This window comes from Sceloporus occidentalis, unplaced genomic scaffold (genome assembly GCF_023333645.1).
Source record: "Sceloporus occidentalis isolate IW3139 unplaced genomic scaffold, rSceOcc1.0.p SCAF_457, whole genome shotgun sequence".
Taxonomy (NCBI): Eukaryota; Metazoa; Chordata; class Lepidosauria; order Squamata; family Phrynosomatidae; genus Sceloporus; species Sceloporus occidentalis.
Genome location: NW_028317437.1, coordinates 3952 through 76040, shown reverse-complemented (window position 1 = coordinate 76040; position 72089 = coordinate 3952). Strand labels below are relative to the sequence as shown.

The 72089-nt window shown below is 46.0% G+C and overlaps 2 protein-coding genes across 2 annotated transcripts; one reads left to right on the top strand and one right to left on the bottom strand.

The window, feature by feature from the left end:
- Nucleotides 1–22003: 22003 nt before the first annotated feature.
- On the top strand, nt 22004–22918 carry LOC149271831 (neuropeptides B/W receptor type 2-like). Its single transcript, XM_089507104.1, has one exon. The coding sequence runs from the start codon at nt 22004–22006 to the stop codon at nt 22916–22918; it is 915 nt and encodes a 304-aa protein (XP_089363230.1).
- A 20759-nt stretch (nt 22919–43677) lies between these two features.
- LOC149271830 (nociceptin receptor-like) lies at nt 43678–50713 on the bottom strand. The gene is made up of 3 exons (XM_089507100.1): nt 50496–50713; nt 46491–46846; nt 43678–44201 (listed from the first exon to the last, which is right to left on the bottom strand). The coding sequence occupies exons 1-3, from the start codon at nt 50711–50713 to the stop codon at nt 43678–43680; spliced, it is 1098 nt and encodes a 365-aa protein (XP_089363226.1).
- Nucleotides 50714–72089: the final 21376 nt, after the last annotated feature.

The following is a 72089-nucleotide window of genomic DNA, read 5'->3' as shown; positions in this document are numbered from 1 at the left end:
TTGAATGCTTAAACAAAGAAACTAACCACCTCTGCTGGGTTACCCTTCCATGCATCCACTACGTTATATGAGTTAATCATGACACCCCCAGTCACCATCTTCTTCACAGCTTTGATCTGCCGGCGGTCGCAACCATCCCACCCTCTGCTTCCTCAAAGTTAAATAATGTCTAATTGCCCAAGTTCCAGGGGAGGAGGGGAAATCTACTCATTAAACTGCCCCCTCTGCTTGGATTAGAGTATCCAGGTCTATAGAAGAACAGCTTGAAGATGAATCCTTCGCCATAACATGAAGCCGTACCCTGCGGGTAACCAGGAGGGTCTGTTCTCTTCTTCCAAGGGTCTTAACATTCCCCCGACTCATATCACATAGGTTTGGGTATCGAAACCCAGAAGATCGGCCCCATCCAGCCCCCGTTTCTCCTGCTTCAAAGACTCAAACCTTAATCAGTCGTTGGTCTCGTCTTAGATTCAGGAGCCGTATGTCTATCCCATGCATGTTTAGTACCCTCACTGTAATACCCTCTACCACTTCTGCTGAGAGGCTGTTCCACTTACCTACCGCCCTCTCAGTAAAGTAAAATTTCCCTACATGTTGTTAGGTTTACCGTAGGTTCGCCACAATTTTAAAAGCTTTCATAAGGTGCCCCGTTTTCCTATAATCCTCACCCCAGCAGCTTACATTCGCCCCTCAACACAACAAAACTACGTACGCGAAGTGCGTCAGGCCCCACGCCGCTCCGTTAATTGACGTGATTGCGGAGCCCCGGTGATGGCGGCCGCGCATGGAGCTCGGAGAGCCAAACATCTCTTTCTTGATAACACTTAATAATAAAAAGCCAAGCCTGTTTCTATTAGAATGTTAATTCCATGGAGAATACGTCTTACGACAACCTGTTATCATGGCAACCAATTCCCGTCACGGTGAAAAACACGCAGGTTCCTCCTAAATCCTAAACCTGATGCAAAAAAAACCAAAACAACAAAAACAAGCAAAAAAGCTAAAAAAAGAAAGAATGAATGTATTTTCCGTGTGCTAGAATTCTATAGAATTACATATCCAATACGTGCTCAAACTCCCTCGCCGTATTACCCTCTACCACTTTGGTTAGAAGGCTGTTCCACTTATCTACCACCCTCTCAGTAAAGTAAAAGTTCAGAAACATGTTACTATGTAGGTCGACGGAAAATGGAACTAAGGAATTCTAATGGTACCTGGCGTCCCCCCCCCCCTCGTGATGAGGATCATGCCTCTGATGGGACAATTTGCCCCAGGGCATTAAGAAATCCCCAGCAGGGGGCAGCACATAACCAATCAGCATTCGTTTCTCCAGGTTATTTCCCAAAATATATAAACCCTTTAGGAGCCAGAAAGGCGGCGATGCATTCGGAGGGTTAATAGTAAACGTATCACAGCCTTTACATTAACCCTTTATGGGATATAATAACGAGCAAGCTTCTGGCCCCCAAATGGTTAAATAGTTTCCAGTTCCTTTTTCTCTCCCCCCTCTCCTGATGTGAATCCCCTCTCCCCGCTCCCCACCATCTCCAGGTTCAGTTAATCACTGGATTAGTGGCGGAAGATTTTTTCGTGTCATGCTTTCAGAGCACTCATGAATTATTCCCCCCCCCCCATTCTCTGCTGCCTTCTCTTACTTACTGCTAAACAAACACCCACGTCTGCGTTATAAGACAGGCTCCTGGTGCTCGTGTCTGGCGCTTTAAAATGCATGGCGTTGGGGCTGTGTCTACTAAGCGAAGTTAAAACACCTTTTTCCTTTTTCCTGCCTGTTGCCGTCGCTTCCGGAAGTAGCTGAGATCCGTTTGGCTAGAGGTTTTACTAACGGCTCCTTCATCGTGTTTAAAAGGAACCTTGCGGCTATTAACATAACCAAATTCATGTACCCAACCCCCTCGACCCATCGTCGTCCTTTCCCTCCGTCCTCGTACGCCTCAGTGAGTGAAGTAGGGCATCAGGAGGTGACTGTGCCCCGGTGTCCCCACTGATCCTTTACAGGCAAAAAGATTTCAGGAGTTTCCCATCTCCAGAGTGAATTCTAGGAATGGCATGATGATAAAATGCGTTACATTACATTTATCCACGGGGAGCCACCCAACGGACCGTAATCAATACGAGGGCCGCATCTCATTCCTCCCCGACTCATTACCGCGCCCTGCTGTCTGTCACGTTTTGGGCTGTTATATCTAAAAAGTGTCTATCTTTTACTGCAGCCAATAGAAAGTTTGTGATTTATTTACTTTGTCGATTTAAATTCTGTTAATCATCTGCTGGTCGAGCGGAAAACCCGCAAACTACGCTCTGTGATTTATTATTCATTTTGCGTCCACGGATTTCCCATTAAAGCCGATAATTGACTCAAAACAATTAACCTTAAAAAAGTAGCTACGAGTCTCCATATGATCCAAAATTCTTTAATTATACATCATACGGGGCTCCCTGCTACGCAGGCGCAAAACATCCAGCCCCCCCTGCTGAGCTTTCATCTGGCGCTGGGGCTATTACCGGCCTGGAGAGTCTCTCAGAGGAGTCTTGGAACAGCTTCTCCGGCTAAAATCCTGTTTTTGGGGTTTTTAGGCTTAAAAAATGTCTCCTGAGTCTCCTGAAAATTCTGACGGGTAAACCCAGTTTCTCCGAGAGTCGCCCACTTATTCTGAGAAATGACTGTAATGACTCGCACCCGCAGGCCTCCCTTAATCGCATCTCGAGCGGCAACGCGAACCTCTAAGTGCAGCCATTATCAGCTAATTCGCTGTCGCTCCGGCAGCACAGTTTGCCGAACGTCGCTGGGGGGCTCCCCGTTCCGCTAATCACCCGACAACCGCCATTATTATGTTTGTTCGTAGAGAAAGCTTAACGGCTGCAGTGAATCACACGTTATTATGCGAAACGTGTCAGGGGAAACAAAAATGGCCTCCCAGCAGAGGTGGTAGAAGGTAATACAGTGAGGGGATTAAACATGCATGGGATAGGGATACGGCTCCTGAATCTAAGACGAGACCAGCGACTGATTAAGGTTTGAGACCCCATGGTTCGTGCACCCCGTGGGGCAGCGTGGGTGTCCCTGGCAGCTGGGACACACACACTCTCTATATATGCTCTATGTGTGTGAAATGCGCGCTCTACCTGTTACTATCACACAGCTGCGGAGCTCTTTAGCATAATCTCCAATTACCCTCTCCACCGGCTGATATAATTACCGGAGAACGTGCCTTTTAATCACTCATTCTCTAGTAAACAAACCCACGCATTCCCGCGGTAAACACCAGAGCCGGGACGTGCCGCCATGTTACCCCCCCCCACCAACCCACGCCGGCCGCGATTCTCTGCACTCATCGCTGTTTAGCCACTGACGTCCGGGTTTCCCCGCGATGCATTGTTGCAGCTCCTATAAAATACACACGTTCACCCGACGCAGTTTGTTTTAATGTAGCGCCGCATCGCGCGATCGGGAGACAACTCCAACAAGAGTGGCCACGCTGATTGCAAGCTTCTCGGGCGACCGACTCCTATTCAATAAAGTCTGGTCCACCTCGTGGCTTTGAGACATGGTTCAGAGGCAGACATAGGGTGAAAGCGTTACGCGTCGCCACGTCCCGTACAGGTTTTACACGTGGATATTAAATGGACCTTTTCTGCTGTTACTCCACGCCTTGGCAGACCCACCATCTCCCCTCGCCGTCCGCAGACCTTTCCGCAATCCCCTCCCCCCCGTCCTTCATATCGACTTGTTAAAAGGCAGCTGGATCTGGTGACCTTTGAAGGTAAAACCCAAAACGCCGAGAGCGGAATTATGAAGACGGGCGACGCAGGAGATGACTCACTGGGCAAATATCTTCAAGACGTCTGCTGGATACAGAGCCCCCAACCCGGCGATCACGTTCCAGGGTTATAAACCAAAGCGTTCCGAATTATATATCCTAAATCCCCATAAAATATTCACAGATTCAATAAAAAATGGGATTTCTCAGGCTTTATGACCGAAGACATTGCTCTAAAAGCCACAGACGCGTTTCGCGCGAAGACTTATTTAGAAGGCGTGTAGAAGTTAGGTTTTATTGCCCAGTCTGGGCTGAAAAGTGCTATTTTCTGTTTTTAAACTTTAGATCAAAAATTTGTGCCCACGGGGGCTGTGAGCGTTAAGGCGTTAAGCCCCCCGACCGTGACAGACTGTGTAGCGTGATAATGACCCGGCCGCGGGGGGCGCGCAGGCGGCACCCGTCACACAATTCATAATTATAATTCTGAACTTACTGATGAATTAATAATCTGTTCTATCTAGAAGACTCGGGGAATGTTCGTAACAAGCAGGACTCATCAATTATGAATCAGATGAAAAGTCATTGGGAAAATTCTCTGTTTTTTGGGGGGGGGGGTTTGTGGCATCTTTAGGAGGTCCTGATGAAGAAGCCACCAAAGAGGTCTCCAAAACGCTCGAGTTATAATGAGAGACAAGATCCGTTAGAGGACAACACGGAATGTAAAGGGTCAAAGAACGCTCTTCATAAAAGTTCCAATTCACAAAAAGACGTAGATGTATATATATATATATATATATATATATATATATATATATATATATATATATATATATATAGGACATCATACATCAGACCCCCAAATTGGGCCAGACCCCAAACCCGGAGGCTTCCCCAAAAGATCCACAGGAAGAATTGAGATGACCTGGGCTAGTACTGAACTTCATGGCATCTGTAGCGTTTTTCCATAGAAGTCCATGATCTGAAGGACTCCATTCATAAGCAAATGGATTTAGTATGATGAATTCCTGATGGCGGATCATCTAGGATGAATAGAGGTTGGAAAAACAATCCCGGACGGTGAACTAAATACAATAGTGGAAATAGTTCTGCTCCTGGAGATGCGCGGCTGCCATGCGTCGAGCCATCACTACAAGTGGCTTTTCAGCTAATCGCCGGATATCGTGCGAGAGCCATCTTGACTTTGTACCCCTCTCTCTTGGGGCCGGAGAGTTTAATTTGGGTGGGAATGGCTCCAGTCCCCGAGCATACGGTGAAGCCTCCTGCCGGCCGACGAACAGCTGGTAGCAGAAATGAGCTCGTTGTGGATTAAAGCTCGTTAATTGGCACATTATCTGTAACCGATTCTCCGACAACAAGTGCCGGCGACCTTGGAAATCCATATAATGGGTAATAAATGCGGAGGTCCCAGAGCAGAGTTCAGGTACATTGTAAGCAGTGTAACCCAGCAGCATACTCTGCACTGTACATAGCTCTGTCATGGTTACAGCACACGGTAACTACCTACCCAGGAGATAACAGAAAGTTATATCTCATTTCCACACCAATAAAAGAATAGTGCCTGAACTGAAGAGATTACAATCTAGTGAGTGCTATATGGATTACCTCCGAACATTGAATCACAATAAACCCTTTTTTTAATTGGAATAGGGTTCTAGAACTGTTCTAGAGCACCTGGGTCTTCGAACTGTCTGATTATATCACATTTTCCATGGTTGACCAGCTTACCATACAGGAGAAACCTTACCCAACAAATTTGCACAATGAGTTTACAATCTAGTGCAGTCGTTTAGGGAGATACTCCTCAAGGGTAAGAAGTTTGCCCGATCCTACCCATCGTGGGGTCTGCGGCTCTGGAATTCATGTTTAGACGATGTGGACATGTGCTGAAGACGTCTCCCAGCCTTTCCTGAGGGCATCTTCAGAGGTAGGAGAGACACTTAAAATCCGGCAGCCCCTAATTAATAATCTGCCAGAATAACGCTGGGGTCCTGGAGCTAGAATATTGTTATTCTCTTAATGATTGAAATCAAACTTGCAGCTAAACACCTGTCAGACATAATGCAAGGTAATCGCTTCATTGTGAAGACTAGCTGCTGGGTATTTCAAGGGGGGTATTACAGGAGGGTATTACAAGGGGATGCGACTCTGGATCAAGGGATCACATTTGGGGTAGGAGAGCAGATCATGAATTCCAGTTCTGCTATCCTGTAGAAAAGCAGAGATTACAGATTTAGAATCTAAAATAATTCTAGAAAGGTGACGATGGATCATAAACCCGATCTATCCAGGTGAATTCAGCCCTGTGTGTCTGACACTACATCGGTTGAAGTATTATTTACCCCACTCTGGTGCACCGGGTACTGGTGGTCTACTATTAAAAGATTACGTTTTAGGTTTTTTTTTATCTGGTACAAAAAAGCAGTATTTTAACCAGTTTTGGTCAATTTATAGATTTTCAGTTTTTAACTTAAATAAAGAAATCCATTTCTGTTACTTAATTATGTAGAAAATAAAAACGATGGGATTTATAGTCTTTGCCTGACTGTTAATTGTACGGATATGCCAAATAATTAAAAAAAAAAACCTCTCCATGGGTGCAGTCCCTAAAACCCCAGGCCTCTTGGCATCTCCCCTGGAAGACCTGTCAAAGTCTCCAGAAGTGAGTGATAATCCCTGAAGCACAAAGGTAATTTTCTGTGTCAGCCGCCTGTGAAAATCTTGGCGCGTTATCACTAATTATCTCTCCGACATCTACAGGATTATCCGGCAGGAGCGAGATCGCGCATCGACTCCTTACAGTGATGTCTCAGTCAGAGACCAGGGCCGTCTCAATCCTAATATACGTTGTGAACAAAATACATTTGCTTCTGAGACTCTGTACTAATACCCCAGCATGTTATTGATTGCGCATGCAATATATATATCAGGAGTTAAAGGTCCATAAGAGCGACTCTATTGGTCGTTGCCCTTCATTGGTTAATGCCAGAGGAGCTGCAATGGAGTCGCTCTTAAGGACCTTTAACTCTGGCCCCCCGAAACTTGGCCTGTGGGAAACAATTGGCTTCCGCGTCAGGGGGCCTCCTCTGGCATCAACCAATGAAGGGCAACGGACCATTTATTCCTGGGGTGACCTTTAACTCCTGAAAACGAAGATTGTTTATAAATATAACACTTCACTCACCGGAGACCCTGTTTTAATCTCCATACAAAACTTTCTTAATGTAAAGAAATGACTATAGATTATGTGCCTTAAATTATTAAATCCTTTTTTTTTATTATTGGGCTCAATTAATAATCCAACTATCACAATCTTGGGAACGCTTCAGTTAAAAGTTCTGCTCATTTTTATGAGAATCCGTGTTCTCGACCCATGCTTGCCCTCTTTACACGCTTACACTTCAATTATTCATCTCCCTGCATCATCCTGAACAATCTCATCTTGGAAAGATTAGAGTATTTTATAATAACAAAAATGTATCAATATTTCAATCACATGTTTCTGGTAATTATAGGGCTGGAGACTCCTGTTATGCGGAGTTATTGTCATTTAACGTCTATCGCCGGCCTAGTTTGATGTCAGAACTCCGAGAACCCGTTATACAAGATCAGCTTCCTACATAAGGTATTGATCAGCGTAACACCCGTCCTCCCAACACCTCAATGTTCTCCGGGGAGTGCTGCATGGTTATATAACACCGACACTTGTTGACCGTTCAGGTTTCTTATTAGCCGGGAAAGTTTACAATAGTAATAGTAACCCAAGGTTCACGAAATCTCAATAAAGAAGAAATCAGAAGATCAGATAAAGAAAAAAATCATCATCAGAAGATCAGATAATGAAAAAATCATCATCAGGAGATCAGATAATGAAAAAATCATCATCAGGAGATCAGATAATGAAAAAATCATCATCAGGAGATCAGATAATGAAAAAATCATCATCAGGAGATCAGATAATGAAAAAATCATAATTAGGGGATCAAATAGTGAAAAACATCATCATTAGGACCACCGATCTTTCTTACCACCGATCCATCTTCCTTTCATACGTTTCATAGGCTCGACTATCCCTCCAACTAGGGAGCAGGACACCCGCCTGTCCCCAAATCCTCACCGCAGCCATCCTCATCCCTCCCTGGTGGTCTAGAGGTCATGCCAACCCTTTTCTAGAGCGACATGATGGCTGGAAATGTGATTCTGAAGTCTGTAGTTTTTTGCTCCCGACTTCTTATGCGTTCTTTGACTCCGACAAGCACCTGTTCTGGGTTCACCGAGAGGCAGGCAAATGAATAATGAAATATCTCTCTAGATAATTATTCTCCGTGGGATAACAGCATTTGGAGTGATTGCCTCACTTTTCGCAGCGCTCTTTCCTCGCACCGAACATTTGGTGCTGGATAATTGCTGGTAGCGTGACGTATCAACCGTATAAAAGACACCCGCTTTATCTTCTTCTGGTTTTTATTCCTATTTTCTGATCATAAATATACTTTATTACGTGAAAACAAACAATTAGTATAAATGTATCCCGCGGAGAACCTGAAGAAGCAGAACTCCATCAGTCATTCTCACGTCTTAAGCCCTAATTCGGCCCAACGCATCTCCCGCCTGGCAATTAGGGGTAAAGGGGCAGATGGAGTGTATTCTGCAGAATTCTAAGGGGGTCAACAAAACTTGAAAGGGGCCACTGAGCTGTCATACGTTATAACGTCTATTAACGGCTGGAGTGTCCCCTTAACCATGGAGTGTGTGTCACTCATCCTGCTCTAGATACAGTTACAAAACATTTTCTTGGTGGCTTGGGTGATGAGAGTGGTAGTCCACAGCCGCTGAAGTGGTGAGAGGCTGCCCGTCTTTGGAGGACTATAACACCGATGGAGGCTTCCCTCTCCTGCAGCTTTTTTTACTCTTCTACATTATTTTTTAACCAAAAACACAATTTTCTTGCCTGGTGTTTGTGATGCTCCGATGCACACATTCTCCTCCGAGAATCAGCAATTTATGATAAAAGTTACCGTTACAAAATATTCATCTATATTTCAGCTATTTGAGGCCCCTTGTATTTTCTCTTGTGACCCTTACTTCACTTTATATTCATGAGAGGGGCCACGGGCTGCGTGTACCAAACATACACAATAACACAAGAAGAACAGATCTGTATCTCCATGGCCTCTTATAATTAGAAACAAACCCAACCTTTATCTTTTAGATTCAAGGGGCCATAAGCCTATCTCATGCATGTTTAAATTCCCTCACTGTATTACCCTCTGCGACTTCTGCTGGGAGGCTGTTCCACTCATCCACTACCCTCTCAGTAAAGCAAAACATCCTCCCATCCAATTTCATGGGATTGGGGTCCGTCTTCTCCGCCATCGATTAGTTTCCCCGTGACTCAGTGATTATCAGAGGCCGTCGGCTCTTTAACCGTTCGCCGTGCGTCTTCCATCCAGGTTCTTCTCACATCCCATGCTGGGCTTTTCAGAAAGGTCATGTGTGTTTTTAGAACCGTTTTATTGCAGAGATTGTATCAGAAATCCATGCTGTTACAGAGCACCTGACATTAAGAGTTAGGAGATACATTGTAGCAACGTGAAGGCAGGTTGGCTCCGATGAAAACTTATATCCATTTCTATAAATCCTAATAGAAAAAAAACAGATTCTTCCAAATTCTATTTAATGAGCGTCTGATTTTTGCAGGAAGCCATAACCCCCGGTTTGTGACCCGACGCGTTCCGCTGTCTCTTTACTCATTACATAAGAATTGAAATCTCTTTCCGGAACATAGGGATGATAGCTGTCCTTCTAGTGCCAGACCCATGCGACTCGGGAAGTCTGCCCCGCTTGTCTCCTTATCTGCCCCGGGCATTTAAAAAGCTTACTGTTAACATTTGTGTTGGAAGATAACAATTCTTTGAAGAAAAAGAAGGATTTGCTCGCAAAAGGGATTACCCAGCGCACTTTGATTGGAATGAGGACCCCACGTCAGTAAATCCAATATGTCAGCTGGAGATAGGAAACAAAGAACATAATGAAAGCATTGCAGTCACCACCAAAAAGAAGGAACTTTACCCACGTGTAAGTAGGAGCACAGGCAAGATGTTTGGGGAGCAAAGATGGCACAGGCAGGCTGTTTGGTGGACTGACAAGCTGCTTGGAGGCAAAGATGGCACATGCAAGCTGTTGGGGGCTAAGATGGCACTGTAGGACATGTTGTTTGATGAAGTCGGGGAGCCCCTGCCAGTGTCTACGGATACATTGTTACAAGACGCTATGATTGTCTTCTCGCTGTGATACAGTGTAAGGTGATACATCAAAACGTTTTTAATTTCAGAATTTTATTCACAATTTCCTGAGTAATTAAATTTTTTTATTGCGACAGCTAATTTCATGTGTAATACCAAACACGTCTCTTATTACCACTGGAAACCTTTAAATTCAAATGTTTTCCCCAAATAATTCAACATAATTAGTCACCTGACATCAAATCAATAATTTCATAATAAATCATCTGAAAAATGTAGGGTTTTCAATTAAAGCAGAACCGTCACAAAAAATAAACTTATATGAGCTTTTTTTTATGGATTTTTATATATGGATTTTTTTTTTGTGCAGAAAGAAACATCCAGTATTTGCATTCTTTATATATATTTCTTTAATAATCCCGAATATAACAGTTAATTCGCACTTTATGATCGCGGGCGCTGTATTTAAACGCTGATTGAAGACTTTAATGTCCCGAACCAATAAACCCCAATGATGGCAATTTATTTAGTGTCAGGGAATGATGGAGGATTTCCTCGCTCTGACGGAGAAGCATCGGCTGTAATAAAATCCATACGACGAGCCCCATTACCCCACGACACATTACAGCCAATATTTAAAATTAGCTCTCGGCTCTAAAAATAAATAAATAAATAAAATGCAAAATTTAGTTCACTTTTCTGTATTCCGCAGGCATAGAGTGATAGGAATGGTCAGGACTGCATAATATTTCCATTGGGCAATGGGGCTGGCTTTGGCCCTAAAACACTTAGTGGTTTTTAGTCAATCTTTTAAAGGAGCTCGATTTGGGGAGCGGGGATTAGAAGGAATGATTGTAAGCTCTTTGGTCAATTCACTTCTCACCAACAGACTTAAGAGTAAAGAATTTGTTTCACAACAAATCCTTAATTGCTTAAACTTTTTAAAATCTTATTGACATTTCAACAATAAAGAAAAAAAAGAAACCTCAGAGGTCTCCTCTTCAGATGGAATTTCCCCTTATGAAGCCCTTATGAAACTTATGTGACTTCCATCTTGTCTGGATACAATACAATTTATCACAAGGTTATTAAAGCTGTCTTCCTCTGGAGAGGCACTGGGGGGGTTAGAGACCCCCCGCCATGTATTGATGGCTGGAATCCATTCACTTGGGTTTAATTACATTTTCCGTCTTTGCTGAGACCGCGTTCCGCCTGCAGATCTCTGACATAAACGTTTACAAAATGCCACCGTTTTTTGATTGAAAAATTGGTCTGGGAGCCTCTTACAGGACAGACTGGAGCCCACCAGCGGAGCGCGATGGAGGCTGACACCACGCAACACACAGAGATGTCAACTTCACAGCATCAAAATGTGACCGCGCTGTATGTACCGAGATTATGATCTCCGGATTGCTTCTTTAGAACATTTCAGTGATTTTAGGAGAATCACAAACACTAAATGAGTGTTTTACTGACTGAGGCTGTCGACACTTATGTTCTGAGGCCTCCCTGCATCTCGACTGATGGGGATTTGAAGCTGGTGACCATGGACCGTGGCCACGTGCTTCCCTCTCTGGTTAATGACTCCTGATGCTCACCATGGGGTCACATCTGGTGCGTAATCCCCTCAAGGGCTTGTTCCTCCCCTGTGTAACCCGTTCCCTGAGCCACTGCCCTTGAGTGTTGGCCTGAATGTGACTGTGATCCAGTTCCACCGACCCAACCTCTATTAAGCATTAAGACCTGTTACTGTCACTTAGTCTTGGCCAGCCCTCATTATAAACCACCCCATATACCCCATTTTCTCCAACCAGGAATGTTTATTATACATCCCAACGTGGTAGCTGAATCAGAGACTCTCAGGCTTCCAGTGGCATTTCAAGAGTTTTACGAAGTGTTTCTTTACACTAAACACCAGGAGGGCTCCTAATGCGTTCTAGCTTTCTGCTCTCTGTCTGACCTTTAGCTTCTCCTATGAATTATCACCAGGTGAGTGGGACGTGGAAGCTGCAGAATTATGACATAATCGTGGCCAGAGCTCTCCATGATAATCCTAATTTAAGTGCTCGATGTTCTTATAGCCAGAGATCTACCCCATTCATAGGTTTGTTTCTTATGAAAAAAGCAACACCCAGGATTCTAGATCTTATAACCTTATGAATACCGGCAAAGCCACGAGTTCACCGGCAGTGGAGAAGCACGTGTACGTGGCATGAAATCCCCAGACGCGCATCGCATGTGACGTGTGCCCAAGACCTTACAGCCGGGTCTCAATAATCAGGACTGAATCCCAGCTTTCCCCGTCCGATCCCGGCCCTTGTCGTTCGGGGAAGCCACGCAAAACAAACAGGAGAGAATTGGCTTTAAATGTTTAATTTCAGGAGAGGAAGCCAAATAAAGCGACTCCATTTAAACAGGAGAGGCTCCGAATACCTTTTGTAGGGAAGCACACGGCCCGACGCCATCATTCAATAAGAATGTCTCCACGTTAAATAAGGCATCTCGATATTATATTGCAGAGGGAGTCTCATAACACAAGAATCATTTCCTCATTAAACCCGTGTTTTCTCTGTACTGTATGTATTTATTCTGCCTCTTGTCATCCAACGAAGACAAAACAGAAGACGGATCACATCCGGCGGATCAGACGTTCTCCGGGGATCTTGTGTGATATGAAAATAAAACACACAGGGTGCATTAATATGAGGCCATCATGTAGGGACCCCATCAGTAGCCAAAGCAAGTGTTATGGGGTCTCGTATGCCTCGTGAGCTCATTAACACCATGAAAGACCCCGATGGTGGTCATCTTGGTTGCTGTCTCAGGGTATCTTGAGTGGCTTGGAAGTCTACAACAGCTTGAATGTCCGAGACCAAACTTTATCTGGCCCCTAAAGCCACGTCCAGTGTGTGTGACTAACTAGGGAGATATTCACTAAACCTGAAAAGCAGGAGGCTTGAAATACCCATGTTTTATGTTGTCCGTTTGGTGATTTGGCTTCACCGGGTAACCGAGGAGCTTTCACTATGGAGAGATGTCTCCAGAGCTCCAGCGCTTTGTACCTCTCCCCTGTATATGGTGTGTGTATAACTGAGAGGAACTGCGTTGTTTGTGTGTTTGATTAAGTAACACATGGAGTCAGGAAACAAGTCAATAAGTGTTCATCAAACGGAAGTTAGTTGGAAATTAATTGCCCTAATCGGTAAAGCGCGGTACCAGCTGGGACCAGACTGCGTCACATCAACAACTCACCAGCAAATAAAAGCCTTTCTCCCACCGGGGGCTTCCGCTCCAAAGGACTTGGGGGTTTATATCGAGTTCTATTTGTTCTTTCCAATGTGACCCTGATACATTGTATAACCAGGTGATGCTTGGCTGTTACCCCAGTGCTGGATCCTATCAGTTATACGGCATACATTGTCCAGGAGCCTTGGGGTGCCATTTCAAGGCTGGATTTCATTATGTTGCTAAATTCTACCCCAAAGACCCCCCAGGCTGCCTCCTTATTCCCTGTATCCTCACCTCAATTCTGTACCCCCAAAAAATATTAACCCTTTAATAGCTTATCACACAAATCCTATCGCAGTGGCTCGGTAATAGTAGGCGTCAAATGTCTTGAATAACGGCCCTGGTTAAGTCACCTGTGTTCAAGCAGGGATTCCAGCTGCGATATACCAGGGAGAAAGGCACCAATCGGGATGCTCAGATATCATTAAATCAGAAGAGAATATGAAGGAGTCGGATCCAGCCTGTGTAACCCTGACAATTTGCCCCATTTACCCCACGACTGGGACAAAAACCCTGGGAATCTGCCCATTCGCCCGAATACCACCACAGTGGCTCCTTTCCAGCACGGCATGGGTTAAAGTTGATTGAGGGGTGACTTATTCCTCTCCGTGACCCCCCCAGGCTCTCCCACGTCCCCGGCAGGTCTCTCCTGCAGATCTCCGTAATGAGGTTTTCTCTGGTAATAGAGTCAGCGGTCGCCCCGGCAGATGCAGGTAACGCAATTACCCACGGCTGATTTTCCTGTTACTCCCCCCGCGTTTGGGGTAATAACGTTAACAGATCGACTCCCGGTGTGAACCACTCGCGCTGCCGGCTCAGCCATTAACCATTTCTCTGTTCTTCTGGTGCTATAAAATGGGGTGAATTGGGGGATGTTTCAGTCTTCAGTCTATCAATTCTGCCCACGCTAGGGTTACATCTTTTGGGGGTAACTGTTACCCATTGTATTTTAAGGGGGGAAAAAGGAGTCGGGTTTGGCTCTGACCTACCCGTGGTGGGACAACTCATATGCCAGCAGTTAGGAGTCTGTCACCTTCATGGTGATTTCTGCTGCACAATTATTCCTTTATTTGGGCAAGAAGAGATTTAGACAAATTTAGGTTAATTTTATCTAATATTTTCGTTATTTCTCCATGTTCACGTCTCTTACCATCTCTCCCCACTTTATTTGCCCCACTTCCACCCACTGGCTTCACGTGGCCCCCAACTCTCCACTGACGCCCCCCAAAAATCATAATTTTTTTTCCTCCTTTTTGTTCCGAACTATATCTGAAAAGTTTTCTTTTGTTCTTTCTTTTTTGTCATGGCAACGCACAAAAATTCCCAAACTTTTTAATCAAAAAGGAAAAGCTTGTATTAGTGGGAGTAATAATGAGGACCCCGAGCTAAAGTAATTAGAAATCCACTGAAATAAAGACAAATGATTCTGCTTGTAAAGACATCACACGGAGACGCACAAAGTATCTCGCTGGGGAGATGGATCTCGCCGCTCGGGATCATTGTTATGCTAAACAGAGCGCTTTGTTTTCTGCAAAAGGAGGAAAAAGTAACGAAAAATGGTAAATTACACCAAAAATAGATGTTTTGCCCCCGGAACGTGAGCAGCGCGGCTCCCTTAGTGTCTTATCAAAGTCTTGTCTTGGCTTTGCCTGGGGTCCTCTCCCACATCAACACACGGACAATAATCCACAACGACTACAAGTCTCATGGTCCTCAGCAAGCCTGCAGGGTTGTGATTCGTGATCAGAAGAATATGCATTCCTGAGGATCATGAACATTACAGTCTTGGTCTGAAGCTTTGGGGATCTCTTTTATAAACCGCATCCTATCCCAAAGAGCTGGCAGTCTAAATGTCACGTTATTCCACAGAGTTTACAATCTGTTTGAGATTCTACAACCTGCACCAAAGATCTTCCACATACTAATTATCATAAGATAAACAGATTGTCTGAGGTTGGGGATGATGGGAATAATAGTCCAATAAATACTTTGGCTGATGATTTCTGCCCCAATCCCCTCGAAATCGAGCCGTGATCACACTTATGGAGGCTGCCAGTAACGTGACCTCATGTAATCGAGCAGCTGTAATTAATTAGCTGGTAATTAGAGGGTCTTAGCACCACCTAGGGGTCTATGTTTAACCAATTAATGGCCTGGAGGGGTAAATGCATGTTGCATTAATGATGCATTAAATGGATCGGCATTTCATGGAATGGATCGGCATTGTTCATGTTTCTATTATTATGCCATTAACTTAATTATTCCCATAAGGAAAGAGCCTTCCAAATATTACACATTATGCAGTTGTATCGACAGGTCGGCGTCACCCTTTCGAGAAGAGACACCTCCACAAGACATCGCTGGGCCAAAACCTAGTCTCTTTCTGCCCAAGATCCGCACATTATGATGTCACGGCTGGCCACCCAAGTTCTTCCAACAATATATTTAACAAGTTCCCCAAATTTCATGGGGCCATAGAAATGAAAAAATCCTGTAAATACCATCTAAGCATCCTCCACACGTCCCCAAAACTCAACCCTCCCATTACTACGGGCGGTAACTACACTACGAGATGCTGTCGGCGGAGATATATATTTAGATATGGATGAAGAACGTCACACCTGGCCACAAACAAAAATAGACTGGAAATGGTGCTGACGCATTTCTCCTTGCAGGCGCGTTTCGCACGATATTAGTCCTGGCTGTAGTTGAAGTCTTTTATTATATGCCTGGAGCTTCTGACACTCACTTTCTCCTTCTTCTAGATTAAAACACAGACTTCGTCCTTAAAAACTCCATTTCCTGGAAAGAATCAAAAGATTCCAGCAAAGAGTTCAATGAAATTGGGTATAACTGAACCCTGGCCCCTGAATATCTCAAAATGTCCTAAGAAATGCAGAAGAGAAGACTCGGGGAACAGAATTTACGCCGATCCTAGCGCTTCTCTGATGTGGATTTTAATTACTCCTTGGACGTTCCAGGAGAACTCAGAGCTTTAGATCTTCCCTGGATCCATAATGCCATCAGACACTTCCTAACCGGGCCGGACGTTTCCAATCAATAAACCTATCTACATAATTAGGTCAGCCTGGTTCCTCTGTCACATGAAAATCTCCCTGGGGATACCATAAGGGATCATCCAGTAATGGTTCCCAGCAGAGGATACATTAACAATTGCTCATCAAGCCAACCAAGGATTTCTACTGTGTGGTTGAGATCTTACTTGATTCTGAAGTCCTCTTTGGTTGTAGCTGCTACAAATTTCACAAAACCGAGACATAAATAGTCTTCTATTCTCTACCATGTCTTTTCTCCGGCTCACAAATCAAAAATTGGTTGCCAGACAACGTCATCTATGGGTTCATGATGACGGGCGCTGGGTCATTAGTATCCTGGGCAAGCTCTAAATGTTATAATCCCCACTAGAACCTTGCAGATGATAGACCCTGACCGGTCCATTATTCACTCAATGAAGCAGCCATCTCCTTGTGAAGTCTTCCACGGAACCCAACTGGAAACCAGTTTGTCTTCCATGTATGGTTTATTCTCTCAGGAGTGGGTAAAAGGCTTAACGCTGAAACATCTCCTTTTTACTGTAGAAACTTGAAGAGCGACTGCTCAGGGTTATTTTTCCCCCCAGACCTGCAGACCACCTGCTAGATTGCTTATCCAGTCTTGGGGAAGTTACTGTCTGGCGCACTTTATGCTCAGGCTTGAGCATTGTGCAAGGAAAACAACTTCCCCCAAGGCTTTTAGCTACAGAATGTGCATTTTTAGGTGCTATTTGCTATTTTTCTTTTTTCTTCTTGGACTCAACAGAACTTCAAGAAATCTTTCTACGTTCAAATAGAATAGTTATTAAAAATAATATAACCAAAGACACGTCCATACAAATCAGCATTGATTGATTTCTTTGTAAATGACCTTAAATCATACAGGAAGGGTATCAGAATCTAAAATAATGATAAAGTTAAAGCCGGCCACGATTTTACCCCCAGAGCTTGCAATCTACATAAAATATAAAATTATCTTAAAATATGAAATTGGCTGAGACTTATGGGAGAAACATGGTGAAAATACACTGAATCAACGAGGGGGGCTACCATTTAGTCAATCTTCCCCTAGTAAATTGACGCTCTACGCCAGCTCCGAGCCTGTCGAAATCTGGCTGAAAATCCAACGTGACAGATGAGTATGAATCACGATGCCCCCGGCCGTATGGAAATACAGGTATTGTGTATTCTGCATAATTATGTTACATTTGACGCTTTCCGCAGTAAAACAAAAACAGGTTTAATTTCTATTCATTTGATTAGATATTAAATCAGTCCCCGGAGCCGGAATTCTGACAATTAGAAGTTTAACAAGCAAGCGATTCCTGCTGCCAGCCCTGGGCTTTGCTCCTCGGAGCCGGGAGACAAGAGAAAAAACACAAAACGTGCTAATTTTTACAAAATGAAGTGGCAAAGTGGTAGAAAAGACAACTGTTTGAAGGTTAATGTATAGTTATCGATCTAGGAGAGGTGTCTCGACTCCTCTGAGCCCAGAAATTTGGTGGCGTGGGAGCTCTGGTCCTCCATGACTCCTTGTTGCACCTTTCGTTGGAGATAGAAGATGTCTTTGGAATAAAAGGTTCCTTTACTTTGGATTATAGGCTCAAATATTTAATAAAATGTCCATGTCATTATCTAGGATCCACGTCTTCTGAACATCTTCAGCATAGACAAAGGACAACATGCAGGTTCCGTCCACCATATCCGGTAACGGATACAAAAATGGCTGTCGGCGAAGTTCTCTCTAATAATGGACGTATTTTGGGGATTTTATCTTTTAACGGCTTTACGCAGAACAAGTTGGTTTGAGGAACAGTCTTGACCAGACCCTTCAGACATCTCCACCGTAGGGAGAAGACGTCCGAGGTGTCTTCATTCTCCTTGAAACGCTCAACGTTACTCCGGAACCTCTCAATGAGGAGAACAGGAGTCATTAGATAATTTCCCATTAACACCTCTCAGGTTTGTGGAAAAACATTGCGAATTTGCATGTGAAAAGGTAATTATGTTAAGTGAGTTAAATATCACAACGCAAGTAGTGCCATAGGTCTCGGATAAAGAAATCACAAACAGCGATGCACACAAAAAAGATTCATTATAATTCCCAGCTTTTCATCTGCGTATGCCGAGTCTTACTGGTGCGCAAACAATGACGGTTTGATTAATGAGTTCTGTGCGTTAATATTTTCTGAAGGAAGTCGGGACTCGGGTTCACGGGGCCATCGTACTCCGAGTTTGGACCTCACCTTGAATTCTAATTGGGCTCAGGGCCAACCCGCTGTAGGACGTCGCTCAAGCATTTTAGATTGTAGGATCTGAGAGAGGTTGCCGTAAATCTGATTTAATTGCCGTAAAGTGATGGTGACATTTAAGGAGTTGGTGCAGGTAGCAGCTTCGAGGTCATGGGGCAAGACGAGCCAATTGCCGCAGTAATATGACAGCTCAGAACATACGTGGAACACGTTCACAGTCTGGCTAGTGAATGCCATACGATGCTTGCCCTCATGGGACGGCAAAGACGGTTGAGTCCTGGTGATTCTACTGATCTTTGAACCATGCCCCCTATTGGTCGGGCATGGAAACTGCACAGAACTCAGCTGGGACCCCGAATCCCGTAAATCTTAGCAGTCCAGTGGCTAGTGCCGAATGATTCCGCTTTCCACTGGTTCCCTTCGGTACACAGAATAGGAATTTGAGTCCCGGGCAGAGGAGCTGACTATTAAGTGACATTGGCACTGTTCACCGGCCTCGAGTTGGCGCCTACAGCCAGTTTTTTGCTTCGTATCTCTCTGTGTAATCGACGTTACGAATCGCCACATGCAGGTTATAAAAATTTGGCATTTAATTCAAATTCGCTCATTGTGGCCGTTGTGTCGTCCATCAATCTGCAAGACTATAAAAATATATATAGTATATATGAAGTATTTTTCTGAGGCCAAGTGTAGCAGGGATTTAACCTTTTCTTTTCTGTACAGCTCAGACCAAATGTTAAATCCAACGGCCCTGGTACAGCGGTGCATGCGCTGTAATTAATGCGAAGTTAAGCATCCTCTCGGAAATAGAGCGCTGCATTTTGGGCTATTAATGTTCCGGCTCCTTGACCCGGTGACCCAGCGTTCAGCAGCTTCATGGAGAAGCTTCGATACCCTGATCTCCTATCCCCATTCCATGTACATGCAGGGAGATTCAGTAACTGAAACCCACCATAAACCCAGATCTTACCCACAGAGACGTCACTTTGATAAACTTCTCCCCTCTGTGAATGAAACGTCCCCGATGCTCATAACGTCAGCAGAAAAATCAGATTCCCTCCTCCCAACATAACTATTCTTCATACGAGAGAGAGAGATACAGGGGGTTAGGGGGTCTATACGGTCTATAGACAGGAGAGGGACTGTTAGGCTGAGAGAGTGGATCTTAACAGCAGGTTGAGGGTCTGCATTGCAAAAAGAAGGTCTGTATAACAGACAGAGGGTCTGCAGAGAACAGAAAGGATAGAACAGAGAGAGGGTCTACACAGTTGAGCGAGGGTCTATACAGCTGAAAGAGGGTCTATACAGCTGAAAGAGGGTCTACACAGTTGAGCGAGGGTCTATACAGCTGAAAGAGGGTCTATACAGCTAAAAGATTATCTATACAGTTGAGAGAGGATCTATACAGCGGAGAGAGGGTCTATACAGCGGAGAGAGGGTCTATACAGTTGAGAGAGGATCTATACAGCGGAGAGAGGGTCTATACAGCGGAGAGAGGGTCTATACAGTTGAGAGAGAGAGGCTAGAGAGCTGAGAGAGGGTCTGCACAGAAGAGAGAGAGAGAGGATCTGCAGGGTGGAGAGAAGGTCTTCACAGAGCAGGGAGGGGGTTTAACAGCAGAGGCTGCAGGGTACGGAGAGGCTTCAGAGGACGGGAGGCTGAGCAGCTGAGCAGGTCGCGCACGCTCTCCGAGACCCCAGGTAAGATAATGCCTTCCAATAACCTTGATGCCGCCTTAAGAGCCTCGAGCGTCAGGGGCCGTCAAGAGATCTTAACTCCAACTTTACCTGCCGAGCAATGATCCCCCCCCGGCCAATAAGTCTAGTGGGGGTCTTACCTGCTGCCAACATCCTCATCTAGGCACATATAGGCTTTAACCCTTCACAGTATGTACGGCCGCCCCCCAAACATATCATTTACTCGGCTCAGCAAAAAATAGAAAAACTTTAGGGAAAAAATGCCGGATCTGCGGATATCGGGGATTGTTTCCACATAGGTTACGTTATTTTTTAATGGTGGGTGAGTAACGAGTGTAAAGGGGTCACATCTGGTACCCCGTCTTTGCACGGGATTCTATACTTACAATTTTGCATTCGATTATTCTGACTATAGAGAGGCGTCAATGTATTTTCCGTTTGCCGGCTGGCGGGCGCTAATCCCTCGGAGGGGAGGAGATCACGGCTCGAACTGGGTTGAAAAGGTTTCATTTTAGTTAAGTGTTGTTTTTTTTCTTATGATCAGGTGTGGGTTGTCTGAGTACATTAAAGAGATTTCAAGTCTCTTGTTTTTCAAGGGAAAAAAAAAAGGAATCCGGAGGTAGGAAATAGAGATTATTCCTCCCCGTGTTCGTTCTAGATTAAAGGGCTTCTATTTTCAAAGGGGTTTTTTTCTCTGTCTTCCCACGAGAGATATAATATGTCTATTATTCTTCGGAGGATATTCGGTTAAGTGCTAAAACATTTCCACTGTTTGATGAACAATTTCCAGCGGATACAAAAAAGGGAAAGTTCTTACTCCTTCGGAAAGATAAATTGTCGGAACCGAGCCAAAAAATTTCCTTGTTAACCCTTCTGTGGCTTCTTAACGCCCGCTGTGACCAAAGTCATTTATCTTAATGAACATTATTTTTTTTGTTATGGGTTCCTTCTTTCCTTCTGTTTGAGATATTATTATATTTTAATATAATAAAATAATAATATAATAAAATAATAATATAATAAAATAAAATAATAATACAATCAAATAATAATATAATAAAATAGGGCAGAAGTCCTCGTCTGTCAGGGCGAGGAAAAGAATTTAGTCCCTTTTTCCAAAACTAGAAGAAATCATTCCCCAAATCATATTACCTAAAAGGTGTGAAATGTCAATTTCTGTTTATTTCACATTTCCAAAACTGCAACTGTGAGGAAGTACCGGTAATTAAGATTACGTGTTTTATAGCCAAGGGTAAGTTTGGGGAGAAAAAAGTTTCAATGGACTTTCAGTCTGTTCTGGAACTTGAAGTGTTAATTTATAATGCCGTCACCCATACGGATTATTTGTCTTTTCTAGAGTTGGAATTTAGAAGCTCTGAGGTTCCAGGTTTTTTTCCCCCCCGAAGCAAATTACGGCATCTGTTATCCAGGAGGCTGCGGTTGTAAATCATCAGTCACGCGGGATGCACCAAGCATTTGCCGGTGAGATGTTGGCATCTTCTGGAGATAATCTAGAACATCCATAGAGCTCAGAAGATTATCGTCCTGAAATTCCACTCGGTCCGTTAACAAGATCTGAACTACGGAGCCATGGAGAACGTTTCATGGCCAAGTACTTCCAACTTGTCATGTGATCCCATTGGGGGTATCTGTTATCATGATAACTCCAAGATGCATCTCACTAACCACGAGTTATCCACTGACTTCTACATCATTCTCCCTGTCATCTACTCAGTGATCTGCGTTGTGGGGCTGACAGGAAACACGGCCGTGATTTACGTCATTCTCAAAGCTCCCAAAATGAAGACGGTGACCAACCTCTTTATCCTAAACTTGGCGATAGCAGACGACCTTTTTACTCTCGTCCTTCCCATTAACATTGCCGAGATCCTGCTCCATTATTGGCCCTTTGGAGTGGTCCTCTGCAAGATTATTTTGTCCATTGACCTTTACAACATCTTTTCCAGCATTTTCTTCTTGACCGTAATGAGCATTGACCGCTATCTTGTGGTTCTAGCTACAGTGAGGTCCAAAAGGATGCCCTATCGTACCTACAGAGCTGCCAAAATTGTCAGCCTCTTGGTCTGGGTCCTGGTCATTGTCATCGTGTTGCCCTTTACCGTTTTCGCCGGGGTTTACATGGATGATTTGGAATTTAAAAGTTGTGGTTTGAATTTCCCCAAGCCTGAGAAAACGTGGTTTAAGGCCAGTCGTATATACACCTTGATGTTGGGCTTTGCTATCCCCGTCTCCACAATATGCATCTTGTACATGGTCATGTTATACAAGCTGCGGCACATGAGGTTGAATTCCAATGCTAAAGCTTTGGACAAAGCCAAGAAGAAAGTAACCATCATGGTCTTTGTGGTCCTCGCAGTTTGTCTCTTCTGCTGGACTCCTTTTCATTTGGCCACCATCGTGTCGCTGACCACAGACTTGCAGGAGACATCACTGGTCATCGGGATCTCATATTTCATCACTAGCCTGAGTTACGCCAACTCTTGCCTCAATCCGTTCCTCTACGCCTTTCTAGATGACAGCTTCAGGAAAAGCTTTCGGAAACTGTTGGAATGTAGAACAGCCTGATATGTGGGGATTCTCAAGATACGGCCCTGGGTTCACTCAAAAATAAAGTTTGGTCTTGGGTATCTGATACCCAGTTCCATCTGGTTTTCTTAAGCTCATCATATTGTCCTCTGCTGTTGGTCAGAATGATACAACCATCAGCGGGGACTCCCGTCCTTCAGGCTGAGCCAAGCCATAAATCCAGCTGCTGTGTGTTAGATTTTAGGAAATAATAATGTTCTAATAATGAAGTTTGGTCTGTTTTGTGCCCAGATGGTGTAGAACACCTTGAAACATATTTTGTCCTCCAGCAATGGCCTGCTAAGCAGATAGTAAAGTCCTTGTCAATTAAAGTGCTCCGTTTTCTAGTAAATATGTCGATCCTTGAGGCTGCCACAAAAAACGGAGGCTTTCCACGTCACGGGGCTTTATTATCTGTACAAATATAATTATGACATCACGACTATACACTTTTCTTTGCGCTTGAATCTGTTTTGTACTCCGAGTAGTTGATGTTCACCGGACGGACGTCACCCGGGGTGTCTCGTTCGCACTCATAGCCAGAGCAGCAGCGCCACCTGCTGTACAGAAAATGAAGTGAAAAAACACAGATATAGTTAAAAGTAAGCAGGACAGAAGCAGGGAGCCTCGGATATGCTATGACCAGTGTTCCCGCTAAGCTGTGCGCTTGTGCGTGCGCACATAGCTTTTTTAGAGAGCGCACATGTCCAAAATTTTTGCTCTGTGAAACTTTTTGCACAAGAGAAATTTTCTGCGCACGCCAACTAAGAAAAATTAGATGGAACAAATTATGATATTCCCCATACAATCTACAAGACAGATTTTGGGGTAATCATCAGAGACTCCCAATCACCCAGAGCCAATAACCCTGGATAATCTTGAGAGCTGCAAGCTACCTTGGTGCCATATTAACACTTTAATAGCCCAACACCCAAATCGCTAATGTTGGCAGCCAAATGTTTCTCATAGCTATCCTTATTAAGATCGTGACTGGTAAGGAGGTAATGGTTTTCTGAATGGAGTCACCTATATTCAAGCAGGGATTCCAGCTGTGATATAGCAGGGAGAAAAGCAGCAATCAGGATGATCAAATATCATTAAATCGAGGAGAATATCAAGGAGTTGGCTCCAGACTGTGTGACCCTGAGAACCTGCCCATTTACCCTGAGACTCTCCCAGTGGGGGTACAAGCCTAGAGAAACTGTCCAGTTACCCAAAGACTGGGCTAAGAACCCTGGAAACATGCCCAATTACACTGAGACCCTGAGATTAGGGTAAAAACCCTGAGAATCTCCCAATTTTCCCCTAAAATTGGGTTAAAAACCTTTAAAAAAATCTTATTTCCCCAAGACTCTGAGACTGGGGTAAAAAAACGAGTTTGTATGAGTTTGTGCCCAGCTCTCGCTGTGTCCCCTCTTACACTGTGTGTGTGTAAATCTGTATCACGTTACCTTCGGATTTGTATCTAATAAAGTCATTTGTTGTGCATTAATATATTTTAAACATTTTATCCCTTTATATTATGTTTATTAACCTCCGCATCCTCTCGTTCTCCGTTCTCCGGCCGCCAGTCGCTCTGATTTCTGAAAATTCGGTCTCCCCCTCGTGGACATTTGCTAAATGATGACACGTTTTATGGGTTAATCTTGTATCATTGTGTATAAAGATCAAAAGCTCCAAACAGTTAATAATATTGGTATACAAATCAAGGTTTTTCATTCTGTGAATATTATATCGCCCTATTTTTTGCCCAAGCAAAACCAAAGCGGCCGTCACATAATACTTGGTGTTAATCAATGGAAACCACGGAGAGGGGGTAATTCCCACAGCAGGGGTAACCGGCAGGCAGCTACATTAGGGACAGATCTACTCTAATTGTTTATTGATTAAAAGCCGGCGCTGGGACATGGGGTTCCTGTTACTGGTTTCTCCAGATGGACTCAATCCCTTACAGCGCGTGTAAAGTGATTAAAATACCCCTGCCTGCTCCTGCATCTTAAAGACCCCCGCTCAGCCACGCACTCTCTCCCGACGCACCACGTGAGTTCCACAAGCTGTTACTGGGAAATTCATTAAAGAGTATTTTATCCACACAAATGAGTTTACACACACTTTTGCCTGCCGTTCATACCCCAGCCTTGGGGGTTGTTACCCGGTGTTACTTTGAGATATGCGGTAACTATCTGCAGAGTTACTTTTTCTGGTATTCACTAAAATGTGAGGCGCTTGCGCAAAACCCATGACTTCAATTTTTGTAAGAATTAGGCGAGGGAGTGCAAGTTCAATCACACACAAACAGCCTCCATGTTGTTTACGGTGGGATGGGAGGGATCAAAAAGAAATTCAGTTTATCTGTGCCCTACCTCTTTCCCACTGAGGTGAAGGGGGTAACATATGAGAAAAAAAGGAGAGGCTTTAACCCCACACCATGTAAAGTGTCAGCTCACAGACAGTGGCATTCGTACACAGATAATAAAATATTTGGGTGAGGTGGCAGCTTTAGGCCCAAGGGGGTAACATATACCCTCCTTTCTATCTGGCAGATTGACCTGTAAAAATAAGAGGGGATTTTAGTTAATGGGATGCCGAAGCGATTTGCTGGATCAGTAAACAAACCAAAAAATGCTTGACAAGACCAGGTGGGCAAGTTCCTTCTCCCTTCTGACAAAAAATATCCCCAAAAGCAACTTGTCGTCGTTACCCCAACCCAGACAAAATGCGACACCACCCAAGTATTTTGGGATAAGAATGGCCACAGGCTTATTAGCGTTGTATGGATTGTGTAGAACTATAAAGACCAACCATAACACAGTCATTTAGAAAAAGAGCGCAATTCAACCTGTCAACCCTCTGCGTCTCCACCACCTATCCCATCTCAGGTGTTACCCGCCCCAGATCCCCAGCATGGGGGCGAATGCCACGTACCGAACACCAGCGTCCACAGCTTCCATCAGATTAACGCACCTTCCCGTAGGGTGTCTTGTTACCCCCCACCTTCGTTACTAAAAGAGGCCACCCACCAATAGAGAAGGGCAGAACGTGCTCCGCGTGAAGGAGGAACCCGACTCCAGGTCTTCCACTTTTAGTTAATGGCCTCCCACCCATGGGTAGGCAGCAACATTCTTCGCAACAATGACTTCCGCAAGCCTTGCCATGGAAATTGGTCCCCGGGTTTAGAGGCATTTTGGCTACCCCTTATCCCACCCCAGATAATGAAACCCTTTCCTCTTCTTTTAACTATACCCACCGCAGGCTCAGTCATTGTTACCCCCACAATAGCCATGGTGTATGGCTCCTCGACTGTCTCTTTTGCCGCTCAAAGTACTGCATAACATTTAAGGGACGGACGACTCCCTTACGAAAAATTACTGCAGTTTTTTCTGAAGTAATACTGCATTTTTGGACATGAAAAAACTGCAATACTGGACTTTTACTGCAGTATTACTGCAATATTACTGCACATTTACTGCACTTTTACTGCATTTGTACTTCAATATACTGCAGTTTTACTGCAGTTATGTTTTGTAAGGACGTACAAATGCAGTAAAACCGCAGTACATTGGAGTACAACTGTAGGTTTGCAATATAATTAAGTAAAAGTGCAGTAAAAGTATACAAATTTTCATGTCCAAAAAACTGCAGTATTACTGCAGAAAAAACTGCAGTAATTTTTTGTAAGGGGTGGTTTTTCGGAATACTGCTTCTTTAAGTTGTAATACCCGCACCTGACACCGGGTGTCACAATTCACTGCATTACAATTTCCTTCCAAATATGTAATTAACCCCCTAGGGTCAGGTAGAAACCCACAGACTGTAATAAAACACTCAGGCAATATATATTTCATTTTTTTATTTGTTTTTGTATTTATTTTATTTTATTTTTTGTATTTACTATTTTTGTTTGTTAAACCTTTTTTATTACTCATTTTTATAAATGTGTTTACACTGACTTAATAATTTAATACTACCCAATACTACATCAAATATTGCCTGTATATTTTAGTAAAATAGTTAAATAGCCAGTTTTCTTAAAATATGTTTTCTAAATTAGTTCAAACTACCTGCTATGGGACACATGTAATTAACTCCTGAGTCCTGCACTTGTTACAAAGTTCTAATGTAAATGTTCCAGAAAAACTTTAAATCTTTAATAAACTTTACTAAAATAATTATTATAATATTAACACTCTGCAAGAGACAGCTTATTGTTATAATATTATTATTTATTACAATTTTTTGATTTGATTTACATAAAACTGCATCCCTGTACAAAGGGAGAGAGTATTATTATTAGTAGTAGTAGTATTATATTGGGATGGAGAGACAGTATTTTTAATTATTATTATTAGTAGTAGAATTATTATTATTGTTGTTATTATTAATAATTGATTTATTTAGCACCCTAGCTCTGTACAAGGTGGGGGGTAGAGAGAGGATGTTTATTGCTGTATTAATGTTTACTTGTTTTCTAAGTGATTAATCATTAACATTATCTGGAATATTCTTAAATGTCTGGAACTCATTTTAATAATATTCACATCCGTGAACCAGAGATTTGAATACAGAGCCATTGGGGTCATAATCGTTCGCTACAAACACCATGGACATAAAAGGACCAGACGGATCCCTCATTTGTCGTTTTATCCAGAACATCGCAAACAGAATTGTAACGGATTTATCTGAGATCCGCTAACTGCAGGGGAATTCCCTGCCCGTAACATGCGCGAGGCTTCCCCACCAGCGGAGATGCTCCATGTTCTTCCGTTGATTATTTAACCAGACATATTATTTATCTGGATATAAAATACTTTGTAATTCTATACAAACAAAGCATATCCAACAAACAACAACCTAGGAAATATCTGAACAGGAAGTAAAGAGTGCAAAAAAAAAAATACTTCCCCCTCCAAAATGTTTGCCAGAGAGGGGCACTTTTTAAGGGTGTGTGGTTAGAGGCATGGGGCGAGTGTATTTGGGGCATTTAGAACAATAGAACAATAATGGGTTTAATTACCCCGTTTAATTTATAAAGCCGTTTCCTGCTATTTCTATACACATTATCGGGGCTTTTAGGGCTGTAGAACCCTGCGATACCCTCATCCCCAGCAAGCATTCTGACCTCCTAGAAAAGAGGGGCATCGGGGGAGGAGAGAGGGGCAAAGGGGGGGCGAGAAGAGCATCAGGCGAGGAAAGATGGGCAGAGAGAGATTTGTGAGAGGTCTGGCCAAACTAGGCAGGAAGACTGTAATATTCCCGCATCTGGTATTTCCCTCCTATGTCCTGAGCCAGTAAATGGACCCATCATATATGTTGTCCCCGTCAGATGTTGACCTGCAGGCTGAGGATGCCGCTGGGTTCCTATCACAAGCTTGGTGGCCGTTGGCTGCGCTCTGTTACCGTCCTGTAGATGTCTCTCCTGTGTCACTTATTAACCAGGAATATATGACTGTGAGAGGCAGGAAGAGCCAGACCGCTGCCACCTGCTCGTCTGTTGGAACCATATCCTGGTCACAGGGCTCTTTATAGAGGTTAAAATATAAAGCACATTCGTGGAGTAAAATGTCTAATGTGGTGGGAAATACCTCCCTGCGCAAACAAACAGCTTTATCTGCAGAGGGGGGAGACTGATTTACACAACACATTAATGCACTGTGGGGGTCTGATATTAAACTCAAACAATGGCGGTCACTCCCTGGTTGCAGATCCTGGCTGTCTACCGGAGATAATCCACTCAGCCAGTGATGAGATGATACTGCTGGAGGTAGCCACAGAAGTCTTTACAAAGTCAAGGCCCATAATCAGTAGGGAGGAGGCTGGCAGTCAGGCCTCTCCAGGGGCCCCGGTGATGGAGGGTTCCGTCACACACGTTAACTCCCAGTCCTATGTGGAATGTCTAATTCTCTCACAGCTCCTCGTGGGTTGTCTGACCTCTCACGCTGTCACTCATACGATGTATGGTTAGGGGTCCATAGACCCTCGGAGGATATTTCTCATGAATACTGATTTAGTCCACAGGTGGCTGCAGTCCGCCACATATAACTTCGTGGCACATGACACTTTTTTTTGTGCAGATTACAGGTGACGCTCGGCGTTCCGTGATGTTTTATTATTCGAAGGCTGTTACCGAAACCTCTTGTTCAGAATGACAGTTTTCACCCCGGGGCTATCTGTCCAAATCTCCGCATCCCTGCGCTTGTTTGATACGCGGATGTAAGACGTCTCACTCGGGAGGCTGTCTGCCTGCTAATTATTCCAGACACTTTCACTGTCCCTTATTAAATGGAGGTTTGATCTGATCAGATTATACGGAGAGTCTGCTTAATATCAAAGACGGGGAGAGGATACCAGGCCGACGCTTTGTCCTCAGGGATGTGCAGCGAGGTGCTTTCCTGGAAAATGCCTCAAAATATTAACCCTTTATTGGCTGAGATCCCGCCTAGTGATTCCGCTATGGGGTTACCGAGCTCCACGAGAAGTGGTCTTCAAACTATGGTTTGCAGACCATCGGTGGTCCCACCACACAAGTCAAAAGTTCTGCAAAAGACTGTAACAGAGATCATTGGAGTCTAAAAAAAAAAAATTATGAGCGAGAAAAGTCTGAAGAATTAAATAGAACCTCATGAATTGAAACAAATGGAAGCTACTGATACATTGATGAACTTTATCTTTGGATTGTTGCAGATGGTGGCTCGAAGATGGTTCTTCGTAGACACGGGTGGGCTTCGGTTTTATGCAACTACTATTCTAAGGCAGAAGAGCAATCCAGCCAAGTAACCCGTTCTCAAGCAGAAAACTCACAAATCTCAGGCAATGATTGGCTTTTGTTTACAGTTTGGATAGAGCCTTAAGGCTGGTGATGACCCGCCTTGGACCTCTGGAGATACATACCGTGATCTTAAATATATTGTTTTTCTTTTAATTTTAATTGTTAAATTAGTGTTTTTATTATAGAGACACGTACGTTCACAACTCTTCGTGCCGACACCACACTGAAGATCGGCAGAATATTGTTTACTTCCTGGTATTTAGGCAAATATTTCCAGCCACGGGATCTCACGTTCGTTAGGCTGTACATTAGCGCGGCGGTTGAGCTGTCGTTATGACACTCTATGCTATGTTTCCAGTAAACAATTACATATGATTGACACGGATTGGATTAACATGTATAGGGTTTGCATTATTGTGGAGCTGACACTCGCAGAACACGTCCCGGGGGCTGATTCTTAACAAGAGGGATGAGAAACCTTTGTGAAATTACCATTCAATTTTATTTGCATAAACCCAGCAATTCTCTCTAATCTCACACTCGCCACCGGCATCCCAGTTTAACTCTTTCTTTGCCAGGGGAAACATGAGCAACGTCTCACATGGAAGGCAAGGCAGTAAATGAGCCTCTTCTAGAACACTCTCTAGAAAAGAGTAACATTTTAAAAGGGCTCTCACCCCAGATTATGAGATTAGGCTCCACTATATAATCTATAATCCCATTAATTGGTTGGTAATTGGAATTTGTTAGTTGCCTTTACGTGTGTATCCTTGGTGGGTGGTATTCAGCGCACCGTGGGTACCGTTACCCGTTTATGTGCATCTGATGCCTCTTTAAATTGAACCCAGGGCATTGGACCTTTAGGGACCATTTATACAACATGGCGAAGGGTCCGCAAATTCTAAATATCCTTCTGTGAATATTGCTTTAGCCACTACCAATGGATTTGGCCCCTGAGACCTATGGCTGCCAGCTATGGGTATGATCCTTAACCTGTGGCCCCAGCTCTGGCTATGGCCCCCAAGCTGGCTCCTTATCAATATAATCATCAATAATGCCAATGTTTTGCTTGGAAACCTGTAAGGAATGCAGAACCCTTATCCAAGGGTAGTCCCTGATTGTTACCTCGGCTGTTACCTACGTTGTGCAGAAGCCCTTGGTTAATGCTTATTTGCAGCTTTTATCAAACAATCAGCCGCCAGGTCATTCCAAAGCCTCAGCCAATGCATTAAAAATAATAATCGGTTACGGGGAGATATCAATGTGTAACAATGTAGCATCTGACTGGGATGCTGCCAATGGATATAGATGTGGCTGGAGGGATTGTTCCTCGCTCTCACCTGGCACTCGCAGGGTTAAGCACCAAGTATGCGTATTTATTCTCATAGTGCGAAGGGGCCGCCTCATTGAGATGCAGCTGCCGCGGTCCTTGTCTGGTCTGATCTGCAACCTGTTTCCTGCATTAGAAGCTCAGCAGAGAGGCAAAGAAGTCTGCGCAAAATGACTAGAGATAAAACCAGAGAGGGGAGAGAGGAGGAGGAGAGAAAAAAACAGATGGAGAGGGAGAGAAAGAAAGAAAGAGGTGCAGAATTACATAAAACAGGGAAGAGATAGAATTAAGGAGGGGGGGCGGAGGAAGAGAAATGTGAAAAAACCAAGAAAATGGAAAATTAAGACAGAGTGAATAACAGATATAGAGATATGTGAGAGAAAGAGAGGAGCCAAAACAACTGAAAGAGGAAAGGTGAGATGTAGAGATGGAGAGCGACGAGGAAAGAAACATGGTGGTTGCAGAGGGAGATTTGGGGAGTTGCGGTTCTAGGTCATCTAACCGATGGTCAAGAGCCCAAGCTCTGTGTGGGGACATCTTTGTATGGGTCTTGTTGTTGCCCTATTTATCTTCTCTAACTTACATCTAAGGATAAGACCTCTAAGGCCTTGGGTGTTTATGTGACTCTACACCTTCTATGGAACCTTGGGCTGTTGTATGTGTAATTTCTACTGACGTAATATGAGAGCCTAACGCAGAGATAGGTACACTGAGCAATGGCAGAGGATCCCTTAGGAGGTTGCGTCAGAACCTTGGGGAACAAACACACCATAAGTCAACACTAATGGAGTAACTGAGCAAAGAACATTGAGTAGATAACACAAGCTGGAGGACCAGTGTGGTGGTGATGTGACTCCACACCAGACGAGGGGACGTTGAAGAACTCAATTGGGTTGGTAGCACGTTGTGAAGGTGGCAGCGAGGGGTTGTGTGAGGTAGGGAGGGCATTTTTGAAGCTATTGATGGAGTAGAGCAGGAAGGCATCCGTGTGTGGACGGGGTATTATGTTGAAGGGGTCTGAGCTTTGGCTCCTCGGTTAAAGGTTAGAAGAAGGAAGTGAAGGTCAACCCCCATCTCCTGATCGTTCTCTTCTCCCATCTCTTTTCACTCATTACGGTTATGACTCATAGCGAACACAATCCAAGAGCTAATTAACAAATCTGGCCACTTTATGACTAAATTCACCCATTGCCAGCTCCTCTTCGAGGGTTAAACTCCCCCTCACCATCTTCCTCGCAGCCCGACTCCTCACCGACATCTTATTACTTCCCTCCCTGAAGATTTGTGATGTTTACAGTTAACGTAGCTGAGTATTGATCACCTCCCCGCTGAAATACTGCCGTGGGTTTGATTCATGGCTTCATTTCGGACGCTCCCTACGAGCTCCTGATTTATCTGTTACAACAACAGGAATCGAGCAACCCGCGAAGACAGGACTTCCCGTGAGCAGGACGGGCACCGGGGGGCCACAAAAATACCCCCCTACGCTATCAGTGAGATCCACCATTAATACTTGGAGATTGATACTAGCCCAACAAAAGGCTATTAGGGAATACTCGTACATTACTCCAATGTTACTCATTAGCCGTGCGCCGATATCGGGGAGGGCAAATATTGGGGATTAAATTTGCGGCTCGCTAACAGGGAGCTGATACTGGTGGTGTAATTATATACTCGTTAACAGGGTATCAGGACAAAGCGCTGCTCAGTAATAATGCATCCAGTCCGGTTAACACTTATGAATAAGGCATTTGCTAGCAGTGTTTATGAATAATGGAACGTGGGGTCTTATTTTGTTCCCATGAATTATGGATGTGTCCTGGTCCCGGCCGCTCGCACCGGTACGAGTCAGCCTCGTGTAACAGATCTGCTGTAAGTATGAGCACCCGGCGTCTATCGCTGGCCTTCAAGCTCCGAGATAAGGCGTCTGTGAAATGGGAATTATTTTCTGAGCTTTGAGGGATTCGCCGTAATAGGATTTTAGATAAAAGCCTGTAAATGGGTATAAAAAAAAAGGGGGACAGTCTGTCTCCGGAGACTTGAAGCCATTCTTAAGTACCCTTAACCAACTACCCCCACCCTGTCATCCTTAAATGCCACAAGGCTTTCAACGTAACGTGATCCATCTGGCAGCCGTGGCGTTAACCCAATAGCTGATTCCAAACAATTATGGAAGTGCCTTATTGTGGGTAAACTGCCATTTGGATCCAAGCCTTGTTATCCTGTTAGGTTCTGCTTGCAACACGCGAGACGCATTGAGTTTGATAGCCTACAAGACGCCGTCTGTTCCGTCAGGATACACACCAGCAAGCGGGGTAGAGCGATAATTTTCACCCTCTGTTAATCTCTGAAAACAAAGAGAGGAAACAATACTTTCCAGCGGCTCCAAAACTTGTAGAAATGGGTCAGTTCTCTGGTGGCTCCAAGTCTCTGTCTCATCGCCGGAGGATAATGAAGACGGCGGTGTCAGCTGCCAGGGCAAGTCTTAATCCGAGACCCAAGAGATCGGTCTGTAGGAGTCAGATGGCCCTGAACGGGCAGAAGAAACCTCAGAGGATGGCGGTGTCTTTGAAGGAGACGTGGTAGGGGGACATGTGCAGCCCGAAGTAGAGCTCCTCGCCATGAGTATTAAAGCTCCCTTCGGGGATCTCATTCAATGTGAGCTTTGATTCATGAATCTGTTCTGTTGATTTATGAAAGAGTGGCCATTGCAGAACGTTTGGGGGGCAGGGGTGAGAGCGCTGCACCACGTGTGATCCGTAGCAGAGTTTTTAGAAGTCCCGGTAATTAAAGAGTCACCTGTGTTCATCTAAGGAGATCCTGAAAGCCTGCACCACTGCTGGTTCTCAGGGTGGACAATTGGGAATCGATTCAGTGGCCCCCCAAACCGTGTCAACAGTGGTGGGCAATGTGTGGTTTGAAATTTAGCTCCCTGGCTATGTGGTCGTGGGTTTATGACCCCAAATACAGTCCGCTAACATCAACAGAGATCGGCCTCTGCTAAGCGATTAGATGGGGTGTGGAGAGTATTAGCGGTAAATTATGAGTGCTCACAATACTGACCGCAGCACATTGTCTGTAATGAGCTTATGCTGTGGCAGCAACCAGTGCTAACACCTGTAAGTAGCTTTCTCCGGTGCCATCAGGCACGTGGTGGTTAGACATGAAATCGGCACATGGTCTGTGATTACGAGACGCCCTCATTAAATGCGCATCTGAGGAGGTAGAGAGAATTTCTTCTATTTCACCAACGAGTCCTGGATCTGTCCGCGGTGCTGAAATCACTTTCAGTTTTCAACAAAAAAACACACTTTCCCCCGAGCCTTCTGTCGGCAACCACATTTACGGTGACTAAAGGACTCTTAATTTTGCCATAAAATGGCAAAAGTGGAACAGCCTCACAGCAGAAGTGGTAGAGGGTAATACAGTGAGGGGATTAAACATGCATGGGGTAGACATACGGCTCCTGAATCTAAGACGAGACCAACGACTGATTAAGGTTTGAGTCTTTAGAGCAGGAGAAACGGGCAACTATACGGGGGCCAGATGGGGCCGATCCGCCGGCAGGCTCTGGGTTTCTATGATGGATTATTTTGAATTCTAGTTTGCAGTTCATTGACTCCTTACTGCCCAGAACACTTTAAATCCGATTCCAGGCACTTATTCCTCCCCCATCATGTGCCACAGGTTTGAGACCTGTCCTCGCTGCTATTGGCGTTGAGCAAATTCAGTTGCTATGTGAATGTTCTGTCCTAATCTCCTTCCAGCCCTCTCTCCCCCCGTCCTCCCCATTACCATCACAGACACATTATCCTATAGTGTTTCAATCTTTTTTCTGCATTGCACCACTCTGCCGCTCGCTCACACAAACACACGCTCCCACCCGAGACCTCCCCTTTCTCTCCCTCTCCTCGATCTCCCCTCTCTCCATGCCCCCCATTTGTACCCCAGTGTTTTCATTTGGAAGTTGGTTGGAATTTTTTTTTTTTGCTAAAATAACTTTTTTTTTTTCTCAAATCCGAAACCCGCAGGTGATCCGTTCAATGTCATTTTTTAGTAAAGTCGTGGATTCAGTGAATCCCGCGCCCGTTTTATTGTATTGGCGATTTCCCTGGCCTCCCTCGGGCGCCCCGGACGCTGAATGCGGCGGAAACCAACAGGACCCGATCGCTCGTGGTTTTTATAACCGGAATATAGCTTTTTATGCTTTTTCTATGATGAAGGAGCGATAATGTGATCATTACACGGGTTTTAAATATAATGGGATCCTCTGGGGGCGGCACTTGGGGCGTCTCCCCCACAGAATTAAATAAAAATTATGTAACCCCAAAATCTTTATTTTCATGAAATCTTTTCCAAAGGGACATCTAATAAGTGTTGTTTTAAATCTACTGTGAAGGCTCCAGTCTGTATGTGGAAATGTGCACATGCTTACACACGCTTTCACACGCTTACACACGCTTTCACACGCTTTCACATACTTACACATGCTTATACATGCCTTCACGCACCTATACACGCTTACACATACATGTGTGTGGACCTGATCGCCTACCCAGGTTTTTTTTTTTCATTTAAACCTCCAGCTTCACTAAACCCACACGGGGGCTGTAAAATCGCCCGTTATTAATGTATGTGCACTTGCTTAGTAAATACGTCCCAAGAGTGAAACTGGAAGACACACGAGAGAGTAATTAAAGGGGATGGGGGGAGGCAAGCGGGGGGGTTGCCAAGGGGGGGCTCTCAGACCCATAGCCGGTTTAGGTAAGCGAGAGGTCCTGCGGGATGAGATCCCTGCAGCGTCTGTGGGATTTTGCACCTGCTCGGGTAATAAAGGAAGCTAACGACGTGTCTTTGTTTCAGATGATTGCAATGAATGCACTTCTCAATGACGGCCAATCAAGGCTGCGTTACATTGCGTTAACCCCATGCGTGCCAGCAGGCCGGGCTCTGGGCCGGAAGAACATGCATAAAATGGATCAAAGTGTCTCTACCGGGGAGTTAGGGGGGTCTGGCACATAGCTATCAAACGCTAGGGAGGTGCACCCCTAAAACCCTGCTTTATATGAATGTGACGACGCGCTCGTGGCACCCTGCATGGGATGCAGAGTTTGTCAGCCCTTGGCGTCATGGAATGGGGGCCCCAGATATTAGACATGTACCGGGGAGCCCCTGTTTGCAGATGTGTCACACGCACAGGCCGCCGTCCCTCCGTGTCGCCCGCGCGCGGCTGAGCGGTGATGTGATTAGGCGCCCCGGTAAAGGTCACCGATCCTTCATGTCCTGCGTAAAGTGTGAATAATTGCATTACTAAAACGCACGCAAACAGACAGTCCGCCAGTCACCCAGGAAACGACGTGAGACCACGAGGCCTGTTACATATTTTATTACATGTTGTACTAAACAGGACAGGCGGGTGCCCACGCCGGACCCCGCCAGCCGGAGCCACAATCATCAGTACAGAGCGATGCACCTGCATAGCAAGGGGGTAGGAGAGCCCTTCATTCAGCATAACTGCAGCTTAGTATACATGTCGTGACCACCCAGCAGAGTCCGCTGCCTGCCGATACACCCTCAGGGTTTACTCTGCGCCAGGAACCCCCCGCCAGCGACTGCGGTCTCTATTACCCCAGCGGGTGGGCTACAGCATTCAGTAACAAGAAACGGCTCAGAAAGGGAAAGAAAAGGGAAGATTTAAAAAAAAAAAATACCAGAACTAGAATCTAAAATTAGAGACTCAGAGACGTACAGGTGATGTTAGGAAGTTTAACTTTACTGAGAGGGTGGTAGAACAGCCTCCCAACAGAAGTGGTAATACAGTGAGGGTATTAAACATGCATGGGATAGACATACGGCTCCTGAATCTAAGACGAGACCAACGACTGATTAAGGTTTGAGTCGTTACAGACTAGTGGGGCTGATTCCCACCGACAGGCAAAATCGAAGCCGCTGGGGTTATAAATCTTTAGCCCTGAGACTTGCATCACATCCACCCATTTTAAGCTCGAGACGTTGGGAGCTCGGAGCTCCCGGGTAAATCCTGAGGGTTTCCACTTTGGGCAGGACTCTGCGGGGTGTTACACGCCGGCTGGAATCCACAGCAGATACTCTGCAATTATTTCATCGAGACACCCCAATGACATCATAGAATAAGATGCTGACTCTCTAGTACCATTTGCAACCTCCTCCCTTCCCTCTGTCATCAGAGACATGACTCACCAGTCAGACTCAGTACAGTCGCTCACTCTAACTAAATCCAGACTCGGTACAGTCGCTCACTCTAACTAAAGCCAGACTCGGTACAGTCGCTCACTCTAACTAAAGCCAGACTCGGTACAGTCGCTCACTCTAACTAAAGCCAGACTCGGTACAGTCGCTCACTCTAACTAAAGCCAGACTTGGTACAGTCGCTCACTCTAACTAAAGACAGACTCGGTACAGTCGCTCACTCTAACTACAGCCAGACTCGGTACAGTCGCTCACTCTAACTACAGCCAGACTCGGTACAGTTGCTCACTCTAACTAAACCCAGACTCAGTACAGTCGCTCACTCTAACTACAGCCAGACTCGGTACAGTCGCTCATTCTAACTACAGTCAGGCTTGGTACAGTCGCTCGCCCTAACTACAGTCAGTCTTGGTACAGTCGCTCGCCCTAACTACAGTCAGACTCGGTACAGTCCCTCATTCTAACTACAGTCAGACTCGGTACAGTCACTCACTCTAACTAAAGCCAGACTCGGTACAGTTGCTCGCTCTAACTAAACCCAGACTCAGTACAGTCGCTCACTCTAACTACAGCCAGACTCGGTACAGTCGTTCATTCTAACTACAGTCAGGCTTGGTACAGTCACTCACCCTAACTACAGTCAGGCTTGGTACAGTCGCTCACCCTAACTACAGTCAGACTCGGTACAGTCCCTCATTCTAACTACAGTCAGACTCGGTACAGTCACTCACTTTAACTAAAGCCAGACTCGGTACAGTCGCTCATTCCAACTACAGTCAGGCTTGGTACAGTCACTCGCCCTAACTACAGTCAGTCTTGGTACAGTCACTCGCCCTAACTACAGTCAGACTCGGTACAGTCCCTCATTCTAACTACAGTCAGACTCGGTACAGTCACTCACTCTAACTAATGCCAGACTCGGTACAGTTGCTCGCTCTAACTAAACCCAGACTCAATACAGTTGCTCACTCTAACTACAGCCAGACTCGGTACAGTCGCTCATTCTAACTACAGTCAGGCTTGGTACAGTTGCTCGCCCTAACTACAGTCAGGCTTGGTACAGTCGCTCACCCTAACTACAGTCAGACTCGGTACAGTCCCTCATTCTAACTACAGTCAGACTCGGTACAGTCACTCACTCTAACTACAGCCAGTCTCGGTATAGTCGCTCACTATTATAACTACAGCCAGACTCGGTGCAGTTGTTCTCATACACACACAAACTCTCAGTGTAGGTTGCAGATAATTTCCTTTGAGGTCTCGCATGAAATTCCCAGCCTCTACTAAAGTGCATTTATTGCAGCAGGGCACACGTGCAGCATACATGTCCACAGCCCACAGAGGCGGCATGCGTGGGAAGTGGGGTCACAGCACCAAAACGTTTAATTGGACCAGAAGCTTACAATCTTCTCACCTGTAACAAGTAAAAAAGAAGTGCTTGGTTAAGATGCATAAATATTCACAATTACAATAAATCCGACCGCGGCCATCGCTGCCCCACCGCACGGCGAGACATAATACGCCACACTGTTGACCCCTCCATCACCACTAACCTGCAGCAGAGCTGAGACGAGTTATTATACCAGGTCCACGTATCAGCAGAATATGGGTCATTCTGGATAAATAGGTTAAATGTTCTGCGCTGCTGAATAATCCGCTCAAAAAAGATTTACTTTTTCTGAAAACATTACGATGTAGGAAACTTTTTGGTAAAAAAAACCCCACAGACCCGCTGGTCCTCCCTCGCAGAGACTGCCTGTTAAAGTTCTCGTGTTCTCCTCAATGAGAAGATGAAGCCGGAGAGGTCGGCATAACAGACTATTCTCAGGGGGCCGATAAGGTGAGACGGTGACCCGAGAGTCAGTCTGCGGTGTTCACTTCTTCAATTAACGAGAAAACCATTCATTTGGCTCATTTCCTTGGTCCTCTCCCTGGAGTTCTGACAGCTACGGAGGAACCCAGATGCGGCCCCCCCCTGGCGCAGATCAATGGATGCCCTCTGCCCATTAACACTGTCCTACCTAATTCGCAAGCAGCAATCATAAGGAAATTAGTTCCGCTAATTAGATCTCCTGTTAACGCTGCCGGATAAACAGCCGTCGTAAGATGTCGAGTGTCAGGGAGCTACCATCCCGAAATAAGCCAAAATACCCCAAACCGGGAAATGCCACACCTCTGTGCCACACGAACTGTATGGGACTGCATTCAAATCCCTGCCGCCTTCCTTGGGAAGGATTGTTAATGTGTGAGACTGTTAGCGCTTTTATTACAATAATTATTCATTCTAGATTGTAAGCTTGTGAGCCGAGTCCCCTCAGCCGCTTTGTGTTTTTCATACGTTACGGATTATATGGTATTTACAGGGCTTCTAGAAACATATAATAATTCCGTCTCTGCAATCGGGAAAGAAACATTGTTGCACCGATTTGATACCAATAAATATAGTCAGGGACCTCCAGGTTCCTATTGGCCGTCACCCCAGCCAATGGGAAGGCAGAGTTGTGTATCCAGCGATCAGCAGATCTCCCCAAAGTTAGACGCAGACTTTCCGCATAAATATGGAACCGAACGGAAGGATATTTGAATCTATGGCGGGGAACGTCTGGTCCTCAGCTGTCTGAACGCTCTGTGCGCCACCATCAGTAATCAACGGGGTAATTAGACTAATCAGGGCCCAGAGCTGATGAAAACTTGGTTATTTAGTAAGTGAGGAACAACGAGCGCTTCAGCCCGAGGAGGCTTCTCCCCAAGGACGGCTGCTCAGTTGCGCCTTGACTTCTCTGATTGAATTTGCCACCATTTAGATCCAACTAATGGGATTACCGAGGCTTCTGATTAGTCGAGGGAGCCTCTCGTCTCGATAGAAGATGAAGAAGATGGACTAAAGTTTTTGCTGAGTTACAACTCCCAGGATCCTCAGCCATTTTTTATTCGCCGCTGCGCAGTCCTCTGGCCAGGGGTTGGCCCACACATAACTCTCCAGATTAAACGTGTGCCACACACGTGGTACATGCACAGAACCTCTCATGGTTGGGGGTTCTGGATCGGGGCAGAAGCTCAGCCCTCACCCCATTTATAATTAACGCAGGGACTGCGCAGTCCAGAATAGAGCTGAAAAGATTCATAATGGGACAGAATTTGGCACATAAACGACTACGATGACAATCAGATCCGGGTAATCAGTAGCCGCAGGGCTGTTGTGGGCATTATGTGAGTTTGTGGCTGAGGGTGATGGGAGTTGTAAATAGCAAACCTTCACCACGACCGACCCCTTTTCTGTTTTTATACCCGTGGGATTTGAATGCAGACCCGTAACAGGACCTCCAGCTGATTGGGATTCGCCCATGTATGGTAATGGGGCGGAACTTTGATCCTCGCAGGCGGGATCAAGAGACCAAATAGTGGGCAATGAAAAGAGGAGGGGCATAAAGAATCACGACCCTGCAAATGTTCTGGGGTATCTACACAGCCCAAACTCTTAAATGTATAAGGCAAAGTGATACACTCCAGCAGTTGCTATGGTAACTGCTCCATGTATTTCCTATACGCAGTCCCTATACCATTGGCGATCTCTGGGCAGACCTGCAATGGGGTTTTAGGGGGGCAGTTAAGCCAGTAAGTATATTTTGGGGGTGAGTTTAACCTTTTCAGCACCAGTGATGATGAAAAACTTTGCAAAACACTGAAAAGGTTCGAAAAACCTCCGCGCCCGTCTCTTATGCTGATAAATGGCAGCTGGCTGATCAGATTGGGGCGGAAAAAAGGGCAAACTCTGTTTTGTGTACTTTTTCCTCCGGAAACCCATCTAACAGGACCCACGACGCGCCCCAATGCGGACGTCCATCAAATCATTTCATTGGCACCAAAAAAGAATAACAATCATGGGATTAAAAGTTCTGATCCCACAAAGCAGCAAATCACGGTCACGGAACAAGCATCAGCAAACCGGTACACAAGCCGTATATAAGGCTACGAAACCAGGGGGACCACTTAGGAGCTGGAAACCCACGGTGACCGACAAATAAATGTGCGAATAACCGGTCACATCGGCAGCTCACAGGGAACATCTTCACGCCAAGCGCCGGGACCACAAAAAAACAACACAAGCAAAACGACTTCAACACAGGCGCAGCTCGCAATAAGGCACTCCTGAAGGTTTTACTCAATTTAAGGACGGTTCCGTCCAGACCGTTACATTGTGACCCTTGGAGTGGCAGAAGGGGGCGCAAAGACACCGCATGCACAGCCCTCTGTCATTTAAAGAGTTAAAAAATTTTCACGGGGAGGGCATATTATAAAAGGGTAACACGTGTGTTTTCCGAGCTCTCCCGCTCACCCGCGCGCACTCAACATGAACATAAAGTTGCCACTGATTCACACGAGTAACTGTACGCTTTTTACAGCGGAATGAAACGCGTTGGTACCTGAAAGGACACTCATTCACCAGCATGTGCCCAAGAGGCTTGGAAACACAAGATACAAACATTTCTGCGCATGCACCCTAATGTCAACCTCCTCTGGTTTCTGCTCCGAGTGCTAATACTTTCTCTTCTTGACCAGAGTGATAACGGCCCCCGGGGGCCCCATTAATTAGACGGTGCACAGACGCCGTCGCCAGACTCGCTGGTGCCAGGCTCTTGTGGAACCAACGTATTGCTGGATGTCACAGCTCCAGGCACATGCCCTCAGGGGTGCCGTTCCACTTGGCACCAGATCCTGGTCCTTACAGCATATGGTAGGGTGCAGACTAAAGTACAAAAGAGAACAGTGAAGGGCATCTTCGACCTCTTGCCGTGTCCCATGTCTGAGGAGCAACCCTTGCAGGTTCTAGCTTCAGTCTCTAGAGCTAATCTTGGATTCAAAGTCGCAGGGCCGTCTCTGGACCCACTCGTGGAGGATCTTCATCCTCAAAAGATGCTCTTTATCCGTTCACCGTAATATGCATTTGGCTTTAAAAGTTTTTTAAGAGTTTTTTATCGTCTTTTTTTTTTTTTAGCCATCTCTTTCTGGAGCTTTGCAGATCCCCACGAAAGAAAGGCTTTGAGGCTTCAAACACAGATAAGAGTCTGAGTGTATTTTATATACATGGTATATGCATTTGTTTGCACTTCTATAATTAAATCTATACATAGGCTTTCCATATGGGGACTCCTGGTGAGGAGGACTGAGGCTGGACTGTGTCTTGGACTCTTGGAGCAGCTCCAGATGGTTACTCCTGATGCAGGAACCTGTCTCATTTGTGGTCAAGAAATTGTCACTTGTTTCCTGATTATTATTTTTGGGGGGCTCTAAGGTATTTAATCTTTGCATTTAAGATGTTTTGTCATGAGGAATGCACCAGCAGCTATCAATATCCTAAATTCCTATTCCTAAAATGTTGGGGACGGGAGAACGGCTATGGTGAATGAGAACCCCGGGAGGAGAATGCATTGGGTTCATATTCTATATATTCAAGTTGTCTCTATGTTATAATTGACCTATAAGCATTGTTACATTGTTTATTCTTCTGGAAATACACTTCCATTTGGTTATGGGTCTCTAATGGGAAAACAAAATTGATCTAGAACTAGGTCTTAATGCGTTCTAGATGTGGCAACAAAGAATGTTCCTCCTTAACTATTGGATGGGACAGAGCTTCCCCTCCAAAAATATTGGGATATAATACGTTTCTTATGGAATGTGTCTAAAAATATCATGTTTCTTTGCTGCTTATGGATCTATATCGAGGTGGGAAGGTGAAGAACACCCAGAACAACCCTTTCCCATCTTGTGGCTCCTACACCCAACAGTGACTGAACTTATGGACCTACCAAGAGATGGTTTGTGTAGAATATTTCTACAACAACCATTACAAGCCAATAAAGTTAATGGTTTTGATGCCAGTGATTTATCCAGGAGAACGTTGGCTGTCACTTTTATAGCCTTTTATATATATATATTTAAGCATGTATATACAAGCTGGATATGGATATAGGTTCAATGTGTTTTTGAGGTGATTTCTCGTGAGTTCACCCACTCTGATGCTTGCTCCTCTGGAGCGATTGGACAAAAAAAAGGTCTCTAGAAAAATCTAGAAATTCTGTACAGACCCTGCACGGCAAGCAAGAGATGTGGAAAAGCCAAGTTGGGTTATTCCCACTTTCATGTGGATCACCGCAGCAGCCGAAGAGCTAAAAATTCAACAAATGCATTGAAGCCACTCTGTTCATGGTGAGTGTCTCTCCTCCATTTTAGGTTGGCGAGATCCATAAATAAATAGCCTCTTGAAATCAATGGAGGTTTCCCATTCTATATTAAATTGAGGTTCCCGAGAGGAGGTGTCTCATCCACCTCCAGTCATCTTGGTCACAAGGCTGTTATCTGTGTCAGTTCTGCCTGTGGGTTGGAACCCACCTGATCTCCATCTGCCCCCAACATGGGCAGGTCCATGCCTAGTCATGCGGGGTTATTCGGACCATCTGAGTTCTTGTAGGCATAAGCCACATCCTTGGCAATGCTGCACATACGGTTGGACATCTGCAGCTCGGTGCGAAAGGCTGAGGGAAAGCAGAACTTCTTGAAGCAGGCTTTGAAGTTCTCGTCAAGAAAGGCATAGAGGACGGGGTTGAGGCTGCTGTTGATGTAGCCCAAGGCGATGCAGAAGTGGAGGATGGAAACCTTTAGATCGCTATCTGGCTTCGCTCCCAGGCTCTGCACCAACACAAAGATCTGAATGGGGGTCCAGCAGATGATAAAGACAGCCACCACCACCAAGACCAGCCTGGTGATCCTGCGCAGATTCCGATCCTTCTCCTTGGACCCTGAGAGGACGCGCACCTTCTTCAGGCGTCGGATCATGAGGCTGTAGCAGATCGTGATGATGAGGACAGGGATGACAAAGGAAAACAGGAAAACGCAGGTGCCAAAAACTGGGTCCCAGTAATGTTCAGGAACGGGCAGCTGGACCATACATTCGATCTCTGTGGAGGAAAGTAAGGTTGGGTTAGCGATGGGTGTCTCAACAGCCAAAATACTTTAATGACATTTCAGGGTTCTTAACCTTTCTACGGTTACAGACCCCCCCCCCCTGTATTGCTGAATATGTCCCTATCCCCCCCCCCCGTATTGACGTGATAATCTAATCTAAGAACATTTAATTATCCAGAGATCCGGTTCCATACCCCCCCCAAGGGGTAGGTATAGACCCCCCCAGGTTAGACCCTCACCAAGGAGATCAAATTAAATTGAAATAATGTTAGTTCTTTAGAAACATTCCTTGGAGTTGTACGGAAAGATTAGCCGTTTCCGGGCGCAGCTCCTGTCCCTTATTACACAGAAGTGATCAAAGACAACATTTCTCCATTCAACCTATTTTGAAAAGATACAAAGAAATAATTAAAAAAAAAATTCATAATAACGTCTGGGAGCTATTGTTTGCCGGGGAGATTTTTTTATAAGATTAAAATGATTTGAATACGCTCCGGGAAAACAGACGCCGGTCATTAAAGCAGAAAAAAATCCCATTAACTCTTTAAGGATCCAGGTATAAGAAGTGGCCACGGAAAGGGTTATGGCAGAAAAAGAAAGGTTTTCTAATTAAAATCTCATGTTAAATAAAAGGTATGGAAGGCGGATGTTTGGTGAGCTGCAGGTAAGATGCTGGCGTGCTGCGGAGGTTAGCGCTTTCGGATGACATCTTTATGGCGGGTTTGAAATATGTGTTTAATAAGAATCCCCTCCGGAGTGGAAATCACATTCCGAGGGGAGATTTGCAATAAAGCGAGAGCTCTGCGATCAGAAAGCGATGGGAAGCGCCGTTTGCACCGGAGAACCTGCCTGGCCAATAAGCAATGGGTTTTAGCCTGGCCCCTTTGTGGCCCTCCGTATATTTTCCGCTGGTCACAGTGACATCTGTCTCATGATGTCTCTTTCTCCCCCAGAGTTCTCTGCCGGCGTCTTTTCGCTATTCTCTCTCTCTTTTTTTTGAGCCATGCAAGCTGCAGCATTGCAGGAACACCGTATCCATAGATCACCGGGAATCTCAGAGCCGCCCGGGGGGAAGAGCCGATGTGTGTAATAAAAACGGCTTTTATGTCCTTGTAGCCCGACGGCCGTGACCCAGGACAGAGTGCAGAGGGAGGTGAAAACACCCAAACCTCACATTATATTCATTTAAATCTCCGGCAGGGAGGAAAAGGGCAACAACAGCTGAGGCCAACCGGCCACCAAGACGAGCCATAAATCCCCAATCTAATTCCAAAAGAATGGGGGGAAATGCGCTTTATTTATATTTTACATTTTATATTTAGGATTATCTAAACAAAAGCAACTGTGGATAGGAAATATATATCTCCCAAGTGTCCCTGTTTAGGATGGCCAGTCCCTCTTCTCCTGATCTCCCTCTTTCCTCCCCTGTTGCCCCTCTCTCTTCCTCTGATTCTCCTCTTCCCTCCCTTGAAGCCCCTCTCTCCTCCCCTGATGCCCCTCTTTTCTAGGAGGTCAGAATGTTTGCTGGGTATGAGGGGATCGCAGGGTTCTACAGCCCTAAAAGCCCCGATAATGTTTATAGAAACAGCAAGAAATGGCTTTATAAATTAAACGGGGTAAATAAACTCCATTATTATTCTTCTAAATGCCCCACTCAGTTAAGTCAACAGCCCACAAAGTCACATAAAAAGTTGGGTAAGCCCCCCCAGTCAAACTCTAACCAAATTCCCCAAAAACAAAAGTGCCCCTCTTTTTTCCAGGTGCTATTAAAGGGTTAACCTACATCATACAGAATTAGCTTTGTCTTTGATCAGAGGAGCGTCACGGAACATGTATGTACCAACACCGTCTCATTAGCTTTGTTAACCGATAAACTGCTCCGTGCCTTTAAGCTGTGACAGCATAGTGAGAATTGTAGTCGGCTGCCGCTGAAGCGTAAGAGGCTGTAACTCTCGGCGGGAGGGGGAGGGGAGGTATGAATCATTGATGAGACGGCTCCTTAGTTATAAATCAAACAGCTTAAAGTGTCAGTGAAACTTTGTATCATTTTTTACCCGTCCGTCCGGAATCATTCCAGCTGTTCCCGTCGCCGCGCGTTTGCAACACACGGAAACCAACGGCTGACAGAGGCTCCGAGTCTTTACAGCAGGAGAAACGGCCGGACTAGACAGTGGCCGGACGGGGGGCCGATCTGCCGGCGGCTTCTGGGGATTCCATGTAAGAAATGTCCTACTTTCTAGAAGCTTCTAGCGGAAACGAGTAACGATCGCCCGAGTACTGACCTCCGTTCTCCATCTCGGCAGAGCCCATGACCATGACCGGTATCCCGATGAAAGAGGCCAGGATCCAGATGCAGACGTTGACCACCTTGGCCTTGTGTGGCGTGCGGATGTCCAGAGCCTTGACGGGGTGGCAGATGGCTATGTATCGGTCCACGCTCATCATGGTCAGGGTGAAGGTGCTAGTGAACATGTTGTAGTAATCGATCGCTATGGCGATCTTGCACAGGGCGTTTCCGAAAGGCCAGATGCCCATTAAGATATCCGTGCCCTGAAACGGTAGGGTGATCAGGACCAAGGCGTCCGCCAGCGCCAGGTTAAAGATGTAGATGTTTGTGGCTGTCTTCATCTTCGTATATCTGGGGGGGAGAAAAAAATTTATGAAAGCACGTGAGACACAACGAGAGCCACGGAAATCTCTACGCACCAGAGAGACATGGCCAACTGACACTCATCGTCCCGAGCATCGGGGACAGTCAAACATGGCGTGTCCTTTGTAGGCTCCTTCAGAAGTATATCCTGCCACTAATACTCTCCCCTTTTTGGCTCCATTGGAGTTTGGCCAAGGAAGCCTTGGGGAATGAGGGACCATGTAGTGTCGGGGGGTTTAGGGGATGTGATGGGGAAGTAAATAGTAAGGGGAGAGGAACTCAGTGGGATAGAGGGATCTATAAAGGTAGCATGGAAGAGGAGAGTGGTCATGGGTTTTAGAAGGTCAGGGAGTAAGTAAAGGGTGGCTGTAGATGGGGTCATTCAGATGCCAATGAGGGTATCATAGCAGCCATTAAGGACCCTTGGGGTCATTCCATGGAACGAGAGGCCGGAAGGTGAAGGAAGGATAGACGGGGGGAAGCGGCAGAAAAGAGATGGGGGGAGAAGGAATGAAGAGAAAAGACACAGCAAGAGAAAAATGGAGCAGTAAAGGTGGATGGAGAAGCGTTAAGGAGACAAGGAGGGGAACGTGACCCCAGACTATAAGCCCTACACTAAGGATACTCGTGACAGCTGGAACCCAACCTGGGGCAAACTAGCCGGGGCCCGGCAGAGCTATTACATGGAAACGATACGTCCGTCCACGCCGGGGAATGAATCGCCACAATTTAACCCCACCGGGGTGAGGCTCAAAGGGCCAAGGACACCGTCATCTTACCGGCGCCATTTACTGACTGCTGACAAGGGCCCCGAGTGAACGCAACCAATCAGCCGCTTAAGACCGTCACATGGAATAAGAGTTACTGGCCGTGATGTCATCACAAAGGGGGGATTCAATAAACTGCCCCACGGCCTCCCCAAAGCTATGTGTGGTGCAGCGGTATTGATAACTTGGACGGGGAGATCCGCTGGGTCCTACTGGTCTTCTCACCCCCCTGTCTGGCCGCACTTTGGACCCAAGGGATTCCCGCGGTGCCATCCGACCCCATATCGCAGCCGCCGGGTCTCAGCATCTTATTAACGATGCCGCGTCCGGGACACAGCCAGAGTCCGCTCTCTAATCACCTAATCGCCGCGCTCTAATCACCACGCTCTAATCGCCTCATTAATATGTTAAATACCCAGATTATCCTCTAAAATAACTGATTTATCCAGATAATTCCCAGTGCAGGCAACACACACTAAAAGAAGAGACTACGGAGACCTAGCCACAGAGCTTACAGTCTGATTCATCGCGGCCGGGAAAAACTCACAGATCGTAAACTCTTTCCAGCGGGGTGAGAATATTTGGAGTCTCCTATACCTGGAACCTGCGATCTAGAATGTGCGTCACTTTTCTGGAGACCCCAAAGGGGCAAATTTCCACGAATAAGACCAAGGCACTTGGGGTATAGATCACAAGCTGAAATATGCCCCCGGCGTCTCCTGGTTTCCGTTCTCGGGTAACTCTCAGCATGCGCGATGCTATTTTTGGGGGGTTTTTGCATACATTTCTTGATTTATAAGCAGGATGAGTAATTTATTGCGGGTTCGTCGGGATTCTTATTTTTAGCACTAATAGCGAGTGACATCATCGTGTGGGTGTGGCTGCTGCAGTGGGTGTGGCCAAACACCTCCATACATGCACAAAGGTCATTGATTAATTAAAGCATAATCTATAGAAATACATAAATATGTATGATTTATATTTCTCATATGGCTCCGCAGAGATGCCAGACGGGGAACCTGAAATGATGGGACGCACACTTTTCATGGAGGCGACAGCCCGTGGCAATTAAGTGTGCCCCCCCTGACCCCGATGGGAGGCAGAATTTAAGGGGCTTCGCTTTCAGCAGAAAAGCACACAAATAAATGCAGGTCCAGAATTTGGGGTCACCATGACGATGATGGGTTCTTTGGGCATTGCTCCATGTTATTTGCCCCCCCATTTGTGGTAGGGGGCAATCAGCGGGGGCCACGCTGGACAGCGACTCTACTAACTAATCTGAAGAAGCCGCCATTGATTTTGCAGGGAGCTCAGTCAATGCCCGGATTTCATTAGTGTGCAGCATGTCGCAGGTCTTGTGGTCAGCAGTCCGCGCGTTCCCGTCCCCGAGAGCAGGAGGACAGTCATTAAAACCCTGCGGGTCTCCATGGAAGCGAAATCCTGCTCGGCTTGCAGAAAGCTGTTCACCTGTGAGAATTGGGAAAGCAGGCGCTCCCCTTGCAACACGCACACCGGGGAGACTGATGCTGAACCAAGGCAGGTTTCTGTGGCAACCAAACGGTATCCTTCGCGCATAATGATGAAGCCCACCGTCAGCCCAATAATAATGTGCCGGAGATTTGGGGAAAACGAGAAGAAAACTCCAGACGTGTGAAGGGTCTGCAGACGGCTCGGCCGAGAAGCTCCAACACGTTAATGAGAATAATCTGATAGATGCATCTCGACAGGAGTAACGGGGGATCCTGATTCTGAGGGGAGTAACAGGGGGGGGTCCTGATTCCGACGGGAGTAACGGGGGGATCATGATTCCGACAGAGTAATGTGTGGGAATCGTGATTCGAATGGATAGAGGGGCTGGAGTGGTGCATGGAGTTCTGGATAGAGGGGTTGGAGTGTTGTATGGGGTTCTGGATAGAGGGGCTGGAGTGGTGCATGGAGTTCTGGATAGAGGGGTTGGAGCAGTGCATGGGGTTCTGGATAGAGGGGCTGGAGTGGTGCATGGAGTTCTGGATAGAGGGGTTGGAGTGTTGTATGGGGTTCTGGATAGAGGGGCTGGAGTGGTGCATGGAGTTCTGGATAGAGGGGTTGGAGTGTTGTATGGGGTTCTGGATAGAGGGGCTGGAGTGGTGCATGGAGTTCTGGATAGAGGGGTTGGAGCAGTGCATGGGGTTCTGGATAGAGGGGCTGGAGTGGTGCATGGAGTTCTGGATAGAGGGGTTGGAGCAGTGCATGGGGTTCTGGATACAGGGGCAGGAGTGATGCACTGGTGGGGAAAAATATTGGAACTGGATGGTTAATTAGATTTTCTGGAACTGGATGAAAGGACGGTGAGATATTCTGAGCACGAGACGTCTGCTCAGGAACCGCGGGGTGTGATAATTAGCGAGGGGTATCCCTTAATCCTCCCAGACCCTCAGCACTGCAGTCTCTCACCCAACTGTCCGAGTAACCGCGTCTCTCACGTCTCCATGTCTTCTACGTTATAAAAAATTAATCATAACTTTCAATCTTAATTATTTACCACCAAGAACCCAATGATTCATTACCCCCCCCCCCCCCCGGGGTGCCGACAAACAACAGCCCCCACAATATCAAGTATTTATACATTTATGGATTTTAAAACAAAATCGCCAAAAACAAATATATATTTTATTTCCAACACTCCCTTTGACTCTTGATTGTAAGACCCCACATCGTCAAGACGACCCCTTAATATCTTTTTCTCCGCTTGCAACACTTTTTAAATCCTTATCAATGCGGGTTTGGGGGGAAATAACCAAATCCCGGTGAAAATTACCCAATTGGTAAAAAAAAATGTTAACCAAAGAGAGATAACCGGAAAGTCTGGAGGTATCGAGAATCGTGCTCACCTGATAATGACGTACATCACCGCACAGTTGCCCACCAGTCCCATCATGCAGACAATCAGGTAGACAACCACAATGGTCACCTGGATGCCAAACGGCAGGAACCGATCCCCCGTGTTATTGGTGAACCAGCTGCTGCTCAGGTTCAGCAAGGAGGCGTTCAAGAGCAGCTCTCGAAGGAAATCTGATTGGAAGACGGACTCTGGGAGTGGGAGATCCATCTTTACGGAGATATCTGGAGGACAGGAGAAGAACTGGTCAGAGAGAGGATCTCTGCATCCCTCAACGGTCTACACCGTGGAGAAGACTTCTTGGAACTTGACATTTCTCATTATGGTTCTAGTATTGTAGCCAGTGGTGGCCCTACCGCTTGCTACAAGGTCCCCACACCTGCAAACCGTTACAACGTTATACCACGTCTGCAGATGCACCTTAAAGCCGTAATCTAGCTCTTGCGCTTGAAGTGGGACCTATTAATCCTTAGAACCTTTAGAATCTCTTAAGATTCTGAGGTGGCATCGCCCCATTTAATAAAATAGCCCAGTTTTAGACCATTTTGGGTGGTGGGGCTCACCTTATCGCCCTAACTATGCAATACCCTTTGGGCAAAAATTTACCTTTCCCCATAATTCCATGTGATATATACATTACAACACACAGACATGTGATATATACATTACAACACAGACATGTGATATATACATTATAACACACATACATGTGATATATACATTATAACACACATACATGTGATGTATACATTACAACACACAGACATGTGATATATACATTACAACACAGACATGTGATATATACATTATAACACACATACATGTGATGTATACATAACACACATACATGTGATGTATACATTACAACACAGACATGTGATATATACATTATAACACACACACGTGTTACATACATTATAACACACATACATGTGATATGTACATTATAACACACATACATGTGATATATATACGTAACACATACATGTGATATATATACATTATAACACACATACATGTGAAATATATACATTATAACTCACATACATGTGATATATACATTATAACCCACATACATGTGATATATATATAGATCATAATACATATATATTCCAAACACTAAAACCAGTAACACACAGGACCGGTAATATGTTCCCTAACATTACTCGACATGTGATTTTTGCTGTGTAATGTATAGTATACATGAAGTTAACAAAACATCAGTAACGTATTCTCTCATTAGTCCATACATGATATGTCCGCTCATATAATATATAGTTATCATAGCAGAGGTGCAATATGTTCCTCTGTTACTAGATGTGGGAAAATGTACACTATGATAGATGCTAAATACACAGAACAGATAACATGTGATATAGCATGTATATAACCCCCTTCATGTTATAACCCATGTTATATATGCAGCATACCATATATTCTATAAATCCCCATGAATTATATACGCTACACGCATATCCTAGCATGTCTAAGGTAGCTGTGTTCCTTCCCTGTATAATGTATGTTTCATGTAATTAGCATAATGTTGAGGAGGTAGAGGATGTTATTTGTAGCTATACGTGACCTGTGACCCCCGTATGTAAATACCACGGGACAGTGGTATGTGAATTCTGGGATACAGGCCTGCGTGGGGGGGGGGGCATCCTACCTGCCGCTGGACCCGCATCCTAACTCCCATCACATGGAAAGGTACATTCTTTCAGTTACTCAAAGATCACCTGCCAGATATGCCCAGGAAGCGTTTTACTGCCTGAGAATGATGGGAGTTGCTGAGTGCACTAGCTGCTATCCCAGAGATTGGTGCACAGCGGAGGGTGGCACACATGATGCGTGTCTCCCATGTATGTTTTACCCCCCAGGGACAGACTACTTCCCTAACACGGATAGGCTTACACATGCCCTGTACATGGGGCACAGCCTGCCCCTCACCCCATTGGATTAAATGGCAGCCTGCTCCTTATTCACCAGCACCTGGCGGGCTCCTCACCATCCACAGACATGTAACGGACCTGTACAGACGTGTAACATGTATGACATGTAAAACCCCTGCGAGCCCACAGAACACCGCATGCAGCCTAAAAGCCCTCTATATTCCCATATGACCGGCTCACTGCCCACTCTCAGCACTCTCAGCACATCCACAGCACTCACAACACTCTCAGCACATCTACAGCACTCTCAGCACACTCACAGCACTTTCAGCACACAGTAGGTAGGGTCGGGGTCCCCGCAGCCGGTTTCTGCCCGCGGGGAGCGTCTGGGTAGGGAGCGGGTCTTTGGATCTGCCGTGTATCTGCACCGGGGCAGCTTCCAGTGACAGCGAGGTGCGGGAGAGGAGGGCAGGTTACAGGTGCGGGGTGGCAGAGAAGGGCAGGTGGTATCGTTCTGCCGCAGGGCATGTCACCCTCGCCGCAGTCAGCTCCGCGGCAGCTCCCGTCCATCCGCACACGGGGGGGGGGGGGGGGTTCATACCGCAGGGCAGGAGAGACGGTCGGGCCCCAGGGGGAGGGGGGCCGGGGGTAACCCCCCGATAACCACCTCCGAGGTGACGCCTGGGGTGCAGCGGGCAGGGGGAGGCTTACCTCGGCTTCCCGGCGCAGGCTCTGCGGTCTGGGGCTCAGGAAGCTGCCTCCTTCCCCAAAACAGATCGGGGGGATCACATGGATGGGAGGGAGGGGGGCGCACAGACACCGGGAGGGAGGGAGGAGAGGACGGAGAGGAGGGCTGGATGCGGAGAGCCGGGCTGAGCGTGGACTGACTGCACAGACACGGGAGGGGAGGGAGAGGAGCCGGGGGGAGAGACATCACACAACACTCATCACACTCACACAACACTCATCATATATACATCACACTCACACAACATATACATCACACTCACACAACATATACATCACACTCACACATCATATACATTACACTCACACACTATTCATCATATATACATCACACTCACACATCATATACATCACACTCACACAACACTCATCATATATACATCACAGTCACACATCATATACATTACACTCACACAACACTCATCATATATACATCACACTCACACATCATATACATCACACTCACACAACACTCATCATATATACATCACAGTCACACATCATATACATTACACTCACACAACACTCATCATATATACATCACACTCACACATCATATACATTACACTCACACAACACTCATCATATATACATCACACTCACACAACACTCATCATATATACATCACACTCACACATCATATACATTACACTCACACAACACTCATCATATATACATCACACTCACACATCATATACATCACACTCACACAACACTCATCATATATACAACACACTCACACAACATATACATCACACTCACACAACACTCATCATATATACATCACACTCACACATCATATACATCACACTCACACAACACTCATCATCTATACATCACACTCACACATCATATACATCACCATCACACACACTCATCATATATACATCACACTCACACATCATATACATCACCATCACACACACATATACATCACACTCACACAACACAACACTCATCATATATACATTACATATCATATACATCACACTCACATCACACACACATTACATACATCACACTCACACACACATTACATAGATTACACTCACACATCACACACGCACATCATATACATCACACTCATACATCACACACACATCATATGCATCATATACTTCACACAACACTCATCACATCACACAACACACTCACACATATCACACAATATACATCACACTCACACAACACTCATCATATACATCACACACACAACATACACATGCACATCATATACATCACACAACACTCATCACACTCACACATCACATGCATCACACTCACACATCATATACATCATAAACTTCACACAACACTCATCGCATCACACAACACACACACACATATCACACAATATACATCACAATCACACACATCACCCTCAAACTCACACAACACCCATCATATACATCGCACAGCACTCATCACACACATACATCACACACACATCATATACATCACACAACACTCATCACGCAACACTCATCACATTCACACATCACACACATCATATACATCACACTCACAACACACTCACATCACACTTACACATCACACACATCACTCACATTACACACACCTACAGTCTATTCTGCTCCAGAACACAGCCCAGACACCTGCCCTCATCTAACCTTTTACAATCTACAACAGGGGCCTCTTCCTCTGCATCTCCAGAAAACACTAGAACATCACTATCCCTGCTCTAGAACATCACTATCCTTGCTCTAGAACAGTCCAGTCTCTGTGTTCTCCTCTGGAAAAAATGCCACTCGTTCTGCGAGCTCCCCTTCTGTCTGTGCGAGCTCCCCTTCTGTCTGTGCGAGCTCCCCTTCCCTCTTTGACCAGAACCAACCACTACTTTAGCCCACATTCTAGAACAGTGTCCTCCGGTAGCCCAGCAGGCGCCAGCCAATGACCACCTGTACGCTCTAGAATAACATTCAAGTTTATTTAACCCTAAAAACTCCTTAGGGGTGCACTGTCGTGACCTTTACAGGGGCAACTGGTCACCAGCCTGACATCAGACACAAGCTGCAGATTTCTTAACCTGTAGTTTAGGGTTTGGCCACCAGGGGGTTCTAGATGCAGGATTTGCCATGTGACTGTCCTTTCTGTGCTCCTTCTACGGGGTTCTGCACTGAAGGCTTTGGAGAGACAGAGTCTCAATGACCTTAAGATCCTTAACAATAAAAATGACTCCTAAAATGTATAGATTATATCATATATCATAGATAGATATGAAATTGGAGTTCGTTTTACTGAAAGGCACCCCTGATTTCACAATTTTGGCATTTTTAAGGCAAACACCAAAAATCTACCTACTTTTACATAAAAAATAATGTGGAATTTAAAAAATGTATTTGCAAATTCAATTGGATTTTTCACTGGGTCAATGTATTTTTTAATAATGAAATTATGTGAAAATCTCATGATATGACCCGGGAATTATTAGTAGTATTTTATTTATTTATTTTAATTAAGAGAGCTATTATTATTATAATTATTATTATCATCATCATTATTTTCACACAAAATAGTTTTGGTTTTACTTAATCATGCCCTATCGTTTGTTCCCAGAGACCGGATGATTATTAAATATTATTTATTGATTTGTATAATGCCATCATATTCCGCAGCGCTGTACAACGGGACAACTATCCTTCTATCTAAGTGAGAGGGGCAGTTACTGTCCTGCTGGATTTCACGTTGTGGTAATTAAATAAATTAGCAGCTATTGGGAATAACGCCATATAATCTTTACTATTTTTACTCCAAATACCCCTCTTACTATTGAATATAGCCCCTCCCTATAACCCCATATATCCCCTACTGCCCCATATACTCCTCCATGTAACCCCTCCTATAATCCCATATAACCCCTACTGCCCCATATACTCCTCCATATAACCGCTCCTATAACCCCATATAACCCCTACTGCCCCATATAACCCCTCCTATAACCCCATATATCCCCTACTGCCCCATATACTCCTCCATATAACTGCTCCTATTACTCCATATAACCCTCCCTATAACCCCAATTGCCCCAATTAATTTTCCTTGTAACCCCTCCTATTACTCTATATAACCCCTCCCTATAACCCTATAAATATCCCCTACTACCCCATATAACCCCTACTGCCCCAATTAATCCTCCATATAACCCCTTCTATTACTCCATACAAGCCTCCCTATAACCCCTTCCTATAACCCCATATATCCTCTACTGCCCCATATAACCCCGCCTATACCCCCATAAAACCCCTACTGCCCCATATACTTCTCCACATAACCCCTCATATTCCTCCATATAAGCCTCCCTATAACCCCTCTTATTGCCCCATGGAATCCATTACTAATAACCTATTGCCCCCGTTGCCCCTTGTAACCCCCCAGCTGTACGGTGTATCATGCTGGTGTTGTGATACGTGTAGGAAATCCAATTATGGTTGCTGTGCGTTAATCTCTCTGCGTGATCCGCTCGGCTCGGAGTGTTTGCTCTCCCTGTGATCGCCGTTATTGTGCCGCACTCTGAAGGACCTCTTCATACAGAAATCTCCGCGTCGGCTGCCATTATTCTTTTCATATCAGGCGGCCGACGAGATAATCCTTTTTTTCTTTTCTTCTAAGTGGCTCTAAATATGGTTTTTGTGCCTTGCAGACACGTGGAGGACCGAGCAGCGATTGTGTCGGGGCTCAAGGGGGTAATTCCAGACCAGTAAGTGAAGCACAATTAGGAAACTGGGAGCTGAGATGCTTAACTTGTTGAAAAACCCCTATGGGCTCTTCAGGGGCCACTTCTGAAGGACGTCCCCCATCATTAAATACCCTGTGGGGTACAATAGAGGAGTAAAAAGTAACGAGTAAAAAGAAGCCCCCTGTGCCCACCGCCCTGTCCTCATCCCACCATGACGGGAATTTAAGGCAATTCATAGGCGCGCCCCTCCATGTCGCGTGTCGCCATTTGTACTCTTTAATTAGCTCATCGCTTCTGGTCTCCAAAGCCTTTCCTTCTCTGTCGGGTTTCCTCCAAGAGCCACACGTGTCCTGTCACCAGAAATTACCATGTAATTGTCTGATTTTTGCTATTCAGGGATTTTTTTAACAACCCCTTTCGTGATAAGAATTGGAGGGGCACCTCGAGGTGGGGCAATAGGTTTCGCATGGTAATGTCTGCTTTTAGCAGGCTGAGAAGGGATCTAGGTGATACTACCTGGAACCTGCTAGTAGTCCAAAATCTGGAAGTTACCCAAGGGTGGCAAATAAGTGGAACAGCCTCCCAGCAGAAGTGGTAGAGGGTAATACAGTGAGGGGATTTAAACATGCATGGGATAGACATACGGCTCCTGAATGTAACACGAGATCAACCACTGATTAAGGATGGAAAAAAGATCTCAGAGTGCAGTGTGATTAGAATCAAGAGATGCCCTCTGAGCCGGTGCTATTAGAACTAAAGGGAGTGCATTAGATTGTTAGCTCTTTTGTTCTTGAAGCTTTGGCGGGTGATGCGACCCCCTAGAAGATATGGGGAGAGGAGAGGGCAGAGCGTGCTGGGGAGAGGGGAACAATGGAGGAAGACAGAGGCTTCATTTGTCTTGAGGAGCATTGATTGAACGTCTGCTACAGGAGCTCCGCAATTAAAACGGGAGCGGGGTGAGGCGGATGCCTCGGTAATCCAGACACAGAGAGATCTGAGCAGGGACTGTATCCCGGGGACGGGTGGGTGGGATACGAGAACTCTCGGGTTTATGAAGAGGTTACAAAGTAGCCAGAAGCCAAAGTCAATCAGAACACCCCATTCCCTGCCCGCGGGAGCTGGCGTTCCACGCACGAAAATGATCGCTTGGGGCGATTTGTTTCTCTTGAATGATTTACGATGTTAATTTGTTGCAAAGAAAGGTTTATAAATTATGGACGAGCTGCGGTTTAGTTAGTTGGTCGATTGTTTCATGTAATTGACTCAAAACGATCGGGAGGTCCAGCAGGGCTCGAACGGCCCTCGGCCCAGGAACCCCTTTAGCTCCGGAACATTGTGGTATTGATCCAAAACAGATTGTCCTTGAAGGGTCTTTAGCTCGGTCGATGGAAACGTTGGACACCAAGAAGTTTGATGAACGTTCCGTCACGGTCGTTGAAAATAATCTTGTGTCGTATTAAATGCGTTCATCGAAAACCTGCCAGGATATGGCTTCTTGAGCAAAGACTGAGACCCCCCGTAAAGTGCCCAATATCCATATGACATCATTACACATGTAATCATTCTGGCCAGTTAGATCTTCTCAGACCCCCCCCAATGCGGGTAGGAGATCCCGCTGATGTCGGGACACACACTATTTTAATGGGGAAGCCGGCGTGGAGTGGGGCGTGTAGTGGGGGGTGCCGCAACACCGCTCCCGCAACCCCGAGAAGACACACTTCACCCAGAGTCTTCGGACACAAACCCCTGAAGAGTTCCCAGGTATATAAGTCTCTGCGCAGCTGGAAACAATCTCTACGCGGGGAGAGAACAGGAAGCGGTTCACAACTTCCTGCTCGGGCTGATGGGAGAATTCCGATACTGCCTGCACCGAGGGATCATGGGAAACGGAGGGGGGGATTTACATTAAAAACTGCGGCTTTTCAGGGCTAAATTTAGTTACATTTTTGGGTTTTGTTTATCAGCATTTAGAGAGAGATGCAGGTCGCAGGCTGAGGGTCATGAGAATTGCCGTTAAAAGGGACGTGCCCCAGCACTCCTTTCTAATCTTTTTGGGGAATTTTACTCCCAGACCTCATTTCTTGTAAAAATCTAAATATTGGGTTTTGTGCCGGGAGGCCGAGGCGTCGGGCTCATTAGCGCAGCACGCTGCGAGTGCTAATTGATTTACTGTGAGTGCTGTAATTAGACCTCGTCGACTCGTTGCTTGCGTTCTAGAGAGATAGGAATATTACAAGAGGCGTGGGGGGGTAAGCGGTGGCAGGAGAGGAGGGCAGATGAAGAGGTGCACAGGGGGATAATTACAGCCTTGTATATAAACCTCAACAAGATGGGATTATTACCATACCTGCCAAGTGCCCTGGTTTAGTTTGGCCAGTCCATTTTTCACACATCCCTGTGCCCCTCTTTCCTTCCCTGATGTCCCTCTTTCCTCCCCTGTGCCCCCTTTCCTCCTCTGGTGTCCCTCTTTCCTCTGTGTCCCTCTTTCCTCCACTGTGACCCTCTTTCCTCCTCTGATGTCCCTCTTTCCACCTCTGATGCCCCTCTTTCCTCCCCTAATGTCCTTCTTTCCTCCCCTGATGCCCTTCTTTCCCTCCTTCTGTATGAGTCGGAGATCCAGCATCTAGAAGATATATGTTGGGGCAAAGCGGGAACAAAATCTGCTCATATGGTTGCACTGCTTGTGGGTATCCGGATATCAGAGCTCTCTGCCCCACAGAGCTAACAATCTATCTGACCCCAGGCCTAGTTCCCAATAGGATTTACTGGCATCTTATGGTGGTGGGTGCTGAGGGAGATGGTATAAAAGGGGTATTAACGGGATATTTGGCCGATGAGGGCAGATAAGACCTTCTCTCTCCGGTTATTTTAGTGATCGGATTATGCAAATGTATCATCCGATTGCGTTAATCAGCAGACGCTCGCGCGATGCGCTCTCCCATCAGCTTTCACGGCTGCCGCTCACACGGTGATTGCCGTGACCTCCACGTATGCAAATGAGTGTCAGTGTCACCCAAGTGCCGGTGCGCTGCCGGTCCCCGCATCGAGCATGTCTAGAGAGGATGCTCTGCATTCGCACCGCACTGTTTTATTCCAATACGCAGAGCTCTTTTCTCTCTCTCTATTTGTAATGATATTATTGGTGGGTCCGGGGCAGCGCTGGAGGACGGGGTATAACCGGGCGGAGGGGTAATATTCACTACACCCCCCCATGTGGTCCCACTCATACATTATACAGGTGGTTACTTAAAGGACACACACCATAGGATGGGGCTTTTTATGTGACTTTTGTGCCCTATTGCCCCCTCTTGCCTCCTCCTGTGGATGCTCCTGATGGGGGTATCGGGAGGGGGTCTCGCAGGTACCGACGGGGCTCACAGTCTGGTATTATCATGCTGTCCTCGCTTCCCGTCTCACACGCCGTGTCCTGTTTCCATGGAGATAAACTAGCTTTTTGTCATTTTGCGGTGAACCTTGCCTCAGAGACTCGGAATGTTTTTCCCTTTTCTCCCGGTTTCCTGCCATTATTCCGCCCCTTCTGTTTAATTGCCCCCTTCTCCCATTGAAAGCACACTGACGGGTCTAGCAGGTTCTGGTTTCTGCCCCAGAGCTTACTGTCAATGTGAATAAGGGGAGGAATTAGGGGAGGAAAGGGGGACTGGCCAAAATAAACAGGGACACTTGGGAGGTATGTTAGCTGGCGTGTGCTCTTCGCTATTCTAGCTTCCCAATCGCTGGGCCCGTCTGAGCGGAATCTGATGCTTTACTGAGGCGGAAACTCATCCAAATGTCACTGAATCCGTCCCTTTCTCACCTGTGACAAATTATCCACCCGCCGCCCACACGCCTTATTTATTCCACCCCACCGAGTGCCAAACGCTCCAGATGGGACAAAGTCCTTGGCGCCCCAGAATGGATACAGATTGTAACGTAACCTTCAACGGAAAACATGAAGCCTTATATTAACCCCACGGTAACTTAATACACGTTAACTCCGTACACGCTGCGGGGCAGGAAGTCATGTACACCGAGGACTCGGCGGTCTTCTGTGCCCCTGCCCCAGGGTCCCCAGCTTCTCGCAGGAATTGTTAGCTCTTGGGGTTTAGGGATGATGGCGACCATGTTGCCCACCGCCCTCTGTAATGTCAGCCTCTTGAGCTGATGAAACACGATAAATAAACAGAGGTTTGGGAAACAAAGTTTTAACCAACAGAGCTTACAATCTACAGATGAAGAAAGCCCCCTTACGGGGATAATGAGTCGAGTTAAAGGAAGAAAAGTGCGGCGTGAAAGCGATTTACCCGAGCGACACAAACCACATCCACCAAAAGGAAATTGCATTCTGCCCCTGACCGGGGGGGGGGGGGTATTATACCTATATACAGCTCTTCATACACTAATCAATGCTCACACCGAGCACTCCGAGGCGACAGCCCCCGTTAGAAAGCCATATTGTAATTAGTATAATGACCGTGGCAATTAGAGCCTTGAGACGCAGCAGGGATCAGGAGAAAGACGCGTCTGAAACATGCGACCCCGTCAGAGAGCGGGGTGGGGGGCGCTTCAGCCGCCAACCACGTCAACAAACTGAGGGGAGAATCACGAGGTGCCCCCCGGGTATAAAATAACTCTACGTGGACAGCGTGTACGGAGAGACTGCTCTCATCATCCAAATCCAGAACCCAACCGGGCCCCCTCCAGCACCGCTGGGGCCCAGAGAGAGCAATAGGGTCAGAAGATACCAAACTTCCAGAAAAAGAGGGTTAAATATATCCCCTTTTGCCCCATAAAATTCATACCCAATACTGGCAGCACCGCTCTGCCCTGTGACCGGGTACCAAACATGGTGTGGTGTCTGACAATATTTCACCAATAATAATAATTGTCTAAAAATAATAATTTTCTAATAATAATTCACTAATAATAATACTAATAATTCTCTAACAATAATAATAATAATTCTCTAATAATAATAATAATTCTATAATAATAATTCCCTAATGATAATATTTTTTCAAATAATATTTATTTTAGTCACTTCCTAGAATATTCTGCTAATTAAAATGCTTAGACCTAATGTAGGAAGGAGACTACAGACACAGTAAGTCCTCCCCGGCAGCATATTGCCGAGCCACGCTCCGAATCGATACGGTTGCAGACAGAGCTGATCTTCCCGCATCGGATGAGACGTCTCTGCAGCTCAGTGTGACAGAGCGGAGTCTCTTATAACGCGGGGACGGAATATACCGAGCTTCGGGGTCAAGTCTCGCTCTCATGACGCTCGTGTTGATTCTGGGAGATAACATGAGGGTCTCGGTAGATGTCTAAAGCCCGTCTCGTCCGCGCGTTTATACGAAGGGGACAGGCTGACGGGGGGTTAACTGACGGTCACTGTGCCGGGCCGTCTTCAACATGAAATCTCATAAAAAGGGAGCTGAGAGATCCACATGATCTGCTCTGTCAACCCAACGCGTCTCCACCAACAGACAGCTGATAGCCCCTCTCACACAGTCTCACGCACCCTCACATAGTCTCACGCACCCTCACACAGTCTCACGCACTCTCACACAGTCTCACCCACCCTCACTCACTCTCATGCACCCTCACACAGTCTCACGCACCCTCATGCACTCTCACACAGTCTCACGCATCCTCACACAGTCTCACGCACTCTCACACAGTCTCACGCACCCTCACACAGTCTCACGCACTCTCACACAGTCTCACGCACCCTCACACAGTCTCACGCACTCTCACACAGTCTCACGCACCCTCACACAGTCTTACGCACCCTCACTCAGTCTCACGCAGTGTCACGCACCCTCACATAGTCTCACGCACCCTCACACAGTCTCACGCACTCTCACACAGTCTCACCCACCCTCACTCACTCTCATGCACCCTCACGCACCCTCATGCACTCTCACACATCCTCACGCATCCTCACACAGTCTCACGCACTCTCACACAGTCTCACGCACCCTCACACAGTCTCACGCACTCTCACACAGTCTCACGCACCCTCACACAGTCTCACGCACCCTCACACAGTCTCACGCACTCTCACACAGTCTCACGCACCCTCACACAGTCTCACGCACTCTCACACAGTCTCACGCACCCTCACACAGTCTTACGCACCCTCACACAGTCTCACGCACCCTCACGCAGTCTCACGCACCCTCACACAGTCTCACGCACTCTCACACAGTCTCACGCACCCTCACAGTCTCACGCACTCTCACAGTCTCACCCACCCACACTTACACAGTCTCACGCACCCTCATGCACTCTCACACAGTCTCACGCATCCTCACACAGTCTCACGCACTCTCACACAGTCTCACGCACTCTCACACAGTCTCACATAGTCTCACACACCCTCACACAGTCTCACGCACTCTCACACAGTCTCACGCACCCTCACACAGTCTCACGCACCCTCACACAGTCTCACGTACTCTCACACAGTCTCATGCACTGTCACAAACTCTTATGCTCTCTCGCACTCTCACGCACCCTCACATGCTCTCACACGCTCTAACATGCTCTCACACGCTCTCACACATTCTCACGCACTCTTGTGCACTCTCACACACTCTCACACCCTCTCGCACACGCTCTCACAGCTGGAGGCAAGCCGATTGCTGAATCCAATTCGTTAGAAGTTAGAAGTTGTCGTTTCCCAAACCCCCCGTGACCCAGAAGCCCCTCATCAGCCAGAGAGATGTCCTGGGCATCTGTAAAGCATGTGAATGAGGTTCTGACCCGGTTCTGCCTCCAGGTGGCGCTGTCCGCTCTCCAGCCGCATGGTGTATAAAGCTGCAGCCGGTATTAATCTCAGAATCCCGTGAACCGGAACTCTGCAGATCCCTTAATTACGGAGCCTCCGGGCCTCTAGTGTGATTGGCTAAAATACACAACCAATCAAAAAAGGGGCTCCGGTAACCCAGTGTGTATTTGTAATGGGCTTCATGGCGGCTCTAATTTACCCCTGGCTGTGAGCCACAGGAGAATTGGGGCAAATGCCTGAAACTGGCCCTAGAAATGGTATTCAGTGTTTACAAATAAACTCAATCATGGCAACAGCTATCAATAGGACCCAAAGTCACTGGAAAGCCCCACCCCCAACCACACCCCCTGACCACCCCCCTTGAAACAAAAGTGCCCCTCTTTGGCCAATTGAATCTCAGTGTCTGCAAGTGACCCCCAAGTGGTAAGAAAAGGGTACCCCGGAATGTCTGATGGAGACCCCCAGTTCCCCGGATAACCCGTCACTTCCTGACGAGGCCGGCTGAGGGTGTTTAGCAGCAGCCGCTGTATCATCTATGGGGTTCTGATGGCCGGAGACGTGGCGGGTAATTTGCACCAGGGCCCAATCACGGCTCTCAGGTGCAGGTTTAAAGAGTCCCCGCTGCCTCCTGGGGGCAATAGAGTCATTAGAAGAGCTCAGCATAGATCCAATTAGACTCCGGGGCCGTTAATGCCTCCTCCGTCTCCTCTCCGAGAGGATTTACTTAAGGTATTACAGAGGCCGCAATGACTTTCACTAAAAACCGCTAAACCGCGGCTCGTCAGCAAATGAAACGCGATTCATCTCCAAATTTCCACATTTTTAATAAATTCCCAGAATTCCCAAATTATATTGCCAGGCGGTGGTTCAGTCAATAAATACCACAAAACTATATATATGTATATATACCGTATACATCACAAAATGATACATTATATATACATCACAAAATTATACATTATATATACACACGATGAAATTATATTTATGTATATACTACAAAATTAGGTTTAACCCTTATGATACGTTACTGTTCACCGGATTGTTACCGGATTGTCTGGTTGAGGCGGGACGGGTAACATGAAGAAGATGCGCAGACAGCGATAACTACAGAGACCCAAAATCCCGGGGCCCCGTCCCTGTGTGTGTGCGGTTGTGTCTTGAAAGGTGTTGTTGAACGTGTGAAGTTGGCGAACGCTTCTGCGCATTTATATTATTATTATTTATTGATTGATTTGTATAGCACCATCACACACCGCAGCGCCATACAATACGGACTAATTAAACACAATTCAACTAAAAATATAAGCCCCCCCGGAAATATCGTATTTCAAAGGGCCCACTTCTGCCCCAAAAAGCCATAGGGAGCCCATAAGACCCAGGGTCCAAGGATCTGTGTTATACCCCTGATTAACAACAGGCAAATGGGTCGTTGGTCCCAGTCGGTGCGGAGGTGGGGGCTGGGCAGCGATGCAGTTACACGGTTACAAGGACAAATCGAGCCTTGAATTCCGCGAGTGACTCAGCCGCTCGGAAACAAAAGCACAGAACGGATCTTTTCTCCGAGTTCGGCATTCATGCTTTAATAACGGCTAACGGCTCCCGTCTCTACAGCAACTGCTGGTGGACTGCGGAGTGTGGGCTGAAGGACACAGACGCCCCCCGACGACGTGTCTGAGAGAGCTGGGTCCCCGGCACCGGCTGCATCACCCACATTCATGGTGTCTGTGAATAACAATCTGTTAGATTCAGTTCATTACACGGGATAAGGCTTGCAGGTCCGTGTTTCCCTGCATCGGGCTCGGCTGGGGCGTTTTACGCCACGCCGTCTGTGTTTGAAGACTTTGTTACGGATGGATAACGAGCCAGCACCCCAGGTTGATCTGTCCTTTTGATCCCAAGCACACTTCCCAAGTGTACTTGTTCAGTTTGGCCAGTCCCTCTCCCAAGTTCCAGTGCCCTTATTCCCTCCTCTAATGGAATTTCGGGGGGGGGGAGCTATTGAAATTGACAGTATATTGGGGTAATAGGACCCCCTTTTTCCTGTTAATAGAGAGTCCGCCGATCTTTATTCCATTCCCACGTCTATCTTTCCTCTGCCACATTGTAGCTTTGAGTCCCAGTTTACGTGTTATATTTTTTGAAGCCCCCGATGTAACGACGTAGAATTCCCCTTGTTTACTTTTTTAAGGTTTAAACTTCTTTCTGTATCGTCGGGCAGGAGACGGCGGCCGGCGGGTCGCAAACTCTGTATAGATTCCGTAGGGAAGTAACAGCGCAGCCGCGCAGGGTCTAATTATCTGGAAATAACTCAATCAGCGATGCAGACGCTCCGTCCCTCAGCCTAATCCCTGACAATCCTTTAATGGGGCCAGAAATCCGCTGCGTCTGGCCGCTCCTCGCACCCCTACTGAGGGCTCCATAATTGCTGTGTGCCGGTAATGGGGCCGGGAGATTTATAATGAGCCGAGGCCGGTTGGGAGAGGAGGGGACACGGAACCCAGGAGAACGCGTCAATGCATCCAGGGTCAGGCAGCCGGAAAGTCATTCCAGTTGATAAAGGATAAGGATGTCATATCAGAGTTCTGGATAAACCTGGAAATGTAGAATTTCATCAATAAAAAGGTTTCAGGTTTGTCTGGAAATGGAGAATTTGGGACGTGTCACGTTTGGCTTCTGTGTATTAGCAAGTCCCCCGATGACCCCAAACGGAATCTCTCCTGTGGATGTCCAGCGTTCTCCTTTAGAACCCCGATGCTCGGTATGAAGATTAGAACCTTTTAAAGTGTTGGTTTTGCTGTTGGGTAAAATATAGCATCACACATACCCCCTAATGTCCCTACCTGGGAAATCTTGGGGTCCAGCTACCAGGAGCCCACCCTTGCGGGACATTAATGACGTCAGTGGGCGTTCCCACACCTCCGTTAAAAGGGTGAATGGGCGGTACGTGGGACGTGTAAAGACCCCGCTCCCGCGACCCGGACGATCCAGGTGTTGACCCGGAGAACCAAAGCTTCTCCCGGAGCTCTACAGGTCAAACCCGGAGAGTTCCCAAGTATGCGAATGTCCTTGTTCAGTTTGGCCAGTCTCTATACCAAACCTCTGATGCCCCTGTTTCCTCTCCTGATGCCCCCTCTCCTCCACTGATGCCCATTTCCTCCACTGATGCCCCTCTTCCCTAGGAGCTCAGAGGAGTCTCGTTCCAGCCGTGAGTCCTCGATAAATGACCTCTATTATACAGGAGAAGAAAAAAAAATCATCTTGATGGCAATTAAGAGAAAAAAAAATACCTCTGAGCACGAGGCGGGAGTGCGATTACATTAAACTGCCCCGTGAACTCCCATTGGTGTGCCTCTGCCACGCCAGCGAATAAGTTTTATACGTAAAATGTAAGTTTTTTTAAATTAAATTAGAATTTCTTTATATTTTTTTAGCGCTTTCATATTCCGCAGAGCAGTGGGAATTCCAATACCATAGCACGCGAAAATTACAGGTTTTTTTTTCTCTGCATCATAATTCTTAACTAAAATCAGAGCGTTATTCTATTTTGGAGCAGCGGACGCAAATCATGTACTGCAATCACACGCCAAGACAATTATACATGTCCTCCGGCGCGTAAACTGCTGGCCTTCAGAATTCCGACACTTTATCAAGAGCCCCCGTCGGCGGTCGGCTGTGTCCGCCATTGAACCTTTTTTTCCTCCTCAGCGATATCTCAAGGGCCAGCATCTTCAGTCGGGTCCCTAACTATACGATGGTCGGTCGGACACTGTTGCTCGCACACTCTGACTGCATTCATTATGCGATAACATCTCTCTGTTATTAGCTGGTAGGAGAGAGTGCTAGAGAGAGAACGCCCCACCAAGTAATGTCTCTATTAGACTGTCCTCTGACGCCATAACAATGGCCATGGAAGACGCTGCCTTCCCGGAGATTACTCCGTCTCATCTTCTGCTATTCAGCCGAGCATGGAAACCCATCCGAGGTGGTAATTGGATCTACGGGCTGGAGAGGCCCCTGTCTCGGAATAAACGCAAATCTCACATTTATTAAATTACGTATCTACAGGAGAGTAATTAATTTGGAAATAGAACGCATCAAATCGCCGAGATCTTCTTTCTAATTTAGTGGCCCCCGGCGGGTTTTCGGATGAAATATGATTTTTGCGCCAGGAGGGCAGATATATATCCGTCAGAATGGGGGGGCGTCGCCTAGGAATTTACCCTCCAGTTCTTATCTCCCCCCCACCGCTGGGGGAAGCCTTGATTGATTAACCCCTTTGGTGCCTGATACGGACCCCCCACCCCACTCTGCCAATGACAGGTCGACCTACGTAAGGGTTAACCCCAATGACAAATGGTTGGCCGTGTAATCCATTTAGCATTTAATACACGCAGAATAAATTAAATCGACAGCTCACAAGCCGAGAATATAAAATCTATTTATCAACGTCAGAGTCCCGGGGGTCCGGGAAATGCCCCAGATCGAAGGGGGGGCGTCATGGAAAGACGTTTTTTATATCTTTAAAGGGAAGCAGAAGTTCTTTTTTTCCAATTAAATATCATTTCTGAGGAGCGCAGAGGAGAGACGCTCAGTAATTAATATTATTATGAAAATGAGTCATTTGGGGTCTTTTTTATGACCCACGTTTGCGATTTTGTTCCGCAGCCCCAGTTGTTAATAGGATACCATGTGATCTCGGTTTATAAGGTGGTCCGACGGCTCATTGAATGGCCAAGCGGGGGCAGCCAGTCTCCGGGCAGACGGGGATAGTCGGATAAAATGGGTTTTATACAAACTAAGATTATGTTTTTAATGGTTAAAAAAGCTTTTATAAAGACTTTGGGGTAATTAGAAGTACCCCACATAACATGCGTTACCCCCGAGCATGGGGCTAACCCCAGCCCCCTCACACATTGACAGAGGGGCTGCACAACTAAGCAGGTGACTTATATAATGTCAGGGGGGGTAACTACATGTAAACCCTTATATAAGGAACTGGGGTAACTAAATACCCTTTTTATAGTAATAACTCTGTGTACAAATACCCCTCATATTACCACACAGAGGGTAAATACAAATACCCCTCATATTATCACACAGAGGGTAAATACAAATACCCCTCATATTATCAAACAGAGGCTAAATACAAATACCCCTCATATTATCACACAGAGGCTAAGTACAAATACCCCTCATATTATCACACAGAAGGTAAATACAAATACCCCTCATATTATCACACAGAGGCTAAGTACAAATACCCCTCATATTATCACACAGAAGGTAAATACAAATACCCCTCATATTATCACACAGAAGGTAAATACAAATACCCCTCATATTATCACACAGAGGGTAATTAGGGCAGTTTCATTCAGACCCCAGCAGAGGGAGAACCACGTGGTGCAGAACAACTTTACTGACTCATCCTATTGGCTGAGACAACCCACGTGATGTTAAAGGGGTTGGGTGTGTCCCTTGGTAACAAACCCGTCATGGTAACGCGTGTCAACAAGTGTCATGGCGGCCTGAGGAGATAAAGTGTCTGCACGGGGTGAGTGGAAAGCAGGAGAGGGGTCCGGAGGGATTATAGGAATAAGAGGGCAGAGGGTGATGATTCGGAGCAGAGCATACCTGCCAAGTGTCCCTGTTTAGTTTGTCCAGTACTTCTCTGGGCCACAAATTGCTGTGCCCTTCTTACCTGCCCTGATGATCCTCTCTCTCTTTCCTCCACTTCTTCCCCTTCTACCCCTCTTTTCTTCCCCTAGTACCCCTCCCTCCTCCACTGATGCCCCCTCTCTGCTCCCACGATGCCCCTCTTTCCTTCCTGGATGCCCTTCTTTTCTAGGAGGTCAGAATGTTTGCTGGGTATGAGGGTATCGCAGAGTTCTACAGCCTTATAAATTAAAGGGGTAAATAAACATATTCTTCTTCTTCTAAAAAAGTCACATAAAAAGGTAAAGCTGCAGCCACACCAAATATACCCCCTAACACAATAGTGCACCTCTGTGGCCACTTCACACGGGGCCAGTAGATGGGGAACTTTCAGGGTTTATTCGGGGAAAGAGACTTGATTTTTGTTAAAAAATGAAGATAATGAATGAATATAAATACCCCTCCCCCGCTCTAAATTTCTCCCGATTTGATGATTTAATATCATTTAATAGAAGCAGTTTCCTTTTATCTGTTACCAAAATGGAAGTTTTTGCATGAAGTGTAATTAACGAAGTGCCGTGTGTAGATTTTCTATGAAATCATTGAAGGAAACATCTAATAACCCCCCCCCCCCGGAATATATATATATATATAGAGAGAGGAATATAATGTATATAATAGTCATTTTGTGTTCCTCTCGACCCAGCGATTCTTGAATGACATCAGAATCCGATCTGTTACTATGACGTACGTGAGCCGGGGCTTTAGGTTCGTGGGCTTTTTATATGAGAAAAAAAGCCGATGGTGGATTTTAAATGGATGTGTAAAGACCCTAAAGTGAGTTTTTGGCTTTTTTTTGAGACGTTCGTTGCTGAAAAGTCTTAACGGACGGGGATTATGAAAAAGCTCTTCTGCAGATTTCCCACGAGAATTCCTCGTTCAGAAACGTAATCGATTTAAATCATTTTAATTAAATTGGAAACCAGAACACGAAGCGCGGAGTCCTGGCCCCTACCCAGAATTACCCTTGAGCATTCCCACCATATCTACTGTAACCCCCCCACGTATCGGGGTAAATATATACTGTTTGTTTCTTTGAGGGTGAGGATTGCGGAACGTTGGCTACGAGGGGCAACCTCCAGAACCAAATGGCAGACCCCAAAACGAGGAAGACTCATACCCAGGCGGAGCTGAGGAAGCTGAACCCCATGCAGAGAGCGAGGGTTCTGGCTTACGAGCAGCCTGGGAAAGAGGTGGCCGCCTCGGTGCTCCTCGCCAAGGGCCGGCTCAGGGAACATGCCACGAAATCTGCCCAGGAGGCGCCGCCGCCGAGGACTCGGGACCCCGAGCAGGAGAAGCAAACCAAGGTGGTGGGACATCTGAAAGGCGCAGAGGCCAGAAACCGCATACGGCTGATGAGATTCCGCTTCCAGTGCATGAGGGTAAGCCGGGCCATCTGATGGGGGTCTTCTGAGATCACAACGAGATGGGGGGGGAGTAGAGTGAGATTCTTCCCCCTAACACATTGTAAGAAGGGCAGGAAATTAGTCTCAAGAGCTTGCAATCTGTGGTGGTCCAGAAGACGTTAGCCTTAGAGACAGCCCTAGGAAGTATCTGACTATATGAAAGATGGTGGATGAATAAATACCGGTATCATTCCCACCCCACCCCCCCGTAAATGTGAATGTTTTTCTATAATGTTTTCGGGCACCCGTCCGCCCCTCGCCTGTTTACCTAATTACACAGAAACCTGCGCGGCCACGAAAAAAAAAACCCAAAACCAGCAGAATTTAATATAAACTTAGACCTTCTCCAAACACACGTTTTCCCCAGACACGTAAGTGCTTCTAGTTTAATGTAATTACATTTCCGTGAGGCAGCGGCCGCTCCGTAATGGGTTTACTGGAAATGGCTTTCCCAACACGCACAGCCAAAAACAGAGCGCCGGCGTGCCTGCGTTACGGGGTCTAAATAATACATCGCTGCCCCCCCCCCTGCTGTCACCGCTCGTCTGCTACATAAAGAACGGAAGCTCTGCCGGGGAAATGAAACATTAAATCTGTAAAACTGGTTACAAAAATCTATATATTGGGTCGCCCCCTCACTCATCTCCCTTACACGACTTACCCCCAAACATGTCTAGCAACACACGCTGACACCAAACACTTATACACACTCATGCCAACGCTATACACTAACATACACACACACTAATACCGTGCAGGAACACACACGCTAACAGCATCTTATCACATGTTAACACCATGCGCTCATGCATGCTAACAGAATGCACTCGCACACTCACCAACACCATATCCACGCTGACGGAGGACAGCGCCCTGATTGGGGACCCGGTGTCTTTTTTTTGTCCCTGAAACTCTTTAACTTCTATTTTATAATCAACTTTTTTTTTTCTTTAAATGCCCTTTAAGGTATTTCATTACGTCTTTTGCCAAAATCCTTAAAACCCCCGTTTATTTTACCGATTACGAGTCTAAAGAATAACCTACGTGGCACTAAATGGGCTAAAAATGGCTGGTTTGGGTCCCATTCATATCCCAGGCATAGACGTTTGTGACGTCACTTCCTTTGTTATGGATACATAATAATAATATTTTTCATTCTGATACATTGTATCCTTTGTGCTCGGCTGCCTGGAACCGGTTCCAATCATGTAAATTATTATAACTGGCCCTGAATTTCATTTAAAAAATAGGAGTCGGGGGGCCAGTCGTGGCCGGATCGCTGGGGGACAGAATGTTTTATTAATACAACACATTTAATATTAAAAAGATGCAGAAT

Excerpts from the sequence above, each read along its gene's own strand:
- LOC149271830 (XM_089507100.1), bottom strand. The coding sequence starts at position 50,713 with ATGGATCTCCCACTCCCAGAGTCCGTCTTCCAATCAGATTTCCTTCGA. Across the intron at positions 46,847-50,495 it reads GTGATGTACGTCATTATCAG|ATATACGAAGATGAAGACAG; the intron begins GTGAGCACGATT and ends TCTCCCCCCCAG. Across the intron at positions 44,202-46,490 it reads TGCCGAGATGGAGAACGGAG|AGATCGAATGTATGGTCCAG; the intron begins GTCAGTACTCGG and ends TTTCCTCCACAG.
- LOC149271831 (XM_089507104.1), top strand. The coding sequence starts at position 22,004 with ATGCATCTCACTAACCACGAGTTATCCACTGACTTCTACATCATTCTC.